The following is a 70,947-nucleotide window of genomic DNA, read 5'->3' as shown; positions in this document are numbered from 1 at the left end:
TGTATTGCTGGCTGGCTGAGTCTCCTCCACAGCCTGCTCGCCTCAGCACAGCACAGCTCTGCAGGGCCTCCCCAGCTCCAGGCCCCCAGGGCAATCAGCTGAGGCTTTAGTTGTGACAGTATCACGATTCTGTTTCTCCTGCCCACTCCCGTGGCCTTCACTCTCCCACTGGTGTGATCCGGAGCACACTCTCTGGGGAAGCTTTCTTACGCAGATCCCCATCTCAGGGTCTATTTCTCGGGGAATCCACCCCTCAGTGGGTGTGCCGTTAGTGGCAATGTCCAGATTCTAGTGCCCCAGCACTGTGCACACGCCTGCATCCTGCGAACGGGAGACGAGAATGGCTGGTGAGCTGGGTGGCCTGGATTCAACGCTTGCCCTCAGCCCTTATAGCAATGCGATCTTGCAGATTGATTATCTGTCTCAGAACCTCAGTGTCATTATTTGTAATCCAAGCATAATAATAGCATCTGTCATCCACAGTGGCAGTTGAGATAACAGGCCAATACTTACAACAGAGCCTGGACGTGGCGAAGGGCAATGACTGCTGGGCGTCCGATGCTGCCCAACCCGACTTCTCTATTTCCCCCTGCCTTGGTTTCTTTGCAATCACGCTCTGCTTTTCTCAACATCTGTCCTCTGCTTTACTGGCTCTGCTTCCTCCTCCTGCCTCTTCACGGGGCTATTATTTAGGGTCCGCCCTTTCCCCCCCTTCCTCTTCCCTTCTTTTTCCATGTTCTCTCTCTCCAGATGCCTCCACTCTGCCGGAAAGTGGCCAGCAAGCCCTTGACGGCCATGAACAGCCAGCTGCATGTATTTTTTAAGTGATGCCATTTTAAAGAGGATGGGCAGACCTGTCATTTGCATGAATAACCAGAGCACTTCCCATTTGGGCTGCTCCCAAAGTCAGTCTGTCAAAGCTTGTGAATTGCATTAGCGGATTTTGTTTTCAACATATGCCCTTGAGTAAGGGCACCCGCCTGTCTGTAATAGGTGCTATTGTCAAGGCTGATAATGCAGAACAGGCCAGAGGAGGTGGAGAGAAGGGAAACTGCCGTTTGAAGTTCTATGACAGGAGAAGGGATTCTGCCAGAATGTCCTGGAATAATGAGGACAATGAGCCATTGTTCTCAGCGCTTCATTTTTAGACGGTTGTGATAAGTACCTTAAACCTCAATTGTTTACATGTGAGTTACAAAGAAAGCCTAAAAACCCATGAAAATTATCTGCAAGGAATTCTCCTGATGGCCTGTGTTTTAGAGTCAGTTGATCTAACAGCTGATTCAGTGGAAACATATTTTCTGACTTCAGAGTTGAGATTAAAAGGCGTGATTCTAGGAGCAGAAGAGGTAGAAGGGAGACAGAGAGGAGACACCTTACCGGAAACGGTGAGGAGAGAAGAGGGGAGGGAAAGAACGTTTCTTAGTCATTACCATGGCGTGAGCACTGGACATGTTCTCTCACTCCGTATCCAGAAAACCTCCGGAAGGAGTGTGTTACCCCATCATGCAGATAAAGAAACAGAGACTCAGACCAAAACCCTTCCTCAGGCCACACTCAGGATGGTCTGACCCAAAAGTCTGTGTCCTTAACACCCATCCCTCCAGAAGGGTTAACTGCTGTAGGAGTAGGGTGTGCGGATGTCACGACTTGAAGGTCTTTAGTCAACTTCAGTTTCTGTTGTCACCATATAACCCATAGGGACAGTGCTCTAAGGTCATGACTCAATGAGATAGTCCTAAGGAGTGGCCTTGTTTTGTTCATGACACAAACCGATGAGAGTCTTATGATGAATTCATACCCCTGCTCCCATTCACTGCCCACCCTCCCACCCCAGCCACCCACACGTCCCTTAGTTCAGAAGAGACTGGGAGCAGTGCAGCTCTGTTCATTCTCACACTATCCATGGTTCAGTCCACTGTTGCCAAATCCGTCTTCTGAGCTTAGGGAATTCCAGAGGCAGCAGCCTTCTAACATCTGGGGACTAAGATAAGGCCTTGTGTCTGCCACCGCAGGTGTGTGAAAAATTCTTGCTTAGATGAGGAGCCATACCAAATGAGTTCTTCTTTGAGGCCCTTTTATGATCGCTACAAAGACAGCGAAAAAAGGAGGAATTATTTTAAAGAAAGAAAGATGTTTCCTCTATGCTTGGTTGTGTGTGTGTGGGGGGGGGGGTGCGCACGCGCGCACACTTGATTTTTTTGAAAAAGTGATTTCAGCAGTGGAAATTTGATACTTGTGGTTTTGAAGAATAAAATTCCCAAGCCTTTATGTTGGGCTTTTGTGGGGCTCTGACCTGCCCCGCCGTCCCTGTCTAAGCTGAGTGTGACTGGAAGAACTCTTGATGTTGGCAGTTGAAGGAACATATAGCTGATAAACAACTACCACCGCCTCACAACAAATGTCTCCAAAGCTAAGTACTTTCAAAGTGGCGTCTATGCCTCCCCCATGGTGGCGGTGTTGTAGGGAATGGCACTGGCTTTCCATGAATCTTAAGTTTGAAAGGCCTTTCCAAGATTCTTCTTGGTTGCCAGGAGTCCAGGGGGTTCCTAAGGTCAAAGAAAGCCATCTTAGAGAACATATGAGCACAGACCGTGAGCCAAAAACATCAATTTTGCCTTTCCCTTTATTCCTGCCCATGAAATATTTTCCAGTTATTTTTCCATGTTGTTCTTCAGCAAGTAGTTCTTTATGCTTTACTGCGTAGACTTTCTAAATTAGGAGCTAAACCATTCGCTTCAGATATAAAATGATCACAGGACGCCCCCATATGGAAATCCACTTGCAGGAATAAAGTTCGTGCCACTGCCTCAGGTCAAGAAACCCTTTTCCATTTCTTGCAAGTGGTCCTGTCTAACTGGATCTCACCTTCGCTTACCAGCTCACACCCTCTCAGGCTCTGACTTAATAGCACTTAATGAGGGTGCTAATTAGAACCTGATTAGGTTGCTAATGAAGTGATTGACAGCCCAGATCAATTAAAAAAGGAAAAAACATCCCTGGCCTTTTGTTTGCAGCCTCTCCAGGAGATGACATTCTCTTTTTTAATTGCTCTGAATCAGGCTTTGCTGAGCCAATCAGCCTCTGTCATTGTTGCTTGGCTCCAGGTCATGTTGCCTGAGCCAGCAAGAGGCTGCACTGCAGCAGGAGACAAGCACAGGGACTTTGGAAAGCAAGGTTTCTCCTTCCTCTGTGCTGGATGCTTTATAAGCCTTACATGTCTAAGGGGATTTCTCTGCGTACCTAGCCCCACTCCTGAGCACCGCCATTCTCAGATAAGAGCTGTATGTATATAGATGTATGACTGAGTCACTTTGCTGTATGGCAGAAATTGGCACAGCACTGTACATTAGCTATACCTTAATAAAAAATTTTTAAATTTTTAAAAATTTACAAAAAGAACTATAAATCCCAAGCCGAATGACCGTTTTACCAGCATATCCCCCATAGCGTATATATGTATCTACCTGAAAAAGTAGCAGTGAGAATTGAAACCACAGAAATGTTTTTAATAATAGTTCTTCCCAGCCCCTCCCCACCCCCCACCCCCCGCCCTTGGATGCTGGACTCCAGCTCTAGGGTTTTGATGATTTGGGGTAGAAATAGCAATAGTGGGTAACTCCTGACATAGTAGGCATGACTCAGTAGAAAGTGTATTTCTGGGTTGTAGTCATCTCATACAATGTGTGAGGGATCCTCTGAAGCCAGGCCCACAAATAGGACAGAAGGGCTGAATGATGATGGTCAGCAGACTGTGAGCTAAGGGAGAGGGGACAGCTGGGGAGGGAGGCAGGGCTCTGAGGGCAGGGTATGCTTAACACGGAAGAAGAGAAGAGATATGCAAGTGGCTTAACAAAATATTTTTTAAAAATACATGTGGAGAACCTACTGCCTGCCAGACACCATGCTGAGCACAGGTTATAGAGCACTGAACGAAACATAACTCTTTGGAAAACAGACCATAAACACAGGATTGCAGATAAAGTGTATAAAGTGCTACAAAACAGAAATTCGGAGCGTTCTAGACAAGTCTGATATGGACCCTGCGGATGTTGCTGAGGAAAGAAGCTTAAGCTGAGCCGTGAAGGTGAAGGTCAAATAAGAGATGGCTGGGCAGAGGGGCCAGCACAGTGGGGCCTTGGCAGGAATCACACAAGGAAAGTGGCAGGGAACGAGGGAGAGAGAGCAGGTTTTGTTCTAGGATCAAAGAAAATCCCACATGCTGGAGCAGAGAGAGGAAGGGAAGGATTTCAAGAGTTGAGGCTGGAGCTGCGCCCAGTCGTTCACAGCCTTTTAAGTCACACGAAGGATTTGGGACTGGAAGGGATGGGAAGGAAGGCATTAAATGGTTTTAAGCAGGGGGATTCTTATGATCAGATTGTCTTCGTGAACTATCCCAGCAGCTGTGTGGGGAACCAAACAGAAGGAGTCCAGATGGGAAGTGGGGGATCATCCGGGTTTTTCCAGTGGTCCAAACGAAAGTCAACAGTGGCCTGAAAAAGGATGCTGACTGTGGGGATGGGGAGAAGAGGCTAGACTTGAAAGACCTTTAGAAAATGGAATGAGCAGGAACTGCTGGTCCATCAGATGTTGGGAGTGAGGAAGATGGAGCAGCCGAGAATGGTTCCTAAAGGTGTGATCGAGCAGTGGATTCAGAGTGGGACCATTTACCGAGATTAGGAGGGGTGGGGAGAGAGAACTGGGGCTGGGACAACTCACCTTTGGCTGTATTTAGTGGATGTGGAGAAGTGCAGTAGACTGGTGGGTCTGGAGGCTGAATGAGCCGAAGCGGCGGGGGTGGGGGTGGGGGTGTCCTTGGCCAACAGTAGACTGCCCATCTGTGGAATTCCATGAAACTCCCTTGTGGGGAGGGAAGCCCCTCCTCCCAGAGGAAGCTCAAACCTGAAGCCAAGCCCAGAGGGATTCCATTCTAAGAAACCACCATTAATGGTTTCTTAGAGAAGGAAGACATCAGGAATCTGCCAAGACAACTAAGAAGAAGCTGCCAGAGACAAGAGGAGAAACCTGGAAAGAAGCTTGCTGGGATGGTTTTCATGTTCAAGGCTTTCCACAGGGAGATCACTATGGACTGATTCCCCCCCAACACCACCCGGGCTGAGAACACTGGTTTTCAAAAATTGTTAAGCAGCAGAACCCCTGTAAGTGCAGTCTTACAGACATTACCCCTGGAAAAGTGGGGGCTGGGCTCGAGGCCCTGCTCTTTCAGCCTGCTGCTTGTCACCCCATCCCCACCTCTGAACCCCAAGGCTCTGAAGAAGGACCTTGGAATAGCCCTGACCCAGAGGATACCCACTTGGCCTGCTGAGTTTAGGGCCACTCCCTGCAGAGTCATCTCAGAGTGTCCCAAAGCTGTGCACCACACCGCCCCATGAACAAAGGGCTGGCTCCTTAGTTTTATGGAGCTTACAGAAATCTGACCTCTGCATCACTCCAGGTTAGAAAGTATCTGGGAGCCGATTACCAGGCACTGCCCCTTCTCCCCCATCAGTAAATACCTCATAATCCTCTGAAACCCAGCTTAGATGTCATTTACTTCATGAACCTTCCTAGGCCCCCAGTTCAGAACTGATCCTACCTCCCTGGGTTGCTCTTTGCCGTATTCATTTCACAGACGACTTGGATAATGGGTTTTACACACGCTCCTCTCCCACCGGACTTTGATTTTCTCTGGGACAGAGACCAAGTCTTTACATCTTAAAGCCAGGATAATGCCCAGCACAGTGTGAGTGTGGAGTAAATGTTTGCCCAGTTGGATTAAATTACAATGAATCAGGAGTTCTCTTGTGGCACAGTGGGCGAGAGGTCCAGTGTTGTTACTGCAGCGGCTGGGGTTGCTGCTGTGGTGTAGGTTCATTCCCCGGCCTGGGACTTCCACATGCTGCAGGGGTGGTCAAAAAAAAAAAAAAATTACCATGAACCAAACTTGGAAGTTCCCTCAGAGAGTCCACAATCCTTCCTTCTAATATATTAAAGTGAGGGCAAGCTCCAGATAATTATTGGCAGAACTGGTTCTAGAATCCAGAATCCCGATTTCTAGTCCCATTTTCTTAGGGTTCTTCCTGCGGTGCTCAAGAGTTAGCAGCATGGAATAACTATGTGAATCTTGCAGGAAAAACTCCCCAGTTTGCAAGCTGTGGGTGGCTCTAGCTGGTTTAAATGGTGCTGTCTCAGTATCACCCACCAGGCCCATGGCGTAAAGTGACTTTCTTTGGAGTCATTTTTCATAAGTAGAAGTGTGATTGTCTCTCCCACTTGTCCTCACCACCTGTCATGGTTCTGGCTCTTTCACAGATCTCCTGTCACTTTTAATGCTTCCCTTCAAAAAAAAAAAAAAAAAAAAAGGACCACTTCTCACATTCTCTAGTGGAAAAGCTTTGTTTGTTTGTTCTTAATCTCCTCTTACAGGATTTGGCCCAAGAATGGTTCCAGCATAAAGGCTTTGAAGCTTTCTGTGTGTGGACAAGAGTTTGGAAATTCCTTGGCTGTGGGGGGTGGGGGATTAAATTGGACTCTTCCTTGGAGACAGAGTAACAGTTCTTTTTTTGAAGACCAGATGAAAAAGTGTTCTCAAGAGGCATCCTTGAGCATAAAAGCTGCCAACACTTCTCTCCTACTGTTAGTGGTGGCAGTGCTGTGACACAACCGCCCCCCCCCCCCAAGTTAGAAAGAACTGGCTAAAAGGTCTGAGAACTTGGCTTTACAGAGTTTTGGGTGAAGGAGAAAAAGATGGATTTATTACTTTGCCAAGCAAAGGGAGCCACAACGGGCTAATGCTTTAAATACTGAGCCACCCCCCGCCACCCCGGGAGAGATTAGGATGTGGTTTTATAGTATGGGGAGTGGAAAATAGGGCTGCAGATAAGGATCAGAGTAGAAGTGAGCTTGCATTGTCTTTCAAAGCTGGTGTTGAGTGGCCCCCAGGACTGGTTCTGGTGGTCCTCCTACTTCTAGGAATGAAGAATGCTTCATCAAGTAGTTCTTCCATGTGTTAGGGGTTTTAGTTCTGCAGAAAGGCTCAAAGATATGGTTATGTATATTCCTTAAGGAAGAACCAGGACCCTGCCCCAAGGATGTGCTGTTTTCTCTGGACAGCTCCTTCCCGGTCTGTGCATCCCCTCCCTTCCCTGATTAGTACCCGCCCTTTGGAACTCAGGGAAGGTCATGGAGGCTGAGGCTTAGTCCCTAACAACAAGAAGTGGAGGACACAGAAAGGCTCGTGTGCCCAGGAGCCTCACAGGGCCATCATAGTGCTCACCCTCTCTCCCATTTATCATTTACCTGGGTCAGTTTCCCTTTAGCGCCCCTTCTCACACTATGCTGCCTCCTAGCTTTGGGCTGAGAATCATTATCAACCTACCCAGTGTGGTTGAGGAAGTGGAGAAAGCAGTGGAAAGAAGAAGCAAAAGCTGAGGCCTTGATCCCCCATTCAAACCCCAGCTCTGTCCCTTGGTCTCTGTTAAAGGCCTCCGTTTCCTCATCTGTAGAATGGGACTGATGGGACCTCTGCAGAAGAATGGTTGTGAAGACTGGCAAAAATGTACATAAAGTCCCCAGCCAAGTGCTCGGCCCAGGGAGTCCATCTCGTGAACGTCCGTTGTTTATAAACCACAGTTTTAGCATGAGTTTTACTTGCCTTAATCCTGGAGGCACATCTGAAACAGTTGTGACTGGTTATGATTGATCCATCCACTCACCATTTTTGGGGACGTGAGTGCCCAGTACAATCAATGGTTTGCTGCCCTAATTACTGTTGTCGTCAACATCACCATCGTGAGGCTTATCGATGAGATGGCTCTTTTAAAGTCGGCTTCTTGAATGATAAGTCCTTACTTGCAATTGAATGCCTCCAAAGAATGAAACCCAGATCCTGTATGCATTTTGCCCTCTTGGTGTTTGAAAAATTCGAATTCATCTGTCAAAATAAAAAGATAAAGTGTTTAACCAATGGGGGCACTCGGACTCATTGAGCCCCGGTTCTGCAGCTATTTGGGGTATCCTTGGCAACTGGTTAAGTGAGAACTCTGCGCTCAGATGGAGGATACGCAAAGGTTATACTTTCAAAGCTCTTTGTGTCTATCAGCTGGTATCTGTAGGAAATATGTGATTTTTAGAGAGCCTGTTGAATTACAAGCAAGATGTGGGTGGCCAGTTTCTTTCCCTTGAATAGAAATATTATACTCGTTGCACTGATGTCTGCTTTTGAGTTAATAGCTCTCTGGTTAAGAAGTACCATATAACAGTATCTTAACCCTAGTTTAAGAGCAAGCCAAAGAGGTATTTTTCTTGTATCATTATACCAGAATCTATCACTTTTCTATTCATAGGCTCTCCCGAAAGGAGCTCTGCTACTTGAGCGGGCTATTTGTAACATCACCTACAACCACTGGATTCTCTTTCCTCTTTTTGTGATGTCAGGTATTGGCTGGAAACTGTTTTAGCACAAGCTACTTGTACCTAAGAGTCTACCCTAAGGAAATAATTAGGAACATGTCCCAAAGCTTAAGGAATTCATCTCAGTATTGCTCATAATAGGAAAACTTTGGCAATACCCAAGATGTCCAGCAATGAGGACGTGACTAAGGAGATGAGAACACACTCTAAGAGGGAGTTTTATAGAGCCTCTAAAAGTTGCATTTATGGAAAAGTTTTAATGGTAGACATGGGGAAAGTATATGACGTAATGTAAAGTAGGACATGAAATTGTATGTTGAGACTCATCTTAAATTTAAAAAGATATATATATATATACACACACACACACACACATATATATGAAATGTTCCAAGTGGGTAATTGTACCAAAGTTGACCCTTGGAAGTGGGACCATAGTGATTTTTATTGTATTCTTTGTATAAAGTTTCTAATTTTTCCCATAGTTTCTAATTTTCCATTGTACACATTAACAACTTTAATTTAGGTAAATGTGTTATTTAACAAGAGTAAAGACAAAAGTCTCATAGGTCCAGGGAGGTGATCGTGGCAGAACCTTTAAATTAGAAATTGGGAGCAAGTGGCAGCTGCTGGATATTAATGTTTAGCATGTAGATAACATTTCACAGGAGGCTTTTAAGGGGTTTTGTAGCATCTAAGTTCATTTTCATACCATGTCTGTGTGACAGGCTGTGGGAACTGTAAAGATTTTGTGGATGAAAAAAAAAAAAAAAAACACCAAACAAACCTAGGCACAGAATGAACACTGCCTTTTGCTTCTACTGATGTTTTTAAGCTGTGAAATTCGGGCCCACTTGAGGACATCTTGCCACCCTTTTCATTCATAGACAGAGACATTTAGGATTGGCAGGAACCATAGAAGGAGTGGGAAGTCCACTACCTCACAAAGAGGAAACAGCAGAAACAGCGAGTTAGCCCAGTCTTTGGAAAGATCACTCTTGTGCCTACTTGTTCAGAAAGGAAGACCTTCCAGAGGAGCCTTTGGCTCTAATACATAACACTATTCCTGCCGAGGGCGCTGAGTTATTACAGAGCAGATGGGAGGTGGGGCGGGTAGGGAGGCTGTAGGCAGCTGGAGAAAGTAGGCCTGACCCCTGCTCGCAGAATTCCCCACTGGGTCAGTGCCTCTGGGGCTCTCCTCCTGCCCTCGTAACAGTCATGCTATTCAAGCTCCTCCTCCGTGGCCCTCCAGTCTCCTGCCATTGGTGTCTCCAGCACACCACCCCATTTACGGTATTTCTCACATTTGGGATTCAGAGTATATTCCCCTTAGTGTGATAACAGAATTCCAAGCCAGTCTCTCCTGTCCAGTTTTCTGATGCAGTTTTTAAAAGTGGCCACTGTCCAGATTCAGAGGAGGCAAATATACCTATTTCCCTGACAGCTGCCATCTCTGCTGTTTTGATTCATGTTTGACAATCTCTTCTCATAGCACCCAGGAGTTTGTGGGAATTCTGGAAAAGGCCAGTGTTCTTGTGAAGGTGCAACTTTAAGAGTTTAATAGATACCTGGGTTTGAATGGAGGTTCTCTCTTCGGCTGGTTGACCTCTGGTTTCTTCAAAATGTAAAAAGAGGGTAATCAGAACAACATAAGTGCTGGGTGAGTCATGATAGGCTATGCTATGCTGTGGTAACAAGTAAATCTGGAAATATTGGTGGTTTAGTATAGCAAAAATTGAGTTTTTGCTCATGTAAAATCTGATGTGCATTTCCTAGGCCCTGCTGGTTCTGGGGACCCTAGGATGCAGGCATCCTCCATCTAGTGTTGCCACCATCTCACAAGTGGCTTCTAGGGGCACTGAGTTGGGAAAGAGAGAGCTAAAAGGCCATGCACTCTCTCTTAAGTGTGTCCAGAAATCACATACGTCACTGCTGTGGGACGTCAAGGCCTCTTCAAGGAGATAAAACTCAAAAAGCCTCTGGCTGAGATAAGAATGACCAGACCCTTATCATTCCACCTTTCCGCTATAATTGTTACAATGTTCCTGAGGACCTCCCCATCCCAGCAACCTGGCTACTCCTTCCTGCCCCCTACTTGGAAAGATATGTGGCCTACTCCTCACCCTGCCCCTATAGGGGCAATATATGCCCCCAACCAATTGGCAAGTGTATTGGAAGACCCAGTCTTTCCCCAAATAATCAGTAGGTCATCAGGTGCACAGTAAGAACTCATCTCTCTCTCCTTTGCCTCTGGGCTATAAAAACAGACAGAACCCATGGATCCAGGGTTGGCTCTCCCTGATTATCACAGTCAACCACTGTATTAACAGCATCTCTTGCCTCAATGAACACATCTTGTCTTCTTCACCTTGCTTTGAATCTGGAAAATTCTTTTTCTGACCCATGTGCACAGACCACCACAACTTCTTCTCATATTTCATTGACTCATACTAGTCCTATAGTTCTGCCTAACTGCAAGGGGATGAGATATTTAGAAGAAGACATGGGCTCCTGGTGTCTCTGCATCTTACTAACATCATTTGAGCCCTTCCTATGTGCCAGGCACTATTATAAAGGCCTGATCTAGATCACTATTACATGGCTGATCTCATTTAGCCCTAAACTTTATGAAGTAGTTACTAATATCTCCATGGTACAGACAATAAACTGAGTCACCAAAAGGTTAGGCCACTTGCCAAAGTCTCACAGCTAGTAAGTGATGGAGCCAGCATTTAACGCCAAATAGCCTGACTCCAGGGCCTGGGTTCTGACCTCTATACCTATTGCCTCACTAATAATCTCTCCTGGAGGGGTTTCTGTAAAATCACAGGCAATGTAAATAAAACACCTGGTATGCAATGTCTGACATGTAACAGTTACTCACAAATGACAGCTCCCCCCCCCCCATTTTCATTGCTGCTGTTGGCAACCTCAAATCCTTTCTGAGTCAAGGCAGAGTATAAATAGATGACTACGTGATGGAGCTTTGTTAAAAGCTATCTCTTTTGTCCTGGCATCTGGGGTTGCACGGAATGCTTTAATATAACCTTGCAGAGAAGTATCAAGTAATTACCACCGTATGGAAGTATTTTAGCAAGTCGTGCCCATTCTTACCCTGTAATGGCATGAAAGCAAAGTCTACATTTTAATTACTGGCCTGCCATGTCTCATTACTGGTATCTGCAAGGCTGCTCTGAGCAAAATGTAAAGACACAACAGTAGTTTATTTTGTATTTGTATTAATTAAACATTAGCACTGATCTTGACTTGTTCTCTGGGTAGTTAAAGCAAAAGTACTGTGCTATAAAGTGATTTCTGAGCCTCTTTGTGTGGCCAGAAATATATTTGGTGTTGAAGTGACTCCCCGGCCTCTTTCCTGCCAGGATTGAATTGATATCTCATGGAGCCTCAGCAGCTGGAAGCCACCTGAGGTGTGGCCAGAGAGCAGGCAGCATGACCCTGTGGAAAGCAACTGTGTTGGATTCTCTAGATGTGCATAGGCCAGTGAAGGACACCACTGAGTTTGTAGAAAGACTGGAGCGATCAATGTTGCAAATAAACAGGTGGGACTCTGGTGGATGGTAACATTCCTCCTTGCCAACTGGAAGATGGGGGACAGAATCTTGGTACTTAAGAAATATTTCCAGTTCTTCCCTTACACGGGGAGTTAGAAGGTGGCTTCTTTGTATTTCTTACCTTCTCTCAGAAGCCCAATATCTGCCATAGGTCACAGCCCATTGTCTCTGACAAAAGAAGATGCACTCGTAGGGAAATTCTCACTCAATAAACTGTTGATTGTGAGGTGGGGCAATGGATAGAAAGATAAAGAGATGCAGTGCCCCAGCTCTATCACCCACAGATCGATAAACAATCAACTAAGCAAATCAGAACTCCAAAAGGGCTCAATAGACATACCCAGGGGAATGCAGAGAAAGGGGTAATTAACTCTGAGGGTCTGTCTAGGGGATGGCGGAATCATATCTGTGGATATCATATGGTCCTTTTCTACTAATCAGAACCCACAGGTATTTCTAAGAACTAAATAGGTCGTGATAGGTAATGTAAGTCCCCAGTACCATTTCAGCTGTAAGTGGTTACCATTCTGAAGGATTTGGGGGTTAGGTATTGAGACTTTTGGCATTTTGGAAACTATGTCAGCCAGATACTGGATACATTTTGGCAAGTCTCCCCAAAGAAGCATTTTGCAAAATAGCATGTATTCTGTGATAACAACAATTCAAAAATACCTATATGGGAATTCCCATCGTGGCTCAACAGAAATGAATCTGACTAGGATCCATGAGGACCAAGGTTCAATCCCTGACCTTGCTCAGTGGGTTAAGGATCCAGCGTCTCCATGAGCTGTGGTGTAGTTTGCAGTTGTGGTTCAGATCTGGCATTGCTGTGGCTCTGGTGTAGGCCAGCAGCTCCGATTCAACCACTAGCCTGGGAACCATCATATGCCACAGGCATGGCCCTAAAAAGACAAATAAATAAATAAAAATTAATTAATTAACTTAAAAAACTGAATATATGTGTCCATCATCCAGAAGGGAATAAGCCCTGTGAAGATAGTTATTTGTGATGGTGAGATGATGACTTCATTTTTTTAGGAAATACTTTTTTTTTTTTTTACTATTGAATTGCCTTCAACTTAAAAAGAATAACTAATTATTCTGTTATATCCCAAACATGACATTTAAAAAAAAATCTATGGGAAAAGCATCAATAGTGAGGTTGAGAAAGGGAATCTTTAAAAATAACTCAGAAACAGTCACACTTGATGGAAATTCTGACCTTTGGGCCAAGAACTTCAAAGAGGTTTTAAAACAGAAACACATTTTTAGGGAATTACAGGAAGCTTTTTAGAAGTCAGTAGATCCTGGACTAATTAGGACTTGCTCTTGATATTTTTCAAACAGCAGAGTAAAACTAAGAACACTCTAAATGTAAGAAAGAAAAATGCCCCCATAACACACAAGTGCCTCAAACCAAACCATCTTTCTAGTTGTTCCTCAGGCTCTAATATTTGCTCACATTTATATACAACATTTAACACAGCTTTAGACACATTATACAGTCTCCCCCCCCCCCAAAAAAAAGACTCTATGTATTTTTACTTATACTGCACAGAGAAGGATTTACTGACTCCATTTTAAAACATGGCTATTCCTGACCACTTGTTGACTTCAACTATCAGACCTCTTAAAAAAATTAATGTTGCTGGAGTTCCCATCGTGGCTCAGTAGGACCTGCCTAGTATTCATGAAGATGTGGGTTCAACCCCTGGCCTCGCTCAGTGGGTTAGGGATCCGGAGTTGCTGTGAGCTGAGCTGTAGGCCGGCAGCTGCAGCTTCCATAGGACCACTGCCCTGGGAACCCCCATATGGCACGGGTGTGGCCCTGAAAAGACACACACACACACAAAACGTCAGTCTTGTCATCTTTGACTTGAACAGACATGAGGAAAGGTGCTGGTCCCAGGAGATGCGGACACTCTGTGGCAGGTATTCTGCAGCAGAGGGTACTTAAATTAAGGTTCTTCCTAATGATGGGAGGCTGATATTCTAGAAAGCTGAGCCACAAACGGAGATCTAGCACAGACCCTGTGCCAGAATCCTCTGGTGTCTTGTCGCGGTGAGAACAGGGTACATGTGGCAACAGAGGAGATGCCATGGGGTTCGGAGCGTGGTGGGACCTGCCCCCAGGAGCCTGCCCTGCCCGTGCGACCTTAACCTGAGCATCTCCCTTTGAAACCACAGCTTTTTGAAGGGTTAGCTCCTGACCATTTCCTGTTCTGCCCTGATTCAGCTGGCAAAGCCCAATTGCACCGCCTCCATCTGGTACTGGAAGAGCAGCGCCCCTCCCCCGGCCCCGTCCTCCACCCCAACTACCTTTGCTGGGCCAAACGCAGCCGCTGAACAAATACCCACCGGATTGCCGCAGGGCCTGGCCAGCTGCAGTTGGAGACACAGCGCCATCTAGTGGGGGAAAAATCCCCCCATTGCTTTATTTATTTTTTAATTAGCAGCGCATCACCGAGGTAAACCAAAGAAGCCAGTGCCCTCATTTGATACCAAAGGGCTTGAGAACCAGAGATGGAAATGGATTTCCCGAACGTCACTCAGCCAGCTAGTGGCAGCACTGACACTACAGAACCTCACCGCTGGAGCCTTGGTTCAGCGTTCTTTGCACCATAACTGCAGTAAAGAAACCAGAGGAAGGAGCTCCTAGTTTCGGTTGAGCATTTCTGCGGTGGAAGAGGACTCATGCAGGGGCCAATGTCTGAAGAAAGGCTTGGTTATTTACTGTCCTGTAAAATGCCTTGGCTGGAACCCCGGTGACCAGTACATGGCTGGAGCAAACTCAGTTGTCTGGCTTTCTCCCCACCGCCTACTCCCCCCCAAAGCTGCCAGAAACTCAGCACAGGATCAGCACTTGTACACTGCACTGGGTTTCAGAGCAGAGATGTCACAGATTTCCAGGGGGGAGAGAAGAGAGCGTGTGTGGGCTGCCAGCCCCACTATGTTCCAGCCCATTTTCCACCCACATTTTTTTAGAGCTAAGGGAAATCTTGCACCGTTGTGTTCCCCAGGTGCTTCTTGGTCTTTCCAGGTCCCCAGATCCCAACAGAGGGATGGGAGTGGGAGAGGGTGCAGCACCCCCTGTTTCCGGCATTCCAGAGACTGCTAGGAGGAATTGCGGAGCGCGTGGGCTTCTCAGCCGGTTTACAGTTAAAAGGCATCCACACTGAGTAGATCATGGAGTGGAAAATGCACGCTGCATTATTCAGTGTCATTTTGAGGGCTGGAGAGAAAGGTGAAAGCCATCGCCTAACTGCATTCCCTCGAAATAAAATCCTAAATGTTGACTTGAAACATATGGCTAGGCTTCGGGATAAATCTCAGTTGAGTGTCTCATGGATACCTTAAAACGGCCAAAGAATTTCTTGGTTGCATTCTCTTCCTTCAGCGTCTGGGCCTTCCCTTGACCCCGGGAGCATCACTTCAGCAGGAGGGACGATCCCATTTGCCTTAAACTCCAGGTCGCTGGCAGAGTCTGAGGCTGTCCCTGTGAGAAGAAGGCTGTGCTCTTAACCTTCGAGCTCATGCCTTTCATTGAATTTCTTCAAAGCTGATTAGAGCAGGAGGGAGCTTTTCATGCTGTTTGTTCTTCCTAACCCAGGGAATCTGACTCAGGGACTTTGGCGGACTGGAATGTCCTGAACTGGCCAAGATTTACAAAAACTTCAGAGGCCTGGCTGAGTCACAGCACAGCATCGCACAGCCTGGTTTTCCCCCGGCAAGAAGGTCCTAAGATCTCTGGATGACAGAACAGCCTGCTGAGGCCGCGCATCGAAGGCCTGTGCTGCAGCCCCCAAGCCAAGAGCACCATCCCTGGTGAGGTCCTGCATCTGTCACCTCCCCACCCTCACTGTCCTACTCTCCAAACATCATTCTCCTCCAAAGCGTGTGCTGAAATGTGGGCTTTCTGACAGTGTCTGTGGAGAGGTAGGAGCATAGACGTTCCTGCTTTTCAGCCCAATACATCCCTGGGAAAGGGGCTCTGATAGTGTCTTCATGATGTAGTCAGAACTCCCACAGGGACACCATTATAATCGGGCGAATTTCTAACCACAGACCCAACACCACACGGATGGCAGTGATATCAGGTCTTGAAAGCCAGTATGTCCCCAAGCCTCTGTAATCATCTGTCAGGAGAAAATCTTGGACAGGTCTTATGCTCTTGCTTCTGGCAGGGCCCTCAGCTCGTCACTCTGCGCTCCTGAACTGAGCTCTCTCTTTCAGGCTGGAGCCCCTTTCTCTCCTCTCCTGGCTTTGATCTTGAACCCCTCCTTGTCCCACACTGGCCGGCTCGTCTCCCTAACTCACCAAGTTCCTGTCACTAAAAGACCTCTGAACAGGTCACAGTTTCATATGCCCTCCTTCCCCTCCAGCCCCTTCAGTGACATAATCCATGTGGGGGACACACAGCCACCCGGATCATCATACCCGCCTCCCTCCCCAGTGATTGGCATGTGAAGACACGCCCCACCCCCCATAATGCACTTACAGGTCAGAGCCCTAAGATAGCCTGAATATACCCCGAATCCATTATGCTTTAAGAGAAAAGGGGAGCTAAATAGGGCATTCATCTATTCCAGAGATATCTATTGATTTCTTCCTGTGTGCCAGGCGCTTTCCGAGGCACTCGGATGGAGCTGGGAATAAAGCAGATAAAACCTGCAGACAGCTCGAGAGGCGATGGCATAATGGCCCTTGTCTAATGACTGGAAAGACCATTGGCTTGGGAGTCGGAGAGTCTGAGGAGCGGGTCCCAACGCCTCCACAAACCGGCTAAGTCACTTCTTCCTCTCTGATCCGGACTCCTCGCCAGTCCTTCCCTGCGACCATCGAAGGGTGTTTGATTTGTGACCATTCTTGTACCGTGGAGTCTTTGGCATCCCAGCCAAGAGAGTGGAGCTCCCTGCTTCTCCTTAAGTGGGGCATCCTTCCTGCCAACTCCCCCTCTGCCCTGGCAATTCTTTTCTGCTTTGATTACACTTTGACCTTGAGAAAGAGAGAAAAGAGAGCACGTGTCCATCAGGTTACCCCACCTGCCTTCCCACCTTATTCCCCCCTGCAGCCCCCCTTCTCCATGTCCAGGGGGCCACATGTGTTTTTCAAGAACAGTCAGCGCACGCCCTCCCCCCTTCAAAGATGGCTATGGTGGGAGGATGCCCCTCTGGGGTCATGGCGAGGCCTTTGGGGGCACCTGTTCCCCTAGATGCGCTCAAGGAAGCCAGCGGACAGATCACAGGGCGGGAATCTGTACAGTTGGTGCAACGGAACCACTGGAAACCAATTAAGAGGCTGAAAACCAGAGGAAGGACGGTGGCCAAAGAACAGGCACCCCGTGGTAAACAATTACCAGTGAGAGCAGGGACAGCAATGTAGGTCAGCTCTCAGCCAGGAAATACTGCACCAGTGCGAAAGGCCGGTCCCTTCTGGAGGCAGAATCGAGGTAAAGGTTTTCTTTCTATCTTTGGGCAGATGACCACCTGGTCGCCCTGCAACTCCCCTTGGTTTTGGAGACAGCTGGTCTTGGCTTCTGCCTCTCTGCCCAAAGAAAGTGGTTCAGGGGCCTGCTGACCTTGACCTTCTGGCAGATGGTCATGAGAGAGGGGGCTCGATCCTGGTCTGGAGGGTGTGCCCGGGCTATACCCCACATTCTGAGGACACTAGGGGTTTTCTGGCACAGGGGTGGGAGAGTCTTTCCCGTTTGGTTTTCAGAGCTCACCCTTTAGCATCTACTGGTGCTTGTGAGCTTGGCCGACAAATATTGGGGGAACCTAGAAATTAAGACCAGCCTCCACATTTTCAGGACTCTCCTGGCATGATTTGGTCAAACAGGACAGGATACTGGTTCAACGTTCTTCCAGAATTTTTCTCTCCCTCTCGTTCCTCAGAACAGTTCTGGAAAGTGGGCAGAGCAGGTTTTAACACCTCTGCTTTGTAGAGAAGGAAACTGAGACTTGAAAGGGCTCTGAGTGTGTTTGATGAGATCATATGGGACAGTCAAGCTGGGGGGTGGGGTATGGGAATCTCCTGCTGAGGTCAGGAGTCTCTGCACCACCCTGTAGTGTGTGGGGTGTCTCCTGAGAGCCCGGGTCAGATGGGCGGTTGTACTCAGGAAAGCACACATCTGCTGTCTCTTTCGACCTTATTCTAGAAAATTCTTTAGGTTTACCAGGAACTCATGGAGGCTGCTCCCGGCACATTGTAGGGGCACTTGGCCCACTGGATACCACTTTCTCTCAGAGGCCAGAGCCACAGGACCCTGAGGGGCATTTCTCTAGGCAGTTCCTCTCCCTTCAACACGTCCAAAAAAGGAAACTTCATCTCCTAAACAGCCATGGCTTCCCATTGCCATTTGCCAAGCGTCTTGAGGACTCAGCCCTCTGGTCCCCTCTCTGGGGCAGCTTTGCCCCAAGGGTAGTTCCCTTGCTGACCTACTTTGGCCTCTGAATTACGTGGAAGTGCTAACCAAATCCCGGGACCCTCGCCTTCCCGGGCACTGCGCGGGGCAGCTCCCTGACATACAGCCCTGGGGATGTTTGGACTTCCTGCTGGCCTTTTCATGAAAGAACAAAGAACCTCCATCCTCAACTTGGCAACAGAAACCTCTGAGCAGGAAAAACACCTGGTAACAACTAGTCAGGCCTCCTTCCTTTACACGGTGCATGAGGAAGTTTGCCACCGCGTGTGCCTGGCATCCTGATATTAGCTACCTGGGCCAGCTGTGGGCCGTGGGCCGTGGTTTGGGGTTTCGGATGATTCTGAACTCTTCAGGCTTGGCAAGGACCACTCTGTCAGGCCGGTACTCACTTACTCTTCGGGGGCTCACCCCTGGGGTTCTTGGGAGGTTAAAAGAGAGAATCGGAGTTCCGCTGTGGCTCAGATGTTTGAGAACTGGAGTAGCACCCATGAGGATGCAGATTTGATCCCTGGCCTCGTTCAGTGGGTTAAGGATCTGACGTTGCTGTGGCTGTGGCATAGGCTGGCAGCTACAGCTTGGATTGGACCCCAGCCTGGGAACTTCCATATGCCACAGGTGCAGCCCTAAAAAGCAAAAAAATAAAAATACATTAAAAAAAATTTTAGGAGTTCCCGTCATGGCACAGTGGTTAACGAATCCGACTAGGAACTATGAGGTTTGGGTTCGATCCCTGGCCTTGCTCAGTGGGTTAACGACCTGGCATTGCTGTGAGCTGTGGTGTAGGTCACAGATGTGGCCCGGATCCCGCGTTGCTGTGGCTCTGGCGTAGACCTTCGGCTATAGCTCCAATTAGACGCCTAGCCTGGGAACCTGCATATGCCCTGGGAGTGGCCCTAGAAAAGGCAAAAAGACAAATAAATACATAAATAAATAAAATTTTAAAATGTTGAGAGAGAGAGAATCCACAGAGAGCTTGTCCTTGCCAGTGCTTAGGGTCTTTGTTGCCTAGGTGATTCACGACAACATCATTCGGGGAGGAGATGCATCCCTCTGTGTAAAGGGGGAAGGGGAGGCAGGAATGGGGGGAGCGGCTGCCACCCACAGCCCCTTCGGAGGGTCTCAGCTGCCTCTGCCTTGTGGGTCAGGCCCTGTCTGACAGCAGCCACAGTGTGGGAGAAAGCCCAGCCTGCGGGGCGGTGGGCTGCCAGCTGGGGTCTGTTCAGCACGGCCCAGCCCTCCTTCCGTGTACACTGGCAACCTGCGTTGTGCTCAGACAGCCATCCTGACCCACCAGCATAAATAGATAAGCTCCACACGGTCCTCTGTAAAGAACCTTGTCAGTTGCCAAGTGGCTTGGGGTGAGCTGTGCTTTATGCTGCGACAGCCTTAGCTCAGGTGCCCCAAACTGATCTCCTGGTCTCATCCCCCCTTTACCTTTCACACGGCCACCAAGAGGCCTTTCCAGAACCACCTTTTTCTCCTCCTCCTCCTTCTTCTCCTTCTTCTTTTTTAGGGCCACACCTGCAATATATGGAAGTTCCCAGTCTAGGGGTCGAAGAGAAATGGAGCTGCAGCTGCCAGCCACAGCCACAGCCACAGCCACACCAGATCCGAGAGGTGACTTTGACCTACACAAAAGCTCACGGCCATGCCGGATCCTTAATCCACGGAGCGAGGCCAGGGTCGAATCGGTGTCCTCATGGATGCTAGTCAGGCTCATTACTGCTGAGCCACAGTGGGAATTCCTAGAACCAACTTCTGACTTTGGTCCTGGCACACACTCTTGTTTGAAAAATCGCTGTGGGCTCCCTTTCGCCTTCAGGATCAAGCACATCGTCCTTAACCTGGTCCTCAGAGCCCTTGACAATGGCCCCACCTAACGCTCCCCCAGAAGGACACGCTCCAGGCTCTCTGCACCTGTCATTCAAGGCAGGGCAGGCCCTTTCTGGCCCCATGCTCATCCCCCCCGCCCAGGAGGAGGTCCCCTCCCCCTTTCTCTGCTCAGCAACCTCCTGTGTCATCATTTAAGACTCCGCTGCAGGGTGACCCCCTCTACGTGGCCTCTTTTGACTTTCTCCCATGCCTGGGTGAGCAGGAACCCCCTGCCTGCTGAAGGCCGAGTTGTTTCTTGTTATTCAAGACCCAGCCCCTCCCATCCCCACCCCCCACCTCTGCACCGGGCTTGGGTGCCATTCAGTGGTGCAGCCTGGCCTTGGGAAACATTCTTCCAGACTCATTAATGCTCTCCCTTCCAGCCTCCTTGGGAGACCTAGGATAAACACCCATCCCAGAAATTGTCCTGGACGTGGAAATCGTGTAACTAAAGATTAGGGCATATTAAACACCATTAAAACGTGTCATCATTTTTGCGGAGAAGTGCCGGGACCTACTGTTGAAATATGCTCTGTGCTCTCGCGGGAGTTCTCAGCTGGGGGTGGGCATTTCAGAGTCACCCACGGCTTTTCTCATACAGGTTGGATGCTGGTGCCCTGTGCCCCGTCCCTCACCCCGAGTCCACCCACCCCTTTGCCCCCTCTGATCTGCCTCAGTTCTGAGCATCAGAGTCACCCGTGTGCTGGACAGTCATGCTTTCTATAAGAAGGAGGGGATGACATTGGCCTCAGAGGAAGACCCTGGCGATTAAGTGAGAATCTATCTATGGGGTTCTAAAAACAAGTTAGTCCCATTCTTCTGTGCCTTCCTCACTTCAGCTAGAAATTTGCCCCGGGCTCCTGCAGGCAGCCACAGAAGGGAGTCCTCGGCTGTGGCACAGAGAGACAGGTGGGACTAGAGGGTGGGAGACCCGGGGCAAAATGAGGGCCCTTTACTTTCTGCCTGCCTGCCTTTCTTTTCCTTCCTTCCTTCCTTTTCTTTTTTCCTTCCTTCCTTCCTTTTCTTTCTTCCTTCCCTCCCTCCCTCCCTCTCTCTCTCTCTCTCTCTTTCTTTCTTTCTTTCTTTTTCTTTCTTTCTGTTTTTGCTGCATCCAGATCATGTGGAAGTTTCCAGGCCAGGGACTGAACCCTCACCACAGCAGCAACCCAAGCCACTACAGTGACAACGCTGGATCCTTAACCCACTGCACCACAAGGGAACTCCTGTTCTTCTTCTTCTTCTTCTTTCTTTTTTTTTTTTTTTTTTTGTTGACGCAGTCTGTTTTCCTTTTCTTTCTACTCTTAAGGAAAAGCTCTGTGCACAGACGCTTCACGGAACGGGGTTCCATAGATGTTAACTCACGTCTGCGATCATATACAAGTTGCAGAAGTGGCCCCTTCACTGCACCATTTCCGGCCGGTGCCCCACGTGTCCCCAGGATTTTACCACTGGGGTATCCATTGGCCTGCAAACAGCTGAGGTGCTCTTCCGGGAAGCACACCAGGTGGCGCTGTGGAGTAACCGAAGGGCCTGAAGGGAGGGACTGGAGAAGGAGCAGCAGCCCTCCCAGGCTATGCCCAGGTGCAGGAGAGACTCTGGTGGCCCACCAGCTCAAGAATATCCCTCTGACTCATTGAACAGATGCAAGAGCACCTCCATCCGTGGTCCTTGCAGAGCTTATGTCAGGAGTGGTCACCATGCACCAGATTTTAAGTGCTTGGTGTGTATTGACCAGTTTAATTCTCACAACCCTGGGAGCAAAGCACAGTAACTAATGACCCTAACTAAAAACACTGGGCAGCTGAGGCCCAGAGAGGCTAAATAACGTGTCCCAGGTGATCTGGCTGGCAGGTGGGAGGCCTGGGGTTGAGCCCGGATGGTGTGGCCCCCTTATGCAAACAGCTGGTTTGCCCCAGCAGCATGTCCTATAGCTCAGGTTATTTCCAGTGGTTTAAGGTTAAATCAGCAGCTCTGGCTTCGAGAAGATACTTCAGGAAGCTGAAGATTCCACTTCCTTTTGGACAGTGTACCTTCAGGTCACCATTTCCAAGAGGCCCAAACCCAGTGTACCTGCGATGTGCTCTTGGGCTGTGGGGCTTTCATCCACTTATTCAATACACATTTATCAGCCGGGGTGCCAGGGGTATAGACAGGCAAGGTTCTCATAGGTCCCGGTTCTCAGAGACTTTATTTTCATTTATTTTATTATTTTTAAAATCAACTTTGGTTCACATTAACAGACTTACTGTCAACTCTGGACTTTTTTTTTTTTTTTCATTTCACAGACTATTTTTAGCTATTTTCTTAGAATATGGTTGTGAATAATTTTTCTTTTTTTAAAAAATGATTTTTATTTTTTCCATTCTAGCTGGTTTACAGTGTTCTGTTACAGACTTTAATTTTACTTTATGGCTGCACCCTCAGCATATGGAAGTTCCTGGGCCAGGGACTGGATCCAAGCCGCAGCTCCACCTTAAGCCACAGCTATGGCAAACACTGAATCCTTTGACCCACTGTGCCCAAGCCGGGAGCAAACCCAAATCTCCAAGCCACCCACTGGGCCACAGCAGGAACTCCTCGTGGACTTCATATTGGTGTTGGGAAAACAGCTGATGAGTAAATCCATAAATAAGAAAATTTCAGGCAATAATAAAAAAGGAAGGGAAGTAACAGTAGGTAGATGGCGGTAGAGGTGGAACAACGAGGACTGGAGGAGGTGGGAGGCGGAAGAGGGATGAAAAGCTGGTGCAGCAGTCAGCTCATCCTGAATGATGTCTGAATTGCACATTTCCTAATGGCCTGGTCCCCTTCAGGCAAAGAAAATGTCATCGGATTGCCCAGCAACCTCTATCAAACACCCACTCCAACAACCTGCCTCTCTTGTGGGAGCGTCAGTTTAGGCCCAGGCTCCGCGGTAAACAAGGGAAGACTGACTCTCCAAGAGCTGGAGGTTCGGGTGCTCAGGTGGGCCGTCTGCACACCTTGCTGGTTCACCTGGCCCCAGGTGTGTGGTGCAGAAAGCAGGCCCATTCAGGCTGGATACCTGCCCGTGTCCGAGGGCTCTATGGCCATTGTTGAACTTGAACTTCAGTTTTGAGGGCTTTGCAGGAAGGAGCCTGTTCATGTTTCCAACTTGGCAGTAGTGCTCGCTTTTGGCCAAATCTCCAGCGAGTGATAAAGAGCCAGCCCCTGGTGGGCTGCAGAGCTGTAGAACTGAAAGGGTCCTGAGAGATTGCTCAGCCTTCTTCTCTTCCTGAATGTATCCAGGGTCAGAGATCATGGAGGGACCTCCGGCTGCCCTCACCCCAAGGCTTCAAGATTACAGCTCTGAGCCCAGGTCCCCGTGTTTTCATTCAGAATTGTGGTCTCTGAAAGGGACCCAAGTGAGGCCCATGAGACTCTTTGATTTCTTATCCAGTGGCTTTCTCTCCTGCAGACGGGGCTTCTGTCCTTGTGAAAATCAGAAGCATTTAGAGAACAGAAGCCCCCTTGTCTTCCTGGTCCCTCACCGCTAAGAATATTATCTTGATTAAGGTGATGAGAGACACGCTCTGACATCCATGGACGGGGACCAAGGCAGATGGATGGAATTAATCTGTTTGCCAGCGCTACCCAGAACACTGCGGGGACTTGGAAACCATGCCAAGTTCACCGAGGATGGCATCATTGAGACATGTCACTGTGAACTGGCTGAAAGGGTTGGGTGACTCAGATGACCTAAGTCAGTTTTAGGCCTTCGAGAATGACAATGTGTTTTGTGTGTTTGAGTTACAATATTGTATTTGTTTCAAGGATATGGCATCTTGATCAGTATATGTATAGATTATTCTCCATTCAAGGTTATAATTCCCTGTGCTGTACAATATAAACTTGTTGCTTATCTATTTTATACAAGGCTGACTCTTAGTGTTGTAAGCAGGATCTTGAACAGGTTTGTCTGGGGGATGTTGGCACCTGCCACATGCAGCCCCATTACTAGGCACTCAGAGGAGCACAGGGTGACCGAGTCATGGCAGGTGTGAAGGGCCTCGTAGTCTCTTAGAAAAAACCAGCTGTGCTCTGGTCCTTGGACATGGCTCCTCCCTTGGCTGGTTTTCTCTGCCCTTGGAGCCTCCAGAAGAGTCCCCCATCCTCCATCTGTGCTTCCATAATAGGCCTTAATGTATTCATGAATCCCCCCAAACACTTGCCGGGCACCTACTGTGTGCCAGGCACTGCTTAGGCAGTTGCGCTAACCTGGTGACACTATCATTTTCTGTGCACCAGTCGGCCTCCCTCGCTGCACGGGGAGGTCCTTGAGAGCCGTGAGCACCTCTTCCCTCTGGCGTCCCCAGTCCCTGGCCCAAGGCAGTGGCTCCATCCATGTCTGTGGAACCCACGAGGAGAAAACTGACAACAATACAAGATGGGTAGTTACTAAAATAAAATGAACCTTTGTGCATATTTTTATGGGACTCAAAACGTTCTCAGTAAACATTACCTCATCTGATTCCTCATGACCACCCTTGGGAAGCAATCACTTCCATTTGCGGGTGGGAGGGTGGAGGCGTGGGCAAAATATGGCCAAATGCTGTGTTCTTTCCACTCCACAGAGGAGTGTTTCTTCTGCAATAACCTGGGGGGATATTCGGCCAGGGAAACCCAGGGAAGGGAGAAGCCACTCCCCGCGGAGAGCATCAGGAAGAGGCAGCTCCTGACCAGTGCAGCGGGGGCTGGGAAGGAGGAAGCCCAAACGGAGAACCGAGAGCAGGACGGCCCAGGGCAGGTTCTGAGCCCCATCACTGGTCTGGCCCCCTGGGACAGGGATGAAGAGAATCATAGACTGTAGATATTGGAAGGGACCTTGAAGTGACCTAGCCCAGCCCTGCAGTTCCTAGCTTGGGGGCCCTTAGTCTTTCCCGGGGGGCAGGGGGGAGGGCTGTGCCCAAAGGGCGGTTCCCAGGCTAAGTCAGAAGATTGGGGCAAATCTCTGAAAAAAAGTCTCCAGAGCCTTTGGGGTGCCGAGGTCCCCTTTTATTTATTTATTTATTTATTTATTTGTCTTTTTTGCTACTTCTTTGGGCCGCTCCTGTGGCATATGGAGGTTCCCAGGCTAGGGGTCAAATTGGAGCTGTAGCCACTGGCCTACGCCAGAGCCACAGCAACTCAGGATCCGAGCCGCGTCTGCAACCTACACCACAGCTCACGGCAATGCCAGATCCTTAACCCACTGAGCAAGGCCAGGGATTGAACCCACAACCTCATGGTTCCTTGTTGGATTCGTTAACCACTGCGCCACGACGGGAACTCCTGAGGTCCCCTTTTAAAATCCATGCTTTGGGGGGAGTTCCCATTGTGGCGTAGTGGTTAACGAATCCGACTAGGAACCATGAGGTTGTGGGTTCGATCCCTGCCCTTGCTCAGGGGGTTAAGGATCTGGCATCGCTGTGAGCTCTGGTGTAGGTCGCAGATGTGGCTCAGATCCCTTATTGCTGTGGCTCTGGCGTAGGCAGGCAGCTATAGCTCCGATTAGACCCCTAGCCTGGGAACCTCCCATATGCCGCGGGAGTGGCCCAAGAAATGGCAAAAAGACAAAAAATAAAAAAATAAAAATAAAAACATAAAATAAATAAAATCCATGCTTTGGGAGTTCCCTGGTGGTCCAGTGGTTAGGATTTAGCACTTTCACCTCTGCAGTCCAGGTTCAACCTGGGTCTGAGAACCAAGATCCCATATCAAGCCACTTCATGCTGCAGCCAAACAAACAAACAAACAAACAAATAAATAATCCATTCTTCAATTTTTGCCTGTTGGGCATAATCTTCATGTTCCAAAGATGTTTGGGAAGTGTGGCTATGCTGAGCCAAAGGTTTGTTGAGGTTGGTCTGAATTTTTCCCAAGGCTTGCAGCCCAGCCCTTGTCTGCCAGCTGCACTCCCCACCCCCTGGTCTTCCCATTCCTGTGCCTGCAAATGAAGGGGCAACCTCCAGGGTCGACTGCAAAGTGTGTGATGTGTGTTTGATTTGTTCTGTCTTGAGCATTAGGCTCACACTTGAACTTCCTGCAAGACGAACGGAGAAGTCTAGACTGGTTGGTGCTGGATGCCGTGACTGGCCCGGCCTTGGGGGCATGGTTGGAGGCCTGAGGGAGCAGCCTGAACAGCCAGGACCAAGTCCAAGAGCATTTTCAGTAAGTCCCAGGAACGTCTCCCCGATGACTGCTGTCCAGGGCAGATGGTCGTGGGGGCAAATGCTGTCTGCAGAGTGAACTGATTTCCTGCACTCCCACATGGGCCTTTGCCTCAATCTGCCTCTAGCTCCTCCTCCACTTTCTTTTTAAATCCAAATGAAAAGATGTTAGAAGACTGTGGCTGGGTAGCCCAGGTCCTCAGACTTGACATTCGTGGCTTTGGCCAGGCTCCTGGACAGCTGAGCATTCAGACCTCCATCCAAGACTATTTGTGTGGATGAAGAGGAATTTTTTTCAGCCACCGTGGTGCTTAGGTGCTTCCAGACTATTGTCAAATGAGACCCGCCTGATTCATCTTTATGCCTCATGTCTGGTGCATGGACATGTCTGGTGCATGGACATGTCTGGTTTGTTGGCTTAATGAAAAGATAATGTATTTAAATAAGATTTGATTCATAAAAATCACAGCCGTGTACAGTTCCAGCTCCTAACTCTGTTTTGAAAAGGATAATGCTCATATCAACCATGATGCACGTATCAACAAACTAGAAGGTCGAGAACAAAGTTCTCTCTCCCCCTCCCCCTCCAGTCCCCACTTGCCTTGGCTTTAGTGTAGGAGAGAGTCCCAGTTTATGACAACAAATTAACTGCATCTTGAGTTTTTCATATTAAAATATTTTGAAAAACAGGTTAAGAAATATTAATATTTAATATTAATAAAAGACATGAAAAAAAATTTAAATGTTAGGTTCTATTTTCAACAAAAGTGAAGTATAAAAAGCAGTAACCTCAAAACAGAAGATGTGGAGTTCCCCTGTGGCTCAGTGGTAACAAACCTGACAAGTATCCCTGAGGATGGGGGTTCAATCCCTGGCCTCGCTCAGTGGCTTAAGGATCTGGTGTTGCCACGAGCTGTGGTGTAGGTTGCAGATGCAGCTTGGATCTGGCATTGCTGTGGTTGTGGTGTAGGCTGGTGGCTGCAGCTCCAGCTGGATCTCTGGCCTGGGAACTTCCATATGCCTCAGGTGTGGCCCTAAAAAGCAACAACAACAACAGCAACAAAGAACTGAAGCTGCTGCAATGAAACTGTTAGGTGCTTATTATATAATCCTTTGAAAAGCAAAGCAGAATCCATACATTTTCTAAATATAATTTGATGTACACAGCCTATTCCTGCAAATTTGCCCCAAAGAAATAATTTGAAAGGTACAAAAAGCTACATAAATAAAGATTCCAACATTGACTTCTATAGCAAAAAAAAAAAAAAACTGGAAATATGTAAATGTTCCCCCAAAGGGAAACTAGCTTAATAAATTATAATACATCAACATGTTGAAATATTACTAAGTCTTATAATAAATATGAGGATTATAGACATTTGGAAAAAAGAATATAAAACTGCTGTTTTTGCTAGGATTACAAGTGTTAAAAATATGCATGCATGTCTACAGGCAAGAAAGTAATGTGCAAAAAAATTTTAACCTTTAAGAAGGAGATAATATATACCAAAATATTAACAATGGTTATCTCTGACTTAAAGGAGCGTGGACTATTTTCAATGTCCTCTTCAATCTTTTCTATGTTTTTCAAGTTTCTCACTATTTAAAAAAAAAGGCATTTTCTTTTGGGGGCCAGTGTGTAATTGACTCTGTAGAGTAAGCCTCTTCTGCCTGGAAAATAATTTCTGATGCTGATGAATATTATGGGTTAGCATTTATTTTAGTACACTCTTTTTACAATAAAGTTAAGCAGTACTTCTTTTGAAAGTCAATGGATTAGATACCCAGAAGTTAACCACTTCTCCTGACATCTGTGGCTACCTCTCTGGTCTTCACCCCTAGCTTGGATTGTAGAAGCTTCTTCTTGGCCTTCCAGCTTCTATCCTTGTCTGGTCTCAGCACAGTAGCCAGAGTGCCAATTCCAACAAGTATGATAGGTAGACTGCTCTGCCCAGCCCCCTGCAGTGGCTCCAGGTCGACCCAGAGTGACAGTGCTGAAAAGGTCCCATGTAATGTGTCTCTCCGTCCCCATGTCCGACTGCAATACCCCTTCCTGGCTCCAGCTGTCTGGCAGCCCTTCCCTCTAACAGACTAGATGTGCTCCCATCTCAGGACTCGTGCATTTTTCCTGCCAAGAGCCTACCCCCCGCACGTCTTCTGTCCCACCCCCAGGAGCGTGGTTGATTCTCTGGTCTTCAAGTTCTTGGCTCAGAAGTTGTCTTGTCTGTGATGTCTGCCTAGACCTCCCCATGGAAGACCTCATCCTCTACATCCTCCATGCTCTCCAAATCCCCCTCACCCTTCTCTGTGTTCCATTTCCCATCACATGTATCCTTTTTCTAGCGTACTATATTATTTATTATGTATATTACTTCTTTTCTGTCTTCAGGCATTAGAAGGTAAGCTCCCTAAGGGCAGGGAATTTGGCCTGACAGGCATATAAGTGCCTATAGATACATTTGAAATTAATTTGTTACAGCAAATTTGAATAAGATGAGTTTCTGCTAAGAACTCCATTAAGAAGGAAAAAGGGGGAGTTCCCATCATGGCTCAGCTGTAACAAACCTGATGAGTATCCTGAAGATGGGGGTTCGATCCCTGGCTTTGCTCAGTGGATTAAGGATCTGGTGTTGCCACGAGCTGTGGTGTAGGTTGCAGAGGCAGCTCAGATCTGGAGTTGCTGTGGCTGTGCTGTAGGCTGACAGCCTCAGCTCCAAATTGACCCCTAGCCTGGGAACTTCCATATGCTGAGGGTATGGCTCTAAAAAGACACACACACACACACACACACACACACACACACACACACACAGGAAAAAGGGCCGAGGCTCAGACCTGGGTTAGGGAAACGAACACACCTCTACAGGGTCTGGATCCAGAGTCTTTGGGACACAGCCTAAGTCTGGTCTGGGTTGACACTGTCGTTGACACTGTAGCTTCCCAGGGCTGGATGCAGGGCTGGAGTGGGGGCAGCAGGAGATTTCCAGACCGTACTTCCCAGTAGGAAGGATGAGAGTTACTGCCATGCTCCCACGGTCTGCTTGCAGGTGGCTGCCACTCTTGTTAACCGTGGGCTGGGGCTGGAGCAGACCCAGGGTGTCTGTTGGTGCTCCTCACCACCAGAGTGGACCCATGATCTCCGCCTTTCTGCTAGAGGGCAGGTGTCAGAAGGTGCAGCGCTCAGCTGGTCATAAACCGCACTAAGACCCGACTGCATGGATCTCCTCGTTGTAAAGAAGAACAGGTGGGCAAGGAAACTATGAAACTAGGGGTTTTGTTCATTGCACTAAAGGACGGCGGTTTTATTTGCCTTCCCAAGAGGAAATGCATCACAAATCAGCTGCTGATTTGAATGACTGGAATGAAGGGAGCCAGAGAGGGTGGGAAGGAAGAAGAGAGAGAGATAAACAATGGGTTATTTTCCTGGAACAAGGACTTCTTATAAAGTAACCCTGGCCAGTAATCATACCCCAGCCATTAGATGGTAACTGATTTAATCTATACATTAAGTGAAATAGCGACCTTTTTAGGTTGCATCTCTCTCTTTTTTTCAGGCTGCACCAGTGGCATATGGAGGTTCTCATGCTAGGGGTCGAATTGGAGCTGTAGCCTCTGGCCTATGCCACAGCCACAGCAACGCAGGATCTGAGCTAAATCTGCAAACTACACCACAGCTCACAGCAATGCCGGATCCCCAACTCACTGAGAAAGGCCAGGGATCGAACCTGCAATCCTTATGGATACTAGTAGGATTCATTTCCACTGTGCCATAATGGGAACTCCCCTCTCTCTCTCTCTTTTATTTTTATTTTTTTGGCTACCCTGAGGCATTGGACCAGGGATCAGATCCAAGCTGCAGGTGCAACCTACACTGTAGCTGTGGCAACGCTGGATCTTTAACCCACTGTGCCAGGCTGGGAATTGAAGCTGCATCCCAGCACTCCCAAGACACTGCCAATCCTGTTACGCCACAGTGGGAACTCCTTCGGTTGCATCTCTTAGAACAATTAACAGCTTTGAAAGTCTCTACACACTTTGTCCAAAAACCTCCATGCATTTCTTTCCTATGAGCGCTGCTGCTGGTCAGTGCTTTCCTCGCCTACCATGTGTTGGTGCTGTCGCCGTGATGTTTGTTTTTGCCGAAACAATCCGCATGGGTGAAACAGTCCAGCTAAGGCTGCTTGGTTAAATCCCAACTTGCATTTTCTTATTCCTTAAAATGGAGTCCAGGTCCAGAATCTGACCATCTCTCAGGACGTCTATGGCAACCAACCCGGCCAGGGCCGCCACCGTCTCTCCCCCGGTTATGCTATGGTCAAGATCCAGTAGTTGGTCTCCCATCTTCCACCTTGATGCCTAGAGTCGACTTTCAACACAGCAGCCAGAGCGCTCCTCTGAGCAGGACCGTGGGAATGAGGCTCCCCTCATGGCACCTGTTGGCTGTGGTCACATCAGTTGCTCAGCGTCTTGGGACAGGATTTAAATACCTCCAGAGATCTGCGCCTGTCCATCAGCTGTTCTGGATTGCTGCTGTTTCCGAAACTGATGGTGGAGGCACACAGAGGGATGTCAGAAAGGGCTAGGAGAAACTCCCCTCATCAGGAAAGGAAAGTGTCACATCACCAGGGTAGATGCAAAATAAAACGCCCAATTTTATTTTTATATGTCTTGTGTGTTGGTGAGTGAGTCACCAGAAGTCTGCTCTGATGGGCTTGCTAACTCCTCCGCAGGGGCCTCCGACCTCTCTGCTTCTCAGGTGGGCTTTTGGTCCGTGCTGGTTTCCGGACAAGGGTAAACGTGCTCAGAGTTTTAACTTTATTGTGCCGTGTTGCCTCCGTGGATTAAAAGAACAGATATTCCTGCTTAATTCTCAGAGTGATTTTCAAACTAATGCTGAAGTAAAATAATCTAGTTTTCTTTGCAATTCTATTTAAAAGGCATAAAGGTAGATCCTCTGACCTTATAAAAGTCTCATCTAAAATAGACCCCAAGGAGTTCCCGGCATAGCACAGCAGAAACCAATCCAACTAGGAACCATGAGGTTGCAGGTTCAATTCCCTGGCCTTGCTCAGTGGGTTAAGGATTCGGCGTTGCCGTGAGCTGCAGTGTAGGTCGCAGAGGCGGCTTGGATCTGATGTGGCTCTGGCTGTGGTGTAGGCTGGCAGCTGTAGCTCTGATTCGAGCCCTAGCCTGGGAACTTCCCTATGCCACAGGTGCAGCCCTAAAAAGCAAAAAATAAAATAAAATAAAAAGATAAAATAGACCCCGACCACAGGAAACTGTGCACCTTTTTATCTTGACTTATTATGAAGCCGTTAATAAAAAGCTGTGTAAAGAGAAACTGTTTTGCCTCTTGGGGAAGGGTGGCTTTATTTGATGTTAGACACCCCTTTCAAATGGTGATAAGAGCCAAGTCCAGTGTATGGAATTCCTTAACATCGTAATGCCGCATAGAGGGATCTGTCACTAGTCTTTACAATTTTTATTTGGAATGGAAGCCTCAAGGCTTGTCTTAGTTTCTTTGTGAAGGATTTTCTGGGGGCGGGGGTCTGGGGCACTGCTGGCCTAGGGTCCCATTCACCTCACCTCTTCAGCAGGACTGCCCTGGATGGACGGCTGATGGCTGGGTCCCCAGGTACTTTCCGGGTGACGACTGTGGCGTTAAAACCACCTGCCATCTATGGGTGAAAATTTTTTGGATTCTAAATGATGAGTCATTATTTTTCCTGCTTTTCCTTCTGTGGGCAGGACTCATTTACCTACTGGACTTTGTATCCACGGACACCGTGGGGTAACCTGTCGTGAAGCTTTGTCCCATGCAACGTTCCTACCCTCACGAGTGAACCCCCTGGTGCCACCACTAGAGGGGGCAGGGAAGGGTTTCTTCTGCATCTGCTGGAGGCGGGTGGGGAGACCCGCAGCCATCTAGCCTGGGCCTCCCTCTAGGGTCCTTCCAGATAAAGCTATAGTGGCTGCCTTCAGCTGGTTTGAGTGGAGTCTAGAAGTGCTTCCACTTTTTCTCGCCAATGCGCTCTTGCCCGGGCGCCAATGTGGCACAGGGTGGGCCCTCTGTGATGACCAGTGACATGAATGACTCAAGTCAGTGACCATGGAGTGAGCCAACTTCAGACCTACCAGGGCCACCAAGCATGGTGTCCAGCCAGCTTAGCCCATCAGGCCAGGGGGCCTGGCTTCAGTGACACAGACAGAGCCAAGCATTCTGGAATTTTGATACTGTCTGTTCCCACCAACCTCAAAAGGAGTGTGCGTGGATGGTTGCGTGCATGGGATGGTTTGGGGGGAGAAATTTGGGGGTCTCTTCCAGTGCAGATAAGCTTAGTGCTCTGAGATAAGCTGAAGCGAGAGCTCCGGGAAAGTCAGTGTCTGGAGGCCCTGGGACGAGGGCCTGGATCTCACAGCAAAGCCATGTGCTTTGCCAAAGAGAAAAGCTAAGGCCGGGTTGCCCAAGCCCTCTGCCCGCTGGCGGGTGGTGGCCGAGGGCTTGGGCTGAGGTAAGAAGAGGAGCTTCTCCACTGACTCAGTTTCACACAAATCAATTTTTATTGTTAGTATCAACATTTTCCCCTGCCAAAAAAAAAAAGTTTATTAAGGTGTTTTGAATCTAGCCTTGTTCACCTAAGCCAAAATATCCTAAAATATTTCTATGCTTTGTGCGTTCCACTTTCTTCCACCACCCCAGAATTCGAAGCTAAATCTTTGCTGAAGCAAACCCCTAAAGTGCAGAACATTCTAACTCCTTCATTTGCTGAGATTTTTCTAAAAATCGCCTGCCTGGAGATATTACCAAGCCCCAGGTGGGTGGCATTTTATTCTTACCACAGAGTAGGTGGGAGCTGGTGGGAGGCTCTTCTCCACCTCCTGGATCAGAGGCAGATTTATGTGCCCGAGTCCTGGGTAGGAGGTGAAACTCCCGGACTGGGAGGACCAGGCTCGAGTCGCCAGTCCCTCCTGTGGGGTCAGCAGCAGAGGGGATGTGGCCAGCGGCGTGGGCCTGCCCGGGGCACCGCCAGCCCGGACTGGCCTTTGCGGTCAAGGGAGCAGCTGACTCAATGGTATTAAGAAATCTTGCAGAATATTCCCACATAAGCTATTCCAGAATGATCTGGGTGGTGTGGGATGCAGTTAGGACAAGGTGAGCCTTCTTCAGAGGAAACAGTGTGGGTATTTATCTCCGGGGCCCCGTATCGATTTGCTGGGAGTCAGCTTTCCAAGCACAGACCTGATCTGTGTGCGAGACGCGCTTATGGGCCAGGGGAGCCACATCAATAGGCGTCTCGAACTCCTGCCTCCTCTGAGGACCCAGCCAGCAGGGCTGCATATCAGTCCCCAGGGCTCTGTGGTGACCGAGCTCTGGGAAGACAAGGGTCCCCTGCTCTGAATGGTGATTTGGCCACAAGGGGACCCGGATGAGACGTGGGAGTCATGCTGAACCCACAGCACAAGGGAACATTGGCAAATATCCACGTCGCCACTTGAGAGTTGGAAGAACAAGACTGTGTGGTCTGCACCAGCTGCAGGTATCACAGTGATCGGCCGGACGACCGGGCCTCGGGTCCCAGCGCGGGCACATCAAAGTGACACCAGAGTGAGGCACCCTCTCTTTCCAGAGGATCCCAGATCAGAGAAGAGGGGTGCCACCATCCTCATAGGGGAGCCTCAGTGCTCCAAGGAGACACTGGGACTGGGGGTAAAACCACAGACCCACACCCAAATAAGCCAGCGGGCCTTTCCTACAGACTTGGGCCGATCTGGAGGTTTGTGCCATTTAAAAACAAAAGATTCCATTACGGACAAAAGCAAAGGACATCCGATTGATGGCACTGGCTTTCCTCAGTTTGGGACACATTTTGTAGCACAGACAGCAGCTACCAAAAATTGTAAACCTTGTCAATCTCCATTAAAAATAAAGCAGCTACTGGCTCATCTGTGCTTGTGGAAAGGATTTACTTTCCAGCTCCTGCATTCCTTTAGAAAGGGTGGTGGACTGGGGATTTGCATTAGCTAAAGACTCATTCTTTCCTCTGAAACCACCTCCCACAAACCCTAATCCCCGAAAAACTCGAGTCACTTGAGCTTGGCCAAAGGGCTGCTCCCAAGATAAGGCCAGCCGCCTGTTTCTTAAAAATGCCTGCCGGAGACGCAAACGCCAGCACAACAGTTCCTGAACCCTGGTTATTTACCAGACCAGAATCTTCTCTGGGAAGTGTTTAATCCTGCATCAAATACAGAAAGGCAAACCACTGGCTTCAGGAGAGTGCAAATTCATTGTAAAGGCTAGCAGGCGCTTCAGAAAGGACCCGAGGAGAAAAGGAGAAGGCGGCCTGGTCACAGCTGTTCCAGCTGGTCACTTGCCAGTTCACTCTGGCGGTGGAGAGAATTTGCCAACCGGGAGAGAATTTTCTTAAGGCACTGGGCACATGTGTAGATTTCACTGCTTCATAGAAGATGCTCTGAGGGTGAGCGTCTCAAGAGGCACGGCTTCCCCAGGCTCACGTGGCATTTGGAACCAAGCCGCCCCGGAGGCCGTGGCACCCAAGGATACTCCTTGCTCAGAGACCCAGGACCCTGGCTGGGCAGCAGCGGACTCAGGGCCATCCCTCCTTGTCTTCCCGGGCGATGCCCAGCGCCGACCTGTGGGCGATTCCACACTCCTGCAGGGACTTGGTGAGGTCAGAGAAGCGTCTCCGGGGCACCTCCATCGTTTCGATGCTGCAGTGTCGGTAAGTGGCCTTGTTCTTGTGTTCGGCCACAGTGACGACAGTTTGCAAGTCATCGGTTGGCCGGAAGTGGCGGACGAACCTGCGGCCTGACGGTGACCTGACAGCAAGCAGCAGCCTTGGCTCTTGATCTGACGGTTCCTCCAGATCTCCAGCCCCATAGGAGCTTTGCCTCTTGGGCCGCATCACGAACTTCCTCTCTGGGGAACAAGGCCGAGCTCTGGCATCTTCTCCGCTCATCCTCAGGGTGCCTGTCTCCTTGGGGTAAAGACCCTGGAGGCTGCTCCGCTGCAGGGCGCTGGTCTTTTTCGAGGTTGTTTCCAGGGCCCCCTGCGCCAGACTCTTCCTCTTGATGGAAGGGAGGACGGGGTATTTATTGAGGGAAGAGGAGGACCCGATGGGCACCTGCTGCAGCAGCTCTGGGATCTCATCGGGAGCCCACTGGTTGGGAGACTTGGGTGTGCAGGCTCCTGGTTTCTGGCTGCTCGGTGACTCAGAAGGAATGGCCGGAGGCGGAGACGGCGCACGGCTGGAGCACACCTCCGGGCCCCGGGGTCTGGGCAGACTGGGCCGGGTGCGGCCCTTGGCGGACTTGGGCCTTATGACATGCATGTTGAGCGAGTCCCGCTGCCAAAGGAAGCTGTCAGCTGCTGTGCTGACTGCAGTGCTGCATTCGGGGGGGGCTATGTTCACAGGGGCTTCTGTGGCCATTGCTTCTCAAGACCCCTAAGGAAGCAGGAGAAAAGAGGAGGCCACGGTTAGACTTTCTGGGACTTTCTGATTCTGAGCCATTTACTCCCCAGGGGCCAGAATCAGGACTGGACACGACGTGGGAAACGTGGGAAAGGGGGGCTTCTCTCTGGATTTCTGGCATCTGGAGAAGGGTCCTCATTACAATTCATTCATTCATTCATTCATCTATGCATTCATTCATTTCAGGCATTGGAATATAAGCCCTTGCAACTGAAATGATTACGGTGAGGAAACCCTGGCATTCCATCCACATGTAAATAGATAATTTCAAAGAGCAATAACTGCTCTAAGGAAAATAAAATATTACACCAGAGGGTGACCAGGGGAGGGAACAATTTCTTATTCTTAAAGGTAGGCGGTTGCTTTAAGCCGAGAGACCAGAAAGATGAGCAGGAATAAGCCCTGTTATGATTGAGAGCAGGGGTCAGCTAACTTTTTGTAGAAATAGTTGTGGCTTTGGGAGCCACCTGCTCTCTGATCCAACCACTCAACCCCCCCTGCAGCATAAGACAGACATGCAGACAATACGTGAACAGAGGACGGTGGCTGTGTGCCCAGGCAACTTTCTTTACAAAGACAGTGTGGGCCAGGTTTGCCCCTCCTTGACTAGGAGGAAAGCTTCCTGGTGAGGGAAGAGCCAGGGCGGGTCCCGAGGCAGGAATCTGCTGGGCCACAGGGTGGGGAGCCCTCCCCAGGGGGGCCTCTGCCACCCCACGATCAAAAGATTATCTCAAAAGCACAAGAGTCACCCCGCGGTCACTGGGCAGGGAAGCCAAGCTTCACTTGAGAGCTGAGAGGTAGGCCCACCACTCACTTGCCCTTGGCTCCAGAGCTTCCCGCCACAGACAGCAGATGGCTAGGCCCCGGAATCAGGGGACGAGGCCCCCTCGGTGAACCCCGGGTTCCCTTGCTCCCTCCAGCCTGTCCTTCCTCTTTTCGCATCACCTGTAGCCGGCCCTTGCTTTCTTTTTCCTCTTCACCATCTTTTCATGCAACCTCGCTAGTTGCTCTGCTCAAATCTCTTCATGCAAGACCCCTCCACTGCCCTCACTTTGTCATTGGGTGGGGGGCAGAGGGAGCAGGACCCCACTGCTGATCCCGCCTGTTCCCAGCCCAGCTAGAACGCACAGGCAGGCACTTGGCTTCTAGGCTGGGGGCCCGCAGTCCCTCCCTGTCAATGGCCAGACAGCACCTATCTTCGGCTTCGTCCATCCCTATGACTCTCCTCCACCCGTGTGATGCGAGTGTATAAGCGAACAGGGGTGGCTGTGTGCCCAGAAAACGTCCCTCGTGGACACTGACAGTTGAATTTCACATCATTTTCATGGGGCACAAAGTACTCTTCCTCTTTTTATTTTTTTCAACCATAAAAAGTGTAAAAGCTATTGTTACTCATGAGCTACACAGAAATGGTGGTGTGATCTGGCCTGTGGGCCATGGTTTACCAAACCCCATCCTAGGCCAACCCCAAAGGGGACTCTGGGTACTCACTAATTCTACAGGTGTGTGAGCCAGAAGGGCAGAGCCAATGCCCAAGGCCACCAAGCCAGCCAAGAGCAGAGCCGGAAGAGAACCCAGGTTCTCAGGACCAGGCTTGGCTTCCCCGTCAGCACCTCCCTCCCTCTGCTTTAGCTGTTGACATGTGTCTTCCCATACACCCTGTAAACATGCTGAGGGCCCCTGCGTTTGGATCCCCCACTCGCTGTGCTGGGGAGCTCTGCGTGCTAATGAGGTCACACAGAAGCCACGTTCTGAAGCAGAGCGAGAGGCATGAGCGAGTCTCCTGCAGGCCTGGAGCTGCCAAACCAGTCCCCTCCTTTTCCTGGCCTCCTCATGAACATGGTTACTATCTTTTACATTTTTTTCTTTTTTTTCTTTTTTGCAGCCACACCTACAGCATATGGACATGCCCAGGCTAGGGGTTGAATCAGAGCTTGCAGCTGCTGGCCTCAACCACAGCCACAGCAACGTCGGATCTGAGCCCATGTGCAACCTGTGCAGCAGCCTGCAGCAACACTGGATCCTTAACCCCCTGAGCGAGGCCAGGGATCCCACACACATCCTCACAGAGACAGCTTTGGGTCTGTAACCCGCTCGGCCACAGCGAAGACTCCAACAGCGTTACTGTCACCTCTTCTTCCCAGCCCCTGGTTGCGGCCTTCCCAGGATACTGCAACGTCCTGGGCTCCCTGCCTCCCTCTGAACCCTGACCACTGCTGTGACGATGACTCTCCCCCTGGCAGCCTGACCAGTAGCTTCCCAGGGCCTTGTGGGCCCCCAAAGGCAGCATGTTTGGGAGCAAAGGACACAAGACCCAGTGTTGTAAGACCTGGGTTCTATTTCAGGTCCTGCTGAGTTCCAGCGGGGCCCCTGGGGTAGTCAATCCACCTTACTGGTTCATCACTTTCCTCATCTACAGAATGAGCTGTATGGGAGTTCCTGTCGTGGCGCAGTGGTTAACGAATCCAACTAGGAACCATGAGGTTGCGGGTTCAATCCCTGGCCTTGCTCAGCGGGTTAAGGATCTGGCGTTGCCGTGAGCTGTGGTGTAGGTCACAGATGCGGCTTGGACCTGGCATTGCTGTGGCTCTGGCGTAGGCTGGTGGCTACAGCTCCGATTAGACCCCTAGCCTGGGAACCTCCATATGCCGCGGGAGCGGCCCTACAAAAGGAAAACAAAAACAAAAACAAAAACAAAACAAAACAAAAAAACACACACAAAAAACAGAATTAGCTGTATGACTGGGAAAACATTATTTAACTACCTCTCAGCATCAGTCTCCTTACCTGCAACGTGAGGCTAGTAACAGGAAATGATGTAGGAGAGCCGGAAGCACCGGGCTTGGTCCAGAGGAAAGGCTTAATTCAATGGTGAAGGTTTTTTCTGATTTTTGGTTTTGGTTATCTGTTTGTTTAGTGCTTTCAGTAATTTTAGGCCCCAAGGTCTCACCTGTTGCTTCAGAGCGTTTCCCCAGGGTGTCTGCGGTGGGTCACCTCTAACCATCGAACATACACCTGCCTGGCCCGGTGCACGGAAATGCTGGAAGGTTGATGCCAATGAGCTCCTGCCTATGATACGGTCTCAGCAAATGCTAATACAGTCCTTCTAACCCCACACATTCATCCCACATTTGCCTCACATTTACTGGCTCCAAGCCGCCTTCATTGCGCCATCCTGAGCAATGCAATTCCAGCCCCTCGGCTCCCCGTGCAAAGATGCCCATTCTGCACATATTATCATTATTACCTAATTTAATTTAATCTATGTATTTATTTTTGTCTTTTTAGGGCCGCACCCGTGGCATATGGAGGTTCCCAGGCTAGGGGTCGAATTGGAGCTGTAGCCGCCGGCCTATACCACAGCCACAGCAACACAGGATCCAAGCCGCATCTGTGACCTACACCACAGCTCATGGCAATGCCAGATCCTTAACCCACTGAGCGAGGCCAGGGATTGAACCGGCATCCTCGGGGACATGAGTCAGATTTGTTTCCACTGTGCCACAACGGGAACACCATTATTGCCGAATTTTAGAGTGTATCTCTCTCCTCACCACTACAACCTCAACCAAACACAATACCCCTGTGGATTCCGGAAGCCCTCCTCAGTTCAAAGTCTGCCCTCTCAACTGAAAGGCCTCCGTGTTGGCTCCGTTCTGCTCACAGGCCGAGTCTTTCCACACTCCCGTTCCCCCTGTTGAGTCTTTCACACCCAGTCTGGCTGCTGGGAGTCCGGGAGCCTTCTCCTCAGGAGCCTTCTCCCTGGCATCAAAAAAGCCTGCCCAGCTCCTTGTTGATTTAAGCTATTTTCTGATCAACTGTGAGGAATGTGGGGCTATGTTCCCCCCTGGAATTTTCATCTCGTTCTCAAGTCTTGCACTTGTCATGAAGCAGCTCCGCCCTAGAACTCAGGGTGGCACCCAGGTCCCAACTGTCCAACTGTTCTGCCAAAGAGAAGCTCAGCTGGTAAACCACCTCCCCCTCTCTGCCCACCCTTCCCCCTCAAGGAACAGACTATTAATTCGCCACAGCTTCGACAGAATTATCACAGACTTGGCTCCTAACTCCCACACATGCCTGGGGAAGGTTTAACTGTCAGTAAGTTTGGTAACTTAGAAACCTCTTCCTCAACAACTTTGATGAGGAAAGTCATGTGTTCTCCCCGGCTCTCTGCTGGATTATTTTTAACAGGAAAAATCGAGTATGTGCATGCACTTTCCATACCTTTTGGTACTATATAATTATCCGTGTTCGGGGGGTGTCACATTCAAGGCACCCTGATCATAAGATAACATGACTGCGAACCATCGCAGAGAAAAACCTCAATTATGACTAATTCCGCTAAGCCCACTCATGGTTATTTAGAGACTAACACCTCCTTCAGGTAAAAGCGTTCCATCGAACCTGCTTTCATAACCCGCTACCTCCTCCTGAGTGCAGGGACCATCTGTTACATGCAGGGCGCACCGACGCTCCCATGGGGGGTGGGGCGGGGAACAGGTGTGTGGGGACCTGAGCCAGCTGCGCCTCTATCTTAACACCTTGGGTCTCGAACTCTTCCTGCCGGCCTCAGCCCAGGAAGGCTTCTGCCGCGCCCAGTAGCATCCCTGCCCGGCTCATCCTGCCACCTTTAGGCCTGGCAGATGCTCAACAGCAAAGTGATTTGCAAAGTGATTTGACAAGATTTGGGCGTAGGCTTCCATCAAGCTGCCAGTTGAATAGGCAAGTGGCCTGTTTACTTAAACATAATGGCTGCACCCCAGAGGCCTGCCAGGAGTCAGGAAACAAACATGGATAACTGTTCCCAAGGAACTGCCAAAAGGGCAGGTGCCCATTCCTTAAGATTAATTGCCAAATCAACTGGGAAAAAGGAGAATGTGATAGCAGAAGCGAAAGCCATATTCCCGCTTTCCAAAGGCGCTCGCCTCCCACCATGGGGTCAGACTCCCCCCCCCCCATTTCACTCACAACCCAAATCTAAACCTACAAGAAATGCAAGAAAATATAACCACCCACATACCATCTGCTGGTACCTACCAAGAATGCTTACATTTGAATTGGTCTTTTAAAAATGTTTATCAGTTAATATATCCCCTGCCCATCACCTCCCCTCCTTGTGAGGCTTTTAGGATGAAGATGCTCTGAAGAACCAAGATGGTAGTTGGCCTGAGAATGAGAAAACTTTGGTACCATTCCCTGTTGTACCCAGGACTAATGATTAGAACATACACTGTCCTGTGCTGAGTTCCGGGGAGTGGTGAAATTGGATCACAAGCCACCAAGTGATCAAAGGTTTGGAAAAGGAACTGGGGATGATTCCAACAGCAGCAGGGAGGGGCTGGGAGGGGTACTGGCAGCTCTAGAAGGAAGCAAGCTCAGGCAGGAGGAGGGAGGTGGGAGGAGGGGCAAGAAAGAGCCTCTAGAAAGTGAGTTGACTTGGGTGAAAGATCACAGGTCTGGGAGAGGCTCCGCTCTGGTTCTGGTCTCTGGTCTCTCTGTGTGATGGGACGTCCCCTTGACCCTCTCGGTCTCTGTCCGGTCTGTACTGCCAGCCAGGAGGGCATGGCCCAGTGCTTTCCTAGGCTCCTCGGCTTCCGCAGAGCCCGGGAGTTGTCCCACTCCGGCAACGGTGAGCTCTGGCCGGACTGGGTTTGCCCCTGGGGATTAGCCGCTTCCCTCCAGGCCCCTGGACCGTCTGCAGGGGTTCGCCCCCAGAGGAGGCCCGCCGGGGCGACGTGACACAGGATTAGGGTCTGGCCTCTCTCGGGCCCTCCCAGGACCCCGGGAGGCCAAGGACAGGACCCGAGGGCAGCGGCCACGCTCACCTCGCAGCGACGCTCCATCCGCCACCGCCACTGTAGCTGGGTTCAGTCCCGCTGGTAAACAGCCCAGGTCTCCCGGGCAACCGCGCCGGTGGTGCTTCCGGTCTGACCGGAACCGGCCAGGCTGCAGCGGGTGGGGGCTGGGCCCGGGGCTGGAGGCGGGGGCCCTAGGAGGAGAAGGGAACCGGGGTCTGACCTCGCCTTCCTCCTCGTCTCCTCCACTCCCCTGCCTCGATCCCTATCTCCTGGGACAGAGGGCGTCCAGGGGGAGGCAAGCCCTGGCCTGGGAACTGGGGGGAGGGGGTGTCTCCAACCCCTTTTGTCTCTTGTGACCTTGGGTCAAGCCCTGACCCTCTCAGTGTCCCTGAATTTTCAGATGAAGCTCCTGGACTGACTGATGCTGGCAAACCTGGGAATCTGAGAGGCTGCTTGTAGGGCAGCTGTTTGGGTCGGGGACCTCTCCTCTGCCCTCAGTGCAACCCTTCTGCACCAGTTCCCCTCATTTCCACATCAGCCCCCCACTCCAGAGCCACATCGGAAACCTAGTCATCAACGACATCTGCCCCTGCTTTGACCCTCCTGACCAGGCCCTCTTCTACTTCCAGCAACTCCAGCCATTTCAACCATGTTTTTCTTCCAACACCTTCCAGTGGCTGTCCACTGCCCTCTGTCCTTTCTCTCTACCTGTTAACCTACTTCTTCCCTGCTCTGTTGAGTCCTAGCTCCATTAGCTCAACTGTTCTCTTGCAATAATCCTTTCCTTGTCTTGCTGTCTTTTTATCACCCCCCCCCCCCACCTGATGAAACCCCAACCAGCCCACCTACACCAAGGTACTGATGTAATGGAAACATGTGGTCTCCAACTTCAGTTGGACCCTCAACCCCACACAGAAATCCTTCCACTTTCCCCAGCTCAGTTTTGACTCCTTTCTCCTCGGTGTCTATTGCAAACCTTGTCCTCTCTCCTGAAACCTCTCACCTGTCCTGGTTTCTCCTGCTGCTCCGAAGATGCCCTTACTTCCCTCTTCCAAGAGGAAATAGAAGCCATCATAGGGAAACTTTCTCAGCTTTCTGCCCTTCAAACCTGCCTACCTGTGTCTCCTTGCTTTTCTTCCTCCCTCCTATTCTAATGGGAGGGGATCCATCCTCTCTGTTCTGTCCAAGATTGACTGCTGCTCCAGGGCGGCCCTGAAGCCTGTTCCCTGCCATGGGCTCACACGTGTACACACCCTCGTCATACTCCAGGACCTTTGTTCCCCCTGTTTACTCTGCCTAGAAGATTCTTCTCCCCTCCCCCAACCCCTCAACCCCTTCTCTTTGCCTAACGCCCACTTACCCTTCAGATCCCAACTTAATAGATGAGCATTTTCTTCCAAGATGGAATTAAGGTAACTTCAGAAGGAGTCCTAACTGGACCCTTTATCTGCCGGGCACTGTTCTAGACCCTTGGAATTTGCAGAGGCATAATGAGGGACTGCATCAGTAGAAGATGATGTTAGCAGACATTCAAGAACCAGGTCATCAGAGGAAAGAATTCAGAATCACTATCTAGCATGGTGGCAAGATATTTGCTCTCTTGTCTATCCTGACACATGGACACAGGATCGTAATAGAGCACAGCTCGGACCCTCCTGCAGGGTGTTCATGATTGGCTGAGAGGACAAGTCACATGAGCCTAAGGAATTACCCATCAGATTCTTTTCAGTACAGTTTGAACCCAGGGCGGAACAGCAGCTCAGGCTGGACGTGATTATGTGCCAAGTGATTGGTAGGGACAGGGAGGTCTCTGGAGGTCAGGGACAGAGGGAGTGGTTTCAGCAGCAGTGTTTCTGATCGGTGGGAGCTGCTGGTGAGGGCCTGGGCTGGGCAGGCCTCCTGCTGGGGTCACCCCCTCACCCACCCTGGACATCTAGGGAGGCATCTAAGGACCCAAGAAGGTGCAGGAGGTAGAGGTTTTAGAAGCTGCTGGTTTTGCAGCTCTGAGCTGGTGGCTTCCTTGCTTGTAAATGACTCTGTCAGGAATATCTAAGCAATGCTCCTCAGCTCTTCAACGCCCACCCCAAAAAGATTAAAGTGGATTCTTTGTCAGCTATTTTAATATCACCTAAGAATTATGCAATCTTTTGGAAAAATCAAATCGGCTTCTCACCCCGTTGGTGTGTGTGAGTGTGTTTGTGTGCGTGGCCGCGTCCCGATGTAGGCACACAGTGACACGATGCTTATGCTAGGGTCTGTTTAATATTCAGCAGCGTGTGCCTTTGGCTCCCACGTACTGTGGAATGCACAGCCCTAAGGGGAAGCTGGAGGGAAGGAGAGGCAGCCGGCCAGGGGATGGCTGCACCTGCCTGCTCTTTATAGAGAGAGCAGGCTCTGCTGCCTTTGTCTTCCCTCCTTCTTCAAAGAGGATGTCTTTTAAAGGATGAACCCTGTAACGCCAAGTCGCTGGCACACGTACAAAGTAGATTCTAAGTAAATGTGGCTAGAGGTCACTGGCCTGCCACCTTAAATGTGGACTCACTTTCTTTCTAGGCATAGGTCTTTCTCTACTCCCCAGTTCTCTCCCTGGGGTCCAGCCAGCTTGTTCTCCAAATAGGCTCTCAGTTTTTTCATTTCCAGGGTCTTTGCACATGCCCGCCAGATCCTGCTCCCTTCCTTGCAGTTAATCCCAACTTACTGATTCTTGAAAGCCCATCTTAAAAATCACCACTTTCTTGAAGGTCTTTCCTGACCATACTCACCACCTCCAACCCCCCCGTGTGCACGTGCACGTACGAGCACGCGCGTACACACACACACACACACACACACACACACACACACACTCACTCGTATGCTTTATCTGACCCCTTTTGGTCTAGTGGAACATGCCCAAGATGGCACTGTGGATTCTCACACCATCAGTTTCTTGAATCTTCATGACTCTCCTCCTTGCCAGTGCAGTTGTAGAGTATATTGAACCTCAGGGCTCTCCAGCTTAATGAGCAGCAGAGCAGTTTGATAACCCCAGTCCCACTGATTCCAAAGCCCACCCTGGACCCCAGCGCCCCGTCTCCCGCCCCGGCATTCCCACCTGGCCCTTGACTTGTACCTGCCTCTTGCGCTGGTCATGGGGCTGCAGGCATGACGTCTGGAGTCAGGACTTGAGTTTGAATCCCAGCTCCACCACTTGCTGGCTGAAGACCCTGAGTAACTGCTATAACTTCTCCAGACCTCGGTTTCCACATCTGTAGAATGGAGTTGATAGGGATTGGATGGTTGTGAGGGTGGATGACACCTAAAGGTCTTAGCGGAGTGCCTGGTGCCTAGTAAGTGCATGGTGATGGTAAAGTTCATTGTCCTACTGTTCTCATCTCACAGTGCACATCTCCTTCAGTAGGTTATGAGCTCCCTGTGGGCAGGAGCTTGCCTGTGTCTGAGTCTCCTGCTTGGTCCACACTGTGCCTGCTATGTGGTAGGTGCTTAGCAGGTAAGAATTAATGATAATGGTGACGTGGATGGCACAGCTGGATTGTCCATGAGAGATCCTGCAAGCTGCCAACTGGTACCCTCCAAGGGTATGTGGCTTGAAGTCTAAATGACCTCTCCAAGGGCTGGGCTGAAGGCAGGAGCTTCAGTTTCTTAGCAGCTTATCCCCAAAGAACAATTAGCCTCTTTTTGAACTAGCAACTTATAGATTTTGGAGTCCCCATGTCCTACTGTGTCGGCCCTCAGTCCCATTAGACCTGTTAATTGTGGTCATGGATAATCTTCAGGGAAAAGGTAAGCTGGGTGGGTCCTCTGGTAAAGAGGCCAAGAGGCTGGCACAGTTTGTCATGCCGCTTAACGATTCAGCTTCTTGAGAGGAGTGCAGGAGAGAAGTTTCCAGATAATGAAATTCACCCCTCGAAGTACAGCAATTAAAAAAAAAATTCTTTCCCCATATTATTGGAAAACCTCCAGAAGTGTATAGCCAACTTCCCAGTGTCCTTCAATGAAACATATCAAACATGGTAACTCACCTTGGCTACTGTTGATCAAGAGCTTTCGCCATCAGGGACTTGTTGAATCTTGCTGGCAATCCGTGGGGGTGGTGGTGGGGGCAGGATTATTGCCTCTACCTCCAGATGAAAACACTAAGGCTCAGGGAACAACAGTGGCTCTGCCAGAAAGTGGCTATCTCTGCACAATGCAACCTTTTCTCAGTGCCCAGAGGTCAGTCCCTGCGCTGGAGCCATCTGCCCAGCACTCCACCGCTTGCTACCATTTCAATCGGTCCCCTCTCTCCCTCACCTTCCTACTAAGAACAGCCACTCTTTTTTTTTCAGACCTGTTCAACTTCCAGGTCTGAGAAAAAGAGGCTGATACCTTGCTAGAATTTCGTCTAAAATAAGAGCATACAAACATGTGTCTGGAGGCTTGGGGTCATCTTTGCTTTCGTTTCCCCAGCTGTGTTTTGGGTAACTAAGATGCTTGTCACTCCAACCCACAGGTAAGCAAGAGAAGTGGTGAGGGGTTAGGGGTTGCTATCTTGGAGTCAGACGCACCTGGACTAAGTCCTGGCTCTGTCAATTTGCAGGGCAAAGTACCTAACCTCTGCCAGTCTCTAGTCCCTCAACCATGACCTGGGCTTGATCATCTCTGCCTCTTTGGGAGGATTCAAAGAGGATTCAAGGTGGTTGTCCATGTACCATGCTTAACCCCATTCTGGTCCTCCAGGCATTGTAGTTTTGTGTTCATTTCTGTGACTTGAAGCATGATAGGACTCTAATCATTCCTTCATTCCTCAAATATTTACTCCTGCCTCTCTCTCCATGCCTAGTTCTCTTTATCTACAAAAGGAGGATCATAACAGTACTTATCTAGCTGGGGGATATGAGGACTTAGTGAGTAAGTATATGTGACGTGCGCAGAAACTGTGCACTGTAGAGTGTACATGTGATACACATCTTACCAAACGTCATTGTCTTTAGTGCTAGTTTGTACTAGGCAGTGCGCTGCTTAGACTTGAGGTGAACAACATAGAATGACCTTCCTGACTCATGGATCTTGCAGGCTCTTGGCTGCTTATTTTCTCCATGAGGAAAAAAGCCAATCGATGTTTCATCACTGTCCACAGAAGATGAATGCGTGGGTCTGAGAAAGGAGCTCTTAGGGACCTGCCAACTTGTTGGCTGCTGTCCTAGAGGCTGACGTAGGAGTCATGGCCTTGCCCCCTAGCGTGTCTCCCCCTCATCAAGTCTCCGGCCTCTGCCCTGTCCTCTTGGCTTTGATTCAGCCTGTGCCAAAGCTCCCACGAGCAATCAGTCAAAAGGAGAGAACCATGTCTGCCTTGCCTAAGTCACAGCTATGTAGGTCAGTGTCTGTGAAAAAGCTGAGTAACCTTCAAATGCCACACAGGCAAGAGGTCTGGGCTGGGACCCCGGGCCAGGTCGTTCAGGCCCCCCTCACATGCTTCCTTCCTTTTGGAGATGAGTCCACTGCTCCTTCCTCTGAGCCCAAAGGCATTGATTGGCACAACCAGTAGAGCAATGCTTGTCACTCTTCACGGACTTAGCTTGGCCTCCCAGGACACAGAATCTGAGATGGAGAAGTGCATCGCCAGAGGCTCCCTGGAGAGACACCTGTGGGATGTGAACAATGCAAGACGGGGGAGAGGGAGAAGCCGACACACAGAGGCAGTTGCTGAGGCCACAGCTGGTCCCCCAGGAAGCTCTGGGCCTGGGATGGCCTTTCAGAGCTGTCTTGACAAGGCAAGGGGGGCTGGTGGCCCTTTATCTTTTTTTTAATTGAAGTATAATTGACATGCACTATCATGTGAACTTCAAGTGTACACCATAGTGAGTGACAAAATACACTATGAAACAAGCACCACATAAGGCTATTAACCATCTGTCACTATACAAAATTATTACAGTATTACTAACGACATTCCTTATGCTGTATATTGCAGCCCCATGACTTTTTTGTTGTTGTTGTCTTTTGTCTTTTGAGAGCCGCACCCGTGACATATGGAGGTTCCCAGGCTAGGGGTCGAATCAGAGCTATAGCCACCGGCCTATGCCACAGCCACAGCAACGCAGGATCCGAGCTGCGTCTGTGACCTACACTACAGCTCATGGCAATGCCAGATCCTTAACCCACTGAGCAAGGCCAGAGATCGAACCTGCGACCTCATGGTTCCTAGCCCATGACTTATTTTATAACTGGTAATCTGTACCTCTTAATCCCCTTCACCTATTTCATCAGATCCCTCCCTCCCCTCCTCCCCTCTGGCAACCACCTGTTTGTCCTCTATATCTGTGAATCCATTTCTGTTTTGTTTTATTTGTTTGTTTTGTTTTATTTGTTTGTTTTGTTTTTTTAGCTATCACCTTTAAGTGAACTCATATGGTATTTGTCTTTCTCTGTATGACTTATTTCACTTGGCATAATACCCATTGGGCTCATCCATGTTGTTGCAAATGGCAAAACTGTATTCTTTATGGCTGAGTAATATTCCACAAAATATATATTTAATTATATATATATCTCACATCTTTATTGTCAGTGGACGCTTAGTTTGCTTTCATATCTTGGCTATTATAAATAATGCTGCAGTGGATGTAGAGGTCCCTATGTCTTTCTGAATGAGAGTTTTGTTTTCTTTGGGTAAATACCCAGAAGTGGAATTGTTGAATCATATGGTAGTTCTTCTTTGAATTTTTTGAGGAAACACCATATGGTTTTCCACAGTAGCTGTACCAATTTACATTCCCACCAACAGTTCACAAGAGACCCCTTTTCTCAGCATCCTGGGGGTGGCCCTTTAAGTCGCCACCTTGGCCAGGGGCTACTCACCCTCCACCCCGACCCCTGCCATCCCCCCAGCAAGGTCACTGCCTTTGACCAGACAGTCCCTGCAGCAGAGGCAATTTCAGGTGAGTGAGTGTCAGGAACAGCTGATGTCCCATCCCTTAAAGGGGACCTGCTAGAGACTTTGCCCAGCATTCAGGAAACAAGGAGAGCCAAACATAGAATTGCTATGCACATGGGGCTTTTAATCTATATATGGTCTAAATTTACCTATTTGGTCTCTCCAGCCAGCTTGGAGTCTGTCCCCAGGCCGGGATCTTGTCTCATTAGAAAAACATACAGTTGGTGTTTTGTAAGAGTCTGTGCTAGCTCATTACTGGTACTGTACCCAGGTCCCTTTCTTTGTCTCTCCAAAGTGTCATCCCCTACTCTTTTGAAAGATATGAGTCCCTTCATCATTGGGCAAAACCATCATGGTTATTTTTTCACACTCAAAAGAGAAAAAGAAAGCCAGCCTGGAAAGATGGAACCTCATTTAAAAACATCCCTTGCAGCATCTGAAATGAAAGCTGGCTGGGACCAGTCCTGGTCAGGGCCCAGCCTCGCAGCATCCACCAGAATCTTGCCAGGGAGGGCAAAAATAGCAAAGGTACCTGATGAACCCTCCTAGGATGCTGCAGCAGGACCCTCATTTTGCAATTTTCCTGGGAAGCTTTGCCAGAGTGCAAAGCTAGCTGAAGCTCTCTACCTGCCAAACCCTCTAGGCTCCATTGAGCTATTGTTCATTCACCAAGTCCTGGCGTTATCAGATTTAGCCTGATTTTTGAGGAGGGACATTAAAAACCCCTTGTATTTAGGAGTTCCCGTCGTGGCGCAGTGGTTAACGAATCCGACTAGGAACCATGAAGTTGCGGGTTCGGTCCCTGCCCTTGCTCAGTGGGTTAACGATCCGGCATTGCCATGAGCTGTGGTGTATTGCCATGAGCTGTGGTGTAGGTTGCAGACGCGGCTCGGATCCCGCGTTGCTGTGGCTCTGGCGTAGGCCGGTGGCTACAGCTCCGATTCGACCCCTAGCCTGGGAACCTCCATAATGCTGCGGGAGCGGCCCAAGAAATAGCAACAACAACAACAACAACAAAAAGACAAAAGACAAAAAAAAAAAAAAAAACCTTGTATTTAAAGAGAGCAGTTGACCAGTCAGTGGGGGTTCCACATAATGTCGTGGGACCCTGAGGCCACATTACTTCTGCTGTCCTGTGGGAAGTATGTGTGCTACATACGCCATTCCCGTTGCTATTGCTGATATGAAGGGTGTGTTCTCCTGGACAGCATGTTATAGTGCCCAGCAGTTTTACTTGCATTATTTCAGTGGGTCCCCACAAGTCTGTGCAGCAGGGGGCTGTGTGAGCAGGAGGAAGTTATCCAAACTCTCTGGGCCTCAGCTTCTTTACCTCTAAACTGATGAAAAGAGCCTCTCAATTATTGGGAGAATGAAATAATGTCACACCCATGAAGCCCTTAAAGAAAATTGCACCTGACATTTACTCATTTCTTTTTTTTTTTTTTTTTAGCAAAGAATTTACTTTATTAGAAATAAAATTAGGAGCTCCCGTTGTGGCTCAGCAGTTAACGAATCTGACTATGAGGATGCGGGTTCAATCCCTGGCCTCACTCAGTGGGTTAAGGATCCGGCGTTGCTGTGAGCTGTGGTGTAGGTCAAAGGTGCAGTTCGGATCCCGCATTGCTGTGGCTGTTGGTGTAGCCTGGCAGCTACAGCTCTGATTCGACCCCTAGACTGGGAACTTCCATCTATCAACCCTCGGCTCTAAAAAGAAAAATATATAAATAAATTAATTAATTAAAATAAATTCTTGGGATGCAGTGATCTGCTAAGTGTTTTTTTTTCTTCTTTTTTTAAAAAAATTGAAGGGTAATTGATTTATAATGTTAGTTGCAGGTGTACAGCAAAGTGATTCAGTTATATACACACATATATACATATTCTTTTTCAGATTCTTTTCTGTTTTAGGTTATTACAAGATATTAATTATGGTTCTCTGTGCTATGCCTTGTCATTTATCTGTTTTATATATAGGAGCATGTATCTGTTAATCCCCAACTCCAAATTTGTCCTTCCCCCGCCTTCTTCTTTGATAACCATAAATTTGTTTTCTATGTCTGTGACTCTTTTTCTGTTTTGTAAATAAGTTCATTTGTATCTTTTGTTTCCCCTAGATTCCAACTAATTTCTTAATAAATAGTTGAAATTACTGATAGGCAGTTTTAGTCTCACTCTTTAGGAAAGGAAACAGAGATTTAGAGGAGTTCAGTTTATGCATAAGGTTCCAGAGTAACAGGGAGAGAAAACAAAGGGGAGTGCCTTGAAAATGGTTAGACTTTCCCTCGTTGCGTTTCCATCACGAACCACATAGCATTTGCCTGTGAACTTGGGAAAAGAGGAAATACTGACTCCTCAAAAGAGAAAAAAAAAAAAAAAATGAAGGGACCGTGTTGCCAAAGAAAGAAATTAAAACGACAACCAACTTGCATTTTTCAAACAATTGAACGCTTCTTATCTTTATATTTAGGCCTAAATACCCGAGGGGGTATCATATGCAGAGGTAATTAGGTTTGAAAAAGATCTCTTTGCGCTGAGCCCTCCCCTGAGGGTTTTTGAAGGCTGGTGCTGTGGCTGGGGGTTTCTCACATCCATGGTGGTTGGTGGATGGTGGATGGTTTCACACCCTCATTCTGGTTATTTCTCCCCACGCAGAAGTTCAGCTGGCAGAGCCCTTGAAAGCAGAGGAAGGCGTGATTATACGGCCTTGGACCCCCTGGTCTCCCCGGGAATGAAGGTCTTTGGGGTTCTCGTGGTCTTTGCCTCCTGTCGTAAGCAGTAACAGCTGTGAGAGCTCCAAGCCCCTGTCCTCCTGTCTGTGTGTCCGTGGCCCCTTCTCAGGTGGCATGGGGGGGAAGGCAAGTCAGGTGTCCCTCAAAACAGCATCAGCAGTGGAACAGGTCCCAGCCAGAGTCCTCCAGCTTCTGATTCTTCTGCAAAATGGGTTGATCCTGAGCCTGGGATCTCATAGGACGTCTAGGAAATCAGAGGTTGCTAATCATTTGCCGAGAGAGAGGGCAATTGACTGTTCATCACTCATACCATTTAGGAGTCTTTTTTTTTTCCTTTGGATGCTAGTTGCCTTTATTTAAAGTCGTGTGGATTCTAGAACAAAACGTGGCCATATGTCTAGCTAACCTAGGAATGATTGATTCTCATCAGAAGGGCATTCTTAAGGTGACTGATGGAATAATTAGTAATTATAAGTCAATGCTACCAGGAGATCAGATTATATACCTCTGCAAAGTAAAAAAGAGCTTACCAGGAAACAGTGTTGGGTCCGTTGGAAAACTCTTTGACTCTTTGGTTTGATTTGTTGCGTAGAGATTTGCCCAAATCCATTGTTCTATCTGTCTCAGCTGTGAAGCAATAACTTTTGGATCCCTAACTCAAAATGTCAAAAATGGGGTTCCCAGTTCCCTTAGTGATGAAATTTACAGTTTTCAACATCATGGTGTTAGAGGTGGGACCCATATATAGAAAGGGCCACTTCTGTAGCCCACAGTGTACCCCAAGAGCAATGGCTGAGTGTAGTTCCACCTCTCCCCAGGGGCTGCTCGGGCAGCAGAGACCACCGCCACCCCCACTTCAGCCTCCTCTATGGTGCTTTGTGACCACGAGGCATCCAAAATCACAGTACAAGATGGGAAGGCTCCTGGGAAATTTTTCCCAATCCCCTATCTTTGGTATTCTTCTGCAAATTCATATTTTATTGTAAAATTAATATATGCTTATAATTAAAAAGTAAAACAAGTAAGTGCAGAGTCATGAGATAAAGCCCCATCTTATCCTTCCCAAACCCTAATCTTTTTCCTACACCGTGATGTAACCACTCTTTAAGAATTTGATATACATTCTTCCAGATCTTTACACACCTATATGTCAATCATTCCAATAGATGGAGTTCCCTTGTGGTGCAGTAGGTTAAGGATCCAGTGTTGTCACTGCAGTGGCTTGGGTCTCTGCTGTGGTGCGGTTCAGTCCCTGGCCTGGGAACATCCACATGCTGTGGGCAAGAACACAAAAAAAATTCCAGTAGAAAAGTCATACATGTGCATTGTAAAAATATATATATCAGACAGCATAAAAGTATTTAAAGTAAATGTTGCCTGTTTTTTTTTCCTCCACCTACTTCCTCAATGTCATTGCCTAGTGATATTGCTATTAAAAGTAGTATGTTTTCAAGACATCATTTAGTTATTATCTCCCTGTCAGTGGGCATGTGGGTAGTTTCCAATTTTTTGATATCACAAATAATGCTGCAGCAAACATTTGTGTGTGTGTTTCTCTTACTTACCTAAGCATTACTTGCCATTAAAATAAAAGAGTGGATAGAGGGCAACCTTTTCTATCTCAGAAGTAATTTTTTTCTCCTGTGAGATTGTAAATGCCCAATACATTTGCAAGGACTGGCATTTCTGGCTTTGAACGCTTCTCATTCCTGTTTCACATCAGACCTTCCTGGGATGGTGGTTTTTTACCTTGAGGGGAAGACTGGAGTTGACAGTATTGTCCTGAATATCCTGGAAGCTGGGTTCTCATCCTGGGCCGGCGAGAAGCTAGCCGTGTGAAGTGGCAGCTCTGACCCGGTCTTCTCCCACATTAAAGGGGCTATGCCCAGGCACCGCATTCAGGGGTCTCCTCGTTCCGAATGCTCAGCGCTCTGGTGCGGAGACCAGAAGCAGCATCGTTCTCATCGTGCCTTCTCTTCTTCCCCTTATTTTCTCCTTGGCAGTGCTGGCCCCCACCCAGAGCAGCTTCTGGCAGTTTCAAAGGATGGTCAAACACATCACAGGGTGGAGTGCCCTCTGCTCATATTACGGATATGGCTGCTACTGTGGGCTTGGGGGCAAAGGGACCCCTGTGGATGACACTGACAGGTGACTGCCACGGCTCCCGGCCTCCTGACCTTTGACTTGTGTTGAAATCCAGGCTTGGAGAGAGAGGGGGTGTTAGGACTTGCATTGCAAAGACCCGAAACCAATTCTGGTGAGCCTGAGCACCAGAAAGAAACGGATGGGAGAGAGAGGAGGCCTGGAGCAACTGGGGCTGCCTAGGGCCACGTTCCTCAGGCCCGCCTGTGGTTGACTGCTCTGCAGGCACCATCTGGAAATGCTTCGTAATTTTTGAACAGGGAGCCCTGCGTTTTCGTGTGGCACCAGGCTTTGCAGAGCATGTGGTCAGCCCTGCTCAGAGCTCTAGAAAGGTTTTTGGTTCTCATCCCTCATGGCAAACACAGCCTTCTTCTCTCAGCCCCCCAAGGTCTTAGGATTACAGGTGTGGCACTACTGACCCTCTGTCACCCAGTTCTGATTCCATATTCCAGGAGAGAGAATCTGAGTGGCCCGGTTTGGAAGCATTGTCCATCTGCATGAGGACACATGGCACAAACTCGGCTGCCAGGGCGTCCGTCTAAGGATGGGGGTGGGGGAGTGTGAGTGCCCAGAAAAAGTGGAGATTGGTATAATCGGGGAGGGAACGGGGACGTAGGAAACAGGATGCTTTGTGTGTCTGTTTTATTTGAAGAAACAAGAAGCAAGATGTTCTTGGCCACTCTCGCCGTAGTCTGGATAAACACGCCCCCACTGCGGGGCCTGAGTATCACCCCCAGAGCTTGACTCCTCTGGGTTGGGCTTATGAGACCACAGAATATTCCAGCTGGAAGGACCCCGGGGCCCTGGAAGGGACCTGACGATGATGAGATGCCTGTCATGTGCTGAGCCCTGGGATTGGTTGTTGTCACGCAGGGTCTGTTTCATCCTCCAAGGCCAAGGCCATGCCATCATCCCCATACGGCAATGAGGGGGAGGACCCACTAAACAAACAGACAGAGCCCAAAGCCACACAGCCCCTGCGTGACAGGGTCAGCATTTGAACCAGGACTTGCTTGTTTTATTTATTTATTTATTTATTTATTTATTTATTTATTTATTTATTATCTTTTTGCCTTTTCTAGGGCCACATCCATGGCATGTGGAGGTTCCCAGGCTAGGGGTCTAATTGGAGCTGTAGCCGCCAGCCTACGCCAGAGCCGCAGCAACGCAGGATCCGAGCCGCATCTGCAACCTACACCACAGCTCACAGCAACGCGGGATCCTTAACCAACTAAGGCCAGGGATCGAACCCACAACCTCATGGTTCCTAGCTGGATTCGTTAACCACTGCTCCACGACGGGAACTCCTAGGACTTGCTTTTTCAAAGTCCAGGCCTTTTGACGCTCTGTGCCTCTCCTCCCAAGTCCTAAGGCTGATGAGAATTTCAACACTATGTGCCAGAGATGACAAGTGGCCAAGAGCCCACATGCAGATGGGGATGGGGTTGGTGAGCGAGGAAGACTGGGCATCCAGCCCAGGGCATTAGCCAGAGGCCGCTTCTCTTCATATCTTAGATTCCGGTCCCCGGTCTGTGTGTTTCTGACACTCCAACTTGGTTGAGAAAGTGGGCCAAGGCGGTCCCCCAGCTGTTTGCTCTCCTGCCATGTGTCCTCCCCTCCCCCCAGCCTCCTGGCCACCTCTGAGCATCGAGAGAGCAAGGACAGAAGGGTCACATGTGATGCGCTGACACTTGTCCCCTCAGAGCCTCTCCCAGAGTAGGGCACAGAGTCAGGGCTCAGTCGAAAGCCCTTACATGAATGACTGAGTCCCCGGGACCCAGACGTGTCCTGACTGTCATTTACCAGCCCTTTGATTTGGGGAAATTCACCTCGGCATGTCATCTCCTCCTCTGTAAAATGGGGACAAGGAATAAAATGGGGACAACGATTGCACATCACAGGGTTACTGCGAGGCGCTCGGGAGACAGCAGTGGGTACAGAAGGGGCTTTTTACGATTCTTCATCTTATCAGGCATTTCCCTGCCTGCCTTCTGCACCTCCTCACCCTGGGGAGGAGGCCAGGTGGTCCATTCCAGCTGCTTCCCCGGGACCACGCTCAGGAAAGCCCCTTGCCTCCCTCCATCTGGCCCCCAGGTGCTGCCTGACCCATGACTGCTGCTATGAGAGGCTGAAACAGCTCGGCTGCCAGCCCGTGTTGAACGGCTACCAGTTCCATGTAGTCAGCTGGACCGTGGTCTATGAGTTGCCTTCTCTGTAAAGAATGTCTTTGAACCTGGGTCTGCCTTCCCTCCTTCCTTCTGTATTAATTTATGGCTGCATCCACAGCATATGGAAGTTCCCTAGGGATTGTATCCAAGCTGCAGCTGCAGAAACACCTGCACCTGGCTGGGAATCGAACTCACGCCCCTGCTGCAGTCAAATTCTTAACCCACTGTACCACAGGGGGAACTCCTGAACCTGGAATTTTCTTTGAGATCAGCTTTGTGGGCCCAGAGAACTTTGGGGAAATGAGATTTTTCCCAAGTGCTTTGGGATGCAGAGTGGCTATTCCCAGAATCAGATTTTCTTGGGGGTCCCACCTCTGTCCCTACCTGGTCTTCTCTGCTCACTGTGGTGCCTCCAGCAGCCTCTGGAGTGCGGGGTGCGGGGCACAGAGCACAGTACCCGGCCAGGATATTGCACATACTCAATCAATAGTTGTTGACTCGAGATAACATTGAGTTTTGCAGCTTCGCTTGGCAGCTGTTGCTGTTGAGAACATTCTTCCTGATGTCTGCCATGTGCTAACAAAGCAGCTCGGCTGTCTTTCAGTTGATCAAATATTTGGGCAGGGTAACTGCATGCCAAGCACTGGGAGAGGTGCTGTGGGGGACACCGAAGTAAACAGGAGGGGACAGGGGAAGGGAACCCATGTGTCATCGAGGCCATTCAAGGAGAGGGGCAAAGGACAGGGGGTGACAAGGACTAGTATCCAGCAGATGGAGAGCTCCCGATATCCCAGAGCACGTTCTGGGGCTGCTGGGGTCAGGGGTGCGCAGGGCGAGTTTGGTCTAAAGAGCAAGTTCGTTTACAGGTGCTGGACCACTGCCTTCTCCGGAAGGACATTAATTAATTCAGCAGGGCTGGGGGTTTGAATGCTGCTTGGAGCGTGTGACTTACCTTCTGCTTGGCCCTGTGGAGTTACACGACCCACTATGCTCCCTTCGTGTTTTACTCACAGTGCTCAGTGTGTCCTGGAGACCACCTGTGTCCTCCCAGGTCAGGGGACCTCCTCCCTCCCACTCATCTCCCAGCGCCCCAACCCAGGGCTCGGGCTCCAGATATTCCCAGAGTTAGGATGAAGCAGGTTCCGTGGTTCCAGGGTGAGCGCTGAAATGGGGTGGGCCAATGGCTCAGACCCCTGCAGACGGGGTTGTGGGGGAGAGGCTTTAGCAGGGTCTGCTCCTCACCCCCCCTCCACATTGCCCACGGGGAGGGAACCCCCCTTTGCCCATGTGCTGGAGCTCCCTGGGCGTGACCACCCTCAGGCCCAATGCAAGGTGTCTCTCTGTGAGGCCCCCAAAGCCACATCCAGGAGCTAGGAAGGGGTCAAGGTCTAGAGGAGGAGCAGGAGAGAGGCACAGGAGGAGGTTGTCCCCAGAGTGTTGTTTGCTTGGGCACATGATGCCTTCCGACCGCCTCCTCCCATCCTGGTTGGCCTGACCTGGTGGGGGGCAGGGGGCGAGCCTGGCTGCTGGTTGCTGGGCGGGGGGCATGCAGAAAAGAGCCCCCTGACTCTTCACAGCCCGGGCTCCCTGTTTCGCTTTTGCTTGGTTTCTTCTCACCTCTTTTCTTCTTGATCTCAGTATCTGTCATGTCAAGAGTAGCCTTAAAATGATTGAAATGGCATGACTTTTAGAGAAAATATACTGAAAGAGCTTTCTCCTTTGATGCCCCCACAAAGTCCAGGGACCGAGGAAAGGGGCAAACGGTGCCAAGGGAGAGAAGTGGAATTTCAATAGGTGCAAAGGACCTTCCCGCTCTGTGGCCCCAGGCCCAGACCCATCCTCCTTTCACTGCTCCCGTGGGCAGGCCTTATTCCTGGGGCATCTGGCCCGGGCACTTTGTCCCTGGAGAACCTTCCTTATCAGCCCTCTTCCACCTCCCACATGGGGACCAGAGCCACAGCCTAGGCGGGACCCCAGGAGATGGAGGAGAGCGACCTGGGGGCAGAGGCTGGAACCCTAGGAGCTGGCGCAGGAAGCATCCTCTGCTTGGCACATCATGCTGGGTGGTGGAGGTGTGGGTAGGGACTGGGAGCTGGACTGGAAAGTCTGTGACCTGGGCCGTGCTTTGGGCAGAGGCTGTCCCCTTGCCAAGCCAAGCAGCAGTGGCTCCTGAAGCTTGACCAAGGCCACCAAGTCCAGCACCTTGCTTAGGGAGTTGGCTTCCCCATCCCCACCAGGCCACCAGTGTCCCCCTCCTCAGCTGACCCAGCCAGTGAGTGCCAGGCTGACCCTCTGTCATCCCCACCCCCACTCTGCCAAGCCCCTGTCTCCAGGAACAGGGCTGGAAGCTGGATGACCCGATGTCTAATCCTGCATCTGCTGCTGATATGTGCTGAGACCCCCATGAGCCTATACACATCCATCTGCTTGCCTAGTACCAACTGAGCACCCACTGGGTACCCATCCAGGGCCAGCGTTGTGCCAGGACCAGGGACACAGCACAAAGCAGCCCCAGGCCCTGCTGTCCTGGCGTTCCCCAGAGCTGGAGGAGCCCTTGGAGATCATCCAAGCCATCCCCTCACTATAGCAATGGGGAGACTGAGGCCCAGGGAGGGGAAGGGTTTGATCCAAGTAACAGGCAAGATGAAAGCCCATGTGTCTCAAGACTTCCCAGTGCTCTGGAACACACTGCTGGCTGGAGTTGTCTGGGCCTCAGTTTCTTCATTCATCAAATAGGTGCAGTAACAACTGAGTTCCTTAGCATCTGACAGCTGCTTTACACTTGGCACCTTTGCAGTGGGCACTCTTCTTCCCATTATCGAGGAGGACCCTGAGGCTCAGAGGGGTTAACTGAAAAGGCCAAGATCACACAGCCAGGGAAAGAAGAGCTGGGTTTCAGACCCAGGTCATCTGACCCCAGCCGGAGCTCCCGCCTCATACCACCCTCTCCCGTGGCATGGGGCTGCCAGGAGGGCCATGGGGATGTGCTTGACTGAGGGTCCACACAGTGCAATTATCTATAGCTTCCATGTCAGAATGTTCAGCCCTGGCCCCGGGGGCAAAGAAAAGCAGAAGGGGCTTGCCCCTCTGTCATGCCCCAGATCTTTCTGTTCTATGCTCCTTGCGAAGAGGCCCAGAGAGAGCTCATGCTTTCGAGTCAGGCATAGCTGGGCATGGATCCCAGCTTCCCTTTTGTTTTTTAGCTGGATAATTGCACAACCACCCTGGGCCGTAGTCTCCTCATCTGTAAAATGGAGACACGTACCAGCACTTCATAAGATCATCCTGGGGATTGACTCAAGTAACCCAACTCAGAGGTCTGACCCATAGCGGGTGCTTTGTTAACGCCCTTCCTTCTAGAAGTTGAGATTGCTTGGAAGCATCTCCTCTGCATTCGCTTCCCCTTGAGCTAATGTCATGAACCTTTTAGAGGATCAAAGCTCCCCTGCCCTAGTTTTACTGCAGTTCAAAGAGCTGCCTTGCAAGGGTTAACTACCTCCCCAGCCTTCCAGTTCTGGAATCCTGCACCCAAGCCTGGTCCCAGGTTGCCTAGCAACCAGCAGCTGCTCTGGGTTGCAGTTGGTGTGAGCAGAGAAGGAAAAGCAGAAAAACAAGTTGGTTTGTCCCCGCCTCTAAATGTCACTGCGAGATCAGTGCACAGGAAGGCCTGGAACCCAAGCCCTGGGGCCAATTTGCCGAGTGGTGAAGGCTGCCCTCGGGCAACCAGGGAGGTGGTTACCCCTCTTCCATAAGTACTTGGCATCTGCAAGGGACTTTAAGATCCACTAGGGGTGTTGACCCCTCCACTCACAAATGCGTGCAGGGAGGAGCCTGGCAGGAGGGCAGCAGAGCCTGGGTTCCAGCCACACGCACCGCTCTCACCTCCATCACTGAGCCTGTGACTTCTGCCTCTGCCAGAGGGGGAGGGTGAACAAAGTAACCCCTGGAATTTGTAGCTTGCAAAGATCTCTCTCCTTTGCCACTGAGTTTATTCCTGACAACAACACCTCTGCTCGCTGACACGTCACCCTTTTCCCCTCCCAGCATCTGTCTCTACCTGACAACACCTCGTTTACTTTGCTGTTATCTTGGGCATCGACTCTTCCCTCAACTAGAATGCGAGTTCCAGGAGAGCGGGGAGCACTGGGTGGGCGGGCGGGTGGGGGGATGCCCATTCTCATAGACCCAGAGAGAAGAATGCCAGAGCTAGGCCATGTGGGGTCCAATTTTTCGGACCTGTACCCCTGCTTCTTAGCCAAAGGACAGAAAGGCGTTAGGAGCTCAATGCTCATTTGTGTGATGAGTGAATGAATGAAAGAGACTCATGAAATAGTCAGTGCAAGTATTTCTACCCTCATTTGAAAGCCGAGGAAAGAGGCTCTCAGAAAGGAATACTTGCCTGAGATGCTACAGCAGATCTGGACCAACAACCTGATTCCCTGTTTCCTGGGATGGGGCCCCTTTCACTGCTCCGCAGGCCTCCTTAAGTCCAGTCAGTAAGACAAAGAGCGACGGTGCCTTGACGGCGTGTTTGGGGCTGAAGATCTGCAAAGAAAAGACAAACTTCCGGAGTTCCCATTGTGGTGCAGCGAAAACGAATCCGACTAGGAACCATGAGGTTGCCGGTTCGATCTCTGGCCTTGCTCCGTAGGTTAAGGATCCGATGTTGCCATGAGCTGTGGTGTAGGTCACGGATGCAGCTTGGATCTGGCATGGTTGTGGCTATGGCTGTGGCTGGCAGCTATAGCTCCGATTAGACTCCTAGCCTGGGAACTTCCATATGCTGCGGGTGTGGCCCTAAAAAGCAGAAAAAAAAAAAAAAAAAAGAACAAACTTCCTTCCTGAAAGGAACTTGTGAGAAGGGAAGGAGGCAGCTAATAAAATATTCAGAAAGAAGGGCACTCAGGTAGTGACAAGTGCTCTACACATCTAAAATAAGGCAAGGACCTAAAGGGTGGGGTGGCAGTGAGAAGGGAGGATGGCTACTTTATGTGGCCAGGGAAGGCCTCTCTAAGGAAACGGCCATTAGCCAGCGGGGTAGAGGCAGGAGGGAGGACAGCAGAGACTGGGCATCGTACCAGAAATGAGTTTGATGGGGCCTGGTGGTGGGGTAAGGGCCCCCCTTCAATTGCAGGTTAAAGCAGGAAGTGATAGATCGATCGCTCTGGCCCCTGAACAGAGAAGTTGGGGAGCCAGGGAAGAAAGAGGGGGAGCCATGAGTGGGGTGTTCTGGTCACGCTAGGGAGAAGCTACCATTGCGTGGATTGGTGGGGGTGGGGGGAAGTGTCAGACAGCTGGCTGGGTCTAGGAGATAAGTTGATGGGACCTGCCGATGAGTGAGATGTGGGCTTTGAAGGAAAGGGAGGCTGAGGCTGGCATTTATGGTCTGAGCAGCCATGGATAAGGGTGCCTCTAGGCGCCTGTGCAGAGTGGGCAGAGCAGACTCTGAAGACACAGCAAGAGCCCAGCCTGAGCCATGTTGGGCTTGGGATACATATCTGACAACCAAGGAGGAGTCAGGTGAACACAAGCAGACGGACCTCTAGAGCTTAAGGGAGCCGTCTGGGCTGGGGTGGGAACTGGGAGAGCCCTTGGTGCTCAGATGGTATTTAGAACCCTGAGATTAAATGAGAGCCCCCAAGAAGAGGGTTTAGAGACCAGGACAGAAGCGGGGGAGGGGGTGCAGGCGGCTGGAGGCCTGGAGGGTGGTCTGGGTTGGCCCAGGCAGGGACGGAGACCTGGTTTGTTCCCTTAGGGGAAGGCTATTTCATGGAATGAGAAAGAATAGCCTGAAGCTGTCAATTCCACTCTCCGGGTCTCAGTTTCCTCATCACCAAACTAGAGGGTGCAGGATCTGGTTTGCGGCTGATTTTTACACGAGGACTTCCAATCATGGGGTTTCTCCGGCCAGGGCTGCCTCTTCTTCCACCCCCGGCTGATTCTACCATGGCTGCGGGACGTCCACTACCACCGACCACTGCTCCAGATCTCCCGAAGCCCTGGGGCCTGGGCAGGTACTTAGATGTAAAATAAACATCGGGAGAGAATTATTCTCCACACTTTGGAAGGGAGGAGAAGACAAAGCGAGAAAGGGAGGAGTGAAAGGAAGAAGGAGGTTTGATGACGTGAGATGGAAGAAGGAACTGATGGAGGAGGAGGAGAGAGGAACAGAGAGATAAACAGAGAGAGAGGAGGACCAGAAAGAGGAGAGGGTGAGAAGGTCCCACTTCTGGTCTCCAGAGAGGCAGCCCAAGGCGCCAGGCCCTTTGGGAGGAAAGTGAGGTTGTGTGGGCCCAGACCCTGCCCCTAGGTAGCTGTGGGCACTACCCCCCCACCCCCCACCGCCCCCAAGAGCACTGGCCCCTGCAGACCATGGCTGCCCCGGGAGGAAAGCAAGGGGCCTGCTGGGCACAGCATAGGTGAGAGACCTGGAACAGGTGGGACAGGGGCTCTCAGAGCGTCCCTGGGGGAGCTAGGGCCTGATGGTCTTATTTTACTTTATTTTAGGGCGACTTTATTTTATTTTGCTTTTTAGGGCCACAACCGAGGCATATGGAGGTTCCCAGGCTAGGGGGCGAATCAGAGCCTCAGCTGCTGGCCTACATGACAGCCACAGCAACGCGGGATCCAAGCCGAGTCTGGGACCTACACTACAGATCACGGCAACGCTGGATACATAACCCAATGAAGGGGGCCAGGGATCGAACCCATGACCTCGGGAAACTAGTCAGGTTCATTGCCACTGAGCCCGATGGGAACTCCCTCATGGGTCTTTTTTTTCTTCTCTTTTTGGATGTTTTATGTTTATTATTTATTTATTTAAGATGGGTCTTTTTTAAACGTAATTTTATTGGATTATAGTTGACTTACAATGTTGTATTAGTTTCAGTTGTACAGCAAGGTGAATCAGTATGTAAATATATCCATTCTTTTTTCCCATATAGATTATTACAAAGTATTGTGTAGATCTTCCAGTAGGTTCTCATTAATCATCTATTTAATTTAATTTATTTTATTTATTTTTGCTTTTTATGACCATACGCACAACATATGGAAGTTCCCAGGCTAGGGGTCCGAATGGGAGCTGCAGCTGCCGGCCTACGCCACAGTCACAGCAACACCAGATCCAAGCCACATCTGCAAACTACACTGCAGCTCACAGCAATGCCAGATCCTTAACCCACCGAGCGAGGCCAGGGATTGAACCTGCGTCCTCATGGATACTAGTCGGGTTCGTTACCACTGAGCCACGGTGGGAACTCCAATCATCTGTTTTATACAGTAGTTGAGTATATGTTATTCCCATGCTCCCAATTCTTCCCTCCCCCCAGACAGTTTCACCTATGGTGCCCATAAGAACTTATTTATAAAACAGAAACGATCTCACGGATTTCAGAGCTAATCTTTTGATAACCACAGCTGATAGGCCTTGAAGAATTTTCACTGACAGAGGAGGGGGAGGGTGCAAGGGCAAAGGTGACCCAGGCGCCAGGAACAGTGGGAGGTGCAGGCACCATCCCTGGCACATTTCCTGAGGGTGATTGGAGAGGTACAGCTGAGGCGTAGGGTGGGTGTCAACGCGTCTTGAGAAATCCAGGCTCCAGTGAGATGTGGGAGGACAGCTTCCTGCAGGCGTTGCGGACTTCAGAGAGGGAGAGAGGCAAACAAACAGACTGTAGGCAGCACGGGTCCAACTTAAAAGGGCCCTTCTTTTTCTATCATGTGAAGCTAAGGGTGCATGGTCATAACAATAAGCATTTATGTGCCAGACACATCCTGACCACTCCATCTGAAACAACGAAATCCTTACAACAATCCTGTGAAGTAGACATCATTTATTTTTGACACTATTGATTTTTTTTTAAATGAAGTTAAGGTTGATTTACAATGTTGTGTTAGTCGAAACTATTGTTTTTGATCACCATTTTATAAGAGATGCTGAAGCTAACTTGCCCAAGGTCAACACACTAGGGAGTCTGGCTCCCTTGCTTGTTCACCCCCAACCCTCAAAAGACATCCCCCCCCGCCCCACCACACACACAGGTACTATAGCTCTGACTGCTAAATAAAAAGATCCCCATCTAGTGGTCACTTAGCCACAGTGCAGACACTCAGTCCCGAAGGCCCATGGAGCCTTCAGTGCATTTATTCAATGATGGTTTGTTGAGCACATACTATGTGCCAGCATCTATTCTGCATGCTGGAATACTGGGAGGGACAAGACAGACAAATTTCCAGCCTTACAGAGCTCATGCTTTGTCGATGAGAGACAGAAACAAGCAAGTAAACAAACATGAGAAAAGTTGTGAAAAGTTCAATGAGTCAAACAAACAGGGATGTGAGAGAGAGAGAGTGGCTGAAGACAGCTTTAGCTCAGGTGGTCAGAGAGAGCCTCTCTAAAGATTTAAATTTGGCCAAGACCCAAGGGTGAGATGGATTCAGCCACTTGAAGATCATGGAAAGAAGAGTTTTAGACAAAGAAAATAGCAAAAGCAAAAGCCCTGGGACAAGACTGAGCAAGAGAAGTCCCATGAGGATTCAGGTTCGATCCATGGCCTTTCTTAGTGGGTTAAGGATCTGGTATTGTTGCAAGCTGTGGTGCAGTTCACAGATGTGGTGTTGCTATGGTGGTGGTGTAGGCCGGCAGCTGCACCTCTGATTAGACCCCTGGGCTGGAAACCCATATGCTGCAGATGTAGCCGTAAAAAGAAAAGAAGAAAAAAAGACTGAGCAAGACATGTGACATAACGAGTCCAGCATTCCTGGAGCAAAGTGAAGGTAAGAGAGTGGAGGACTGAGAGGATGGAGAGGCATGCCCTGCTTTGGAGCCCATGGCAAGGATTTGGGGTGTCTTCCCCACATAGTGGGAAACCACAGCAGGGCTTTCAGCAGGATTGTGAACCTGGTCAATTTACCTTTAAAAAGGGCCATGTCTATTTCCTTTCATTAGGGAGGAAAAGCTGGTGATGACAGGGATTGGGGTCATGGCCAGGAAGATGGAGAGAAGAGGTCAGACCATGAATGATTTTAAACATAGAGACACCAGTGGAGCTTTGGGTGGACAGGATGTGAACGGCAAAGGAGGGGAGGAATCAAGATTGGCTGCTAGTTTTCTGGGAGGAGCCAAAGAGTGTGGGTGAAGGACTGGCTTGGCTGCTGGAGGGAGCACTTAGATCAAGAGCCTCCTTTGGGAAGGCGCCTGAGATGCTCAAGTGAGATGCCAGGTGAGCTGTTGGAAATGGGAGATGAGATCTGAGAAAATGGGTCCCATGTCCTTGGCCTGTCTACTGTCCAAGGGCACTGACCCGGGGCCCCTCTGTGCAGCCCCTTCTCTCGTTTCCTTGCAGGCATCTCCTCCCTGGCATGTCCAGGTGTGGTAGGGAAGGCTTTGGGGACAAAGGAAAAGGACTCCTTTCCTTTCTGTTTCCTTTACCTTCTGTTTCTCTCTCTCTCTCTCTCTCTCTCTCTCTCTCTTTAGGGCCGTACCTGAGGCATATGGAAGTTCCCAGGCCAGAGGTCAAATTGGAGCTGCAGCTGAGGCCTATGCCAGAGCCACCACCACACTGGACCTGAGCTGCATCTGCAACCTAAGCCACAGTTTGTGGCAATATCGCATCCTTAACCCACTGAGCAAGGCCAGGGATCGAACCTGCATCCTCGCAGAGACTACATCAGGTCCTTAACCCGCTGAGCCACAGCAGGAGCTCCTCCTTTCTGTTTTCAACCCTTGACCCCTTGCAGCACACTCCCCATTCTCCCCAACCTTAGATCCAAACCCTGGGGATGGCTGGAAGCGCCCCTGTGACCCTCTGTCTCTCTGCAGGTGAATGTGCCCTTAGTCCTGGTGCCAGCTGCCTCTGTGGTGCAGAGGGCCTGTGAGTGTGACAAGCAGTATGCCTACTGCTTCAAAGAGAACCTGCCCACCTACGAGAAAAACTTCAAGCACTTCTCTGGGCCTGTTGTGGCAGGCACAAGCTCCAATGCCAGGAATGCCACAGGGTCCCTTAACCCTTGGACTGGCTAAGTCACTCCTTTGTCACTTGGCATCAGAGGGCTGGAGACCAACAGTGGAAAAGATAAAATCCTGGCCTTTGATGGAGGGAGACAGACCATAAATATACACATAAATAGATGATATATTCCAAAAGCAGTAAGCAATAAAACACGGGGACAGAGTGGCAGTTTGTCCATTATCCCTATCCCAGGAAGCTTCCAGAAGAGGCAAGGCCCAAGGACCTGCCTGAAACCCTCCCTCCACCCCCACTTCAAAATCAGGATGCAGGTGGACTTGGGAACCAGGCCCACAACCCAGATCCAGCCAGAGTCAAGCAGTGACCCTGGAAAAGAAGGTATTGGCCACCCTCCAAGGACCAGAGAGACACACTTGGACTCTGTGCTTCTCATTTGCTTGAGGTCTGCCTTCTGAAAACCCTGAGGTAGGAAAAAAAAAAAAAAAATCAGTGCCATTTTCACCCGTTAGGAGACAGCATGAGAACATTGGCACCCACGGCTGCCACCTGGATGTCCTGGCCCAGAAGATGTCAAAGAAATGGAGAAAGAGGGCATGGGAGAGGAAAGCAGAGGTATCCAAGATTTCTATCCACATTTAGAAGCCTTTGGTTATAAGACGTAAATTCTAAGAAATATTAAAGTGATCTAATCCGCGTGGAGTCTGGTGGTTCTGATGCCCAACGCATAAGGTAAATCGTGAAAATGGCCACCATTATTCTTCCTTCTTCGTATCCTCACCTCTCACAATGTAAGGCTCAGCTTTTCCCAAGAGAATAGAAATCTGTTTCCCCACCCCTGTGAACTCTGAACCAGGCTTGTCCCTTACCGTGGTCAATGAAGAGATGGTTCATCAGCTCCCAAGCCTAACCCTCAGGGCACCCAGTGCTCATCCTCTCTCTCTCAATATGCCCATCACTGCCATGGAAAAAGCCCGGCTCAGCCTGCCTGAGGATGGAGCCCCAGGGATTGGGGTGACAGCCCAGCTGTTTGGCTGAGACCTTAGACCTGTGACAGCACTTGACAAGGATCAGCAAAGCCAGCTCAGGGCTGAGCACAGATAGGAGAGAACCTGCTGAGACAGAACAACTGCCCAGCTGAGCCCCAGCTAAACCAGCTCTTTGCAGAAGAGCAAGCTCAATAAAGGCTGTTTTATGTCACTAAGTGGCGGTGAGGTTCGTCACATGCTATAACTCACTGATGGACTTGGTCTTTATTCTCCAAGGCTGTCAGCACTGAGCCACACGTGGAGGCCATGGGAACAGCATGGACGTGGCCTTGCCCACATATCCTAGGAAGAATATCGAGAATCACAGCAGCTTTTAGAAGTTCAAGTTCAGACACTTAAAGTCTGGATTGAGTGATGCTGTCACTTGGTGTGAAGACAGAAAGAGAAGCCAGAGGCAGGTGGTCAGCAGGGGGTCTGCGAACCAGTGCTCAGGGGCTCTGCCTGGCTCAGCTGGCAGGTCACACGATGAACAGGTCAATTCTTCCCACCTGCCTTACGTGCATATTAATTACAACCACAGCAGGGAGCTGGGGACCCTGCCCCTGGGGGTTCCTTCTGCCTGGAAGGCATGTCCTGCATGCCTCACCCTCTATCTCCTGCTTTGCTGGAATCTCAACTTCCTAATAAAGCTTAGGCTGTCCACCCCGTCTAATACCGCCCACCCTCCCTGGCCTTCCCCATCCCCTCGGTCCTCTTCTCTCCTCTGCCTCCTGATGCAGTGTACACTCACGGATGTACTCTCCATTGTCTGCCTCCCCCACTGGAGATGAGCTCCTAAAGGCAAGGATCCGTGCCCTCTTTTGTCACTGATGTCTCTGTGGAACATCGTGAGGTCAAGACAGAATGTGGAATGTGAAGGGGTTGCCTTAGCTCAGAGTGGGGAGCATGGAATGTGGGGGTGGATTTTAGAGTGAGTGAGAGTGACGAGGAGGGCAGGGCCTGATCAAGGGCAGCCCGTGGCTGCTCTGAGAAATCTGGGCTTGATCCTGGGAGCAGAGGGAGGTCCAGTGTTCTGAGCAATCACCATTTTTCACCTGGGAGAACTCGGGCCACTCGGTGTCCTCCAGAGCAAAATGGGATGCCTAAGACCAGAGTGCATGCTAACTAAGGTGCCAGGGCTGCATGGCGATCATGGGGACGCCCACGGTGGTGTTCATTGCTTTCCCACTTGGCACTGTTGTAGGAGTACCAACAGGAGCCAGCGCCCTGCCTCACAGGAGACAGACTTGGAGTGGAGATGCATTTTTACCATGGCTGTCTGTCTGCAGAACTTCCTCGGCCCCATTTCCTGTTGTCTGGATGCACCCTCCATCAATGGCAGGCTTTGGGCTCAGGATCCCCCTGGGGTAAGCTGGCCACTGCTTTGGGGTGACTGTGTACATGTCACCTACCCCCACTCCCTGGGTGTCTGTGAAGCTGTGGATGGCATGGAGACGAGCAGATGTGGGGAGCGGGCATAAGGCAGCATGGGCATGGCTGTGGGCCTGGAGTGAGGCAGCCCGCTGAGGGGTGGCAGGTTGGGAGTGGGGGGGGGCATCAGGTGACTGGGTTCCTGGGTCAGTGAGTACAGGGGCTGGCTCTTGGCTCCTGGGAGGGGCCAGACATGACTGAGCTCATCAGGAAGTGGAATCACATCCAGTGGGAGAACAGAGAGCTGGGGGAAGGGGTCCTGAGTGGAGAGAGGGGGGATCTGGAAGTGCCCCCCAAGTCTTGCCTGCTGGACAGAGCAGCCTCCAGGTACCGAGGCTCACTGTGTCCGGGCACAGGGCATGTGCTGTTCAATCCCCAATTTATTGAGGTTCAAGGCCACATGGCTAACACATGGCAGAGCAGGGACCTGAGCCCAAGCTGACTCTCCTTGCCCTAAGGTTTTTCTCTGCAGGCTCGTGGCAGAAGGAGTCCAGTGCTGGGGAGGCTTGGGGGAGGGGGCATTGAGGAAGCTGTTGTAGGGGTTTAAATATTTGCCCTGGGGGGAGGCCTAGGTTCTGGTCCTGGCCAAGCCACTAAATCCTTGTGTGGTTTCATTCATTCATCATTCATTCATTCACCCACTGTACAAATACCCAGTGTGCCCGAGGCTGGGCTGGGCACTGGGGGTTCAGTGGGGGAGGAGAGCACCCCCTGCCGCCTAAAGTTCACGGCCGAGCTAGAGACAGACTGGTAAGCAGGTGACAACAGGACAGCGAGGAGTAGGAGTCCAGATGGAGGCACGCCTGGGGGGCCCCATCCAGACCTGCTGGTCTGTGGAGGCTTCCAGACCTGAAGGTTAGGCGGGAGGCGGTCCAGGAAGGCAGAGCGGAGGGAGAGCGCCCTGGGCCCTGAATGGCCTGAGCAAAAGCCAAGAGGGAGGCTGGTGCTGGGGAGGGCAGCGGCAGGGAGGAGAGTGAGCCAGGGTAGAGCCGGAGGGGGCTGGAAGGCAGCCGGGAGGCTGGAGAGAAGGAAGCTGGAGTGAGGACCACCTCACACATACCCCTCCACTTGGGCCCCAGGTTCCTCATCATGATGAAAAGCCAGGGAGTTCCTGTTGTGGCTCAGTGGAAATGAACCTGACTAGCATTCATGAGGATGCAGGTTTGATTCCTGGCCTTACTCAGTGGATTAAGGATCCGGCGTTGCCATGAGCTGTGGTGTAGGCTGGCAGCTGCAGCTCTCATTCGACCTCTAGCCTGGGAACCTCCATGTGCCACGGGTATGGCACCCCCCCAAAAAAAGAAAAAAAAACCAAAACGGTGCTTGTATACTCTGACCCTTCCTGAGACTCTTCCCCCCACCTTTTTTTTTTTTTTTGCTTTTTAGAGCCACACCTGCGGCATATGGAAGTTCCCAGGTTAAGGGCCAAATCAGAGCTACAGCTGCCAGCCAGCCACAGCAGTGAGATCTGAGCCCTATCTTCAACCCACACCAAAGCTCATGGCAATGCCAGATCCCCAACCCACTGAGTGAGGCCAGGGATTGAACCCACAACCTCATGGATACTAGTCGGATTAATTTCCAGCGCACACAACAGGAACTCCCTCAGGCTCTTTCTCCCCCATTCTCTTATTGCTCATCAGCAGGATCACAGGAATTATTCACACCCATTTCATAAATGAGAAGAGAGGGTCTTTGAGGGCAGGTGGGGCTGGAGTGGGAACCCATGTCTTTTGGTTCTAAATCTCTTGTTTCCCGCCCCATTTCTCAAAGCGAGGGGGCTGATGCGATGCTCTCTAAGGCTAAGGCTCTGGAGTTGGGGTTCAAACCTGGCTTCTGTTGCATGACCTTGAGTAACTTACCAGGCTTGTCTGGGCGTCAGTTTCCTCCTTTTACAAACAAAGCTGTTGATAGCCCCACCTTGTAGGGTTGCTAGGAGGGTTAACTGAGACGGCACACACAGAGCTCTGAGCCCAGTGCTTGGCACAGGGTCAGTGCTTAATAAATTTTTCTCTACTCACCGAGTCCTGACATCCTGAGATCCTGGACCGCCAACCCAGGCAGCAGGGCGTCCAGCCGGTTTGTCTCTGGCAGGACCTCGTGTCCTCCCGTGACTTTGTACTGAGCACCTCTGCCTCCTGATGCCCCAGCCTACTTGTTGTCATAGTTGGTGGCATCGGCTACGTGTTAGAAGACACAGCTGGGGAAGCTGGCAGCAGCGTTGCCATGCCAACCTCTGGGGAGGACAGGGCAGCCTCCGTGCATTCACAGGGGGCCCTGAGCGGGTGGAGTGCTCACTCCAAGGCCCAGCTGAGACCAGGGCCCAGCAGGCCCTAGGTGTCTGGCTGTGGGGTTGGGGCACTAAGTTGGCCCCCTCGCCTTCTCCTTCTGCCTCTCCCAACATCCATGTGCAGACAGCCAGATTTTCTCGCTAAACCACAGCTTTGCTCTGTCAGGTTTCCATTTAGGGGCGAATGTCGCAGACCCTACACATCCATCCACGTCGCCTTCCCTTCCGCCTATTGCTGTTTTCTGATCTGGCCCCGAGGACGTCTGCCCAACCTGTAGCCAAGGGGGCCCCAGCCTCCAGCAATGATGGTTCCATTGCCTACACCAGGCGCGGTGCTGGGGCCTTCTCTTCTGTGCCTCCTGGAGTCCTCGGACCCCACCATGTGTTCCTCATTATTACCCACATTTTACAGAGGGGGTGATGGAGACTGGAAGGGGTGAGGCCACTCACCCAAGGCCACATGACTTGCGAGCGGCAGAACCAGGGTTGCACCCAGTCTGCTCTGTTTGAGAGGCAGCATAGATGGCAGTGATAAG

At 50.1% G+C, this 70,947-nt stretch overlaps 2 protein-coding genes across 2 annotated transcripts; one reads left to right on the top strand and one right to left on the bottom strand.

The window, feature by feature from the left end:
* Nucleotides 1–34,663: 34,663 nt before the first annotated feature.
* On the bottom strand, nt 34,664–41,917 carry UBXN10 (UBX domain protein 10). Its single transcript, XM_047792450.1, has 2 exons — nt 41,767–41,917; nt 34,664–35,914 (listed from the first exon to the last, which is right to left on the bottom strand). Exon 2 carries the CDS (start codon nt 35,897–35,899, stop codon nt 35,057–35,059), a length of 843 nt encoding a protein of 280 aa, XP_047648406.1. The 5' UTR covers nt 35,900–35,914; nt 41,767–41,917; the 3' UTR covers nt 34,664–35,056.
* On the top strand, nt 41,504–65,847 carry PLA2G2C (phospholipase A2 group IIC). The gene is given in 8 exon segments (XM_047791444.1): nt 41,504–41,570; nt 41,719–41,820; nt 53,232–53,532; nt 55,621–55,740; nt 59,739–59,841; nt 61,606–61,708; nt 65,518–65,561; nt 65,563–65,847. Coding segments are annotated over 8 exon segments (996 nt in total). The 3' UTR covers nt 65,719–65,847.
* Nucleotides 65,848–70,947: the final 5,100 nt, after the last annotated feature.

This window comes from Phacochoerus africanus, chromosome 8 (genome assembly GCF_016906955.1).
Source record: "Phacochoerus africanus isolate WHEZ1 chromosome 8, ROS_Pafr_v1, whole genome shotgun sequence".
Taxonomy (NCBI): Eukaryota; Metazoa; Chordata; class Mammalia; order Artiodactyla; family Suidae; genus Phacochoerus; species Phacochoerus africanus.
The sequence above is the reverse complement of the archived record's forward strand: the minus strand, read 5'-3'. Positions and strand labels throughout refer to the sequence as shown.

Bases quoted from the DNA above. Each gene is read 5' to 3' on its own strand.
- UBXN10 (XM_047792450.1), bottom strand. From the start codon at position 35,899: ATGGCCACAGAAGCCCCTGTGAACATAGCCCCCCCCGAATGCAGCACT.